At 42.9% G+C, this 72,089-nt stretch overlaps 1 long non-coding RNA gene across 2 annotated transcripts; it reads right to left on the minus strand.

Annotated features, from left to right (window-relative positions):
- Positions 1-6,996: 6,996 nt before the first annotated feature.
- Positions 6,997-60,468, minus strand: LOC137306870 (uncharacterized). Of its 2 annotated transcripts, none has more exons than XR_010958958.1 (3): positions 60,376-60,468; positions 16,457-16,528; positions 6,997-7,058 (listed from the first exon to the last, which is right to left on the minus strand). It is a non-coding gene; the product is annotated as an uncharacterized lncRNA (long non-coding RNA). The 2 variants fall into 2 exon arrangements; XR_010958957.1 differs by lacking the exon at positions 6,997-7,058 and adding an exon at positions 13,919-13,996.
- Between the last annotated feature and the right edge of the window lie 11,621 nt (positions 60,469-72,089).

A 72,089-nucleotide genomic window follows, 5' to 3' on the forward strand; every position in this document is an offset into this window, starting at 1 on the left:
AGCGCTGGGTGAAGTCAACTTCACAATGATCGGAACAGCCGACATCGAGGGATCAAAAAGCGACATCCCTTCGAGCGCTGGATCGCCACAGGCCGTCTGGAACCTGACGTTGTGTTTTCGGATGATCGCGGCGAGGGGCAGCATGTGGAGGAGAAACAGGCGGGAGCGGGAAGACTCACTGTGGAGCATCCGCGATGCAGAGAAACTCGTGGATAGTACGTTTAGCGAGTTGGTCACACCGCAGGTAAAGGGAGTACAGGCAGGAAGTGAATGGGTGACCACCAGGCAGAGTAAGAGGTGCATGCAGGTAGTGCAGGGGTCCCCTGTGGCCATCCCCCTCTCAAACAGGTATACCGTTTTGGATACTGTTGGGGGTGATGGCTCACCAGGGGAAGGTGGCAGCGGCCATGTTCATGGCACCGTGGCTGGCTCTGCTGCACAGGAGGGCAGGAAAAAGAGTGGCAGAGCTATAGTGATAGGGGACTCGATTGTAAGGGGAATAGACAGGCGTTTCTGCAGACGCAACCGAGACTCCAGGATGGTATGTTGCCTCCCTGGTGCAAGGGTCAGGGATGTCTCGGAGCGGCTGCAGAACATTCTGGATGGGGAAGGTGAACAGCCAGTTGTCGTGGTGCATATAGGTACCAACGATATAGGTAAAAAACAGGATGAGGTCCTACAAGCTGAATTTAGGGAGTTAGGAGTTAAACTAAAAAGTAGGACCTCAAAGGTAGTAATCTCAGGATTGCTACCAGTGCCACGGGCTCGTCAGAGTAGGAATGACAGGATAGCTAGGATGAATACGTGGCTTGAAAAATGGTGCAAGAGGGAGGGATTCAAATTCCTGGGACATTGGAACCGGTTCTGGGGGAGGTGGGACCAGTACAAATTGGACGGTCTGCATCTGGGCAGGACTGGAACCAATGTACTAGGGGGAGTGTTTGCTAGTGCTGTTGGGGAGGGTTTAAACTAAAGTGGCAGGGGGATGGGAACCAATGCAGGAAGTCAGTGGGAAGTAAAGTGGAGACAGAAACAAAAGGCAGTAAGAGAGAGTGTACAAAACATGACCGGACAGATGGTCTGAGAAAGCAGGGCAAAGACCAAGGGAAGTCTAGATTAAACTGCATTTATTTCAATGCAAGAAGTCTGATGGGCAAGGCAGATGAACTCAGGGCATGGATGGGCACATGGGACTGGGATGTTATAGCTATTACTTAAACATGGCTAAGGGAGGGGCAGGACTGGCAGCTCAATGTTCCAGGGTACAGATGCTACAGGAAAGATAGAGCAGGAGGTAAGAGAGGAGGAGGAGTTGCGTTCTTGATTAGGGAGAACATCACGGCAGTAGTGAGAGGGGATATATCAGAGGGTTCGCCCACGGAGTCCATATGGGTAGAACTAAAAAATAAGAAGGGAGAGATCACGTTGATAGGATTGTACTACAGACCCCCAAATAGTCAACGGGAAATTGAGGAGCAAATATGTAAGGAGATTACAGACAGCTGCAAGAAAAATAGGGTGGTAATAGTAGGGGACTTTAACTTTCCCAACATTGACTGTGACAGCCATAGCATTAGGGGCTTGGATGGAGAGAAATTTGTTGAGTGCATTCAGGAGGAATTTCTCATTCAGTATGTGGATGGCCCGACGAGAGAGGGGGCAAAACTTGACCTCCTCTTGGGAAATAAGGAAGGGCAGGTGACAGAAGTGTTAGTGAGGGATCACTTTGGGACCAGTGATCATAATTCCATTAGTTTTAAGATAGCTATGGAGAATGATAGGTCTGGCCCAAAAGTTAAAATTCTAAATTGGGGAAAGGCCAATTTTGATGGTATTGGACAGGAACTTTCATAAGTTGAATGGGAGAGTCTGTTGGCAGGCAAAGGGACGTCTGGTAAGTGGGAGGCTTTCAAAAGTGTGTTAACCTGGGTTCAGGGTAAGCACATTCCTTATAAAGTGAAGGGCAAGGCTGGTAGAAGTAGGGAACCTTGGATGACTCGGGAGATTGAGGCCCTAGTCAAAAAGAAGAAGGAGGCGTATGACATGCATAGGCAGCTGGGATCAAGTGGATCCCTTGAAGAGTATAGAGATTGCCGGAGTAGAGTTAAGAGAGAAATCAGGAGGGCAAAAAGGGGATATGAGATTGCTTTGGCAGATAAGGCAAAGGTGAATCCAAAGAGCTTCTACAAATACATAAAGGGCAAAAGAGTAACTAGGGAGAGAGTCGGGCCACTTAAGGATCAACAAGGTCATCTATGTGCGGAACCACTAGAGATGGGTGAGATCCTAAATGACTATTTCGCATCGGTATTTATGGTTGAGAAAGGCATGGATGTTAGGGAACTTGGGGAAATAAATAGTGATGTATTGAGGAGTGTACATATTACAGAGAAGGAGGTGCTGGAAGTCTGAACGCGCATCAAGGTAGATAAATCTCCGGGGCCTGATGAAATGTATCTCAGGACGTTATGGGAGGTTAGGGAGGAAATTGCGGGTCCCCCAGCAGAGATATTTGAATCATCGACAGCTACAGGTGAGGTGCCTGAAGATTGGAGGGTAGCAAATGTTGTGCCTTTGTTTAAGAAGTGCGGCAGGGAAAAGCCTGGGAACTACAGACCGGTGAGCCTGACATCTGTCGTGGGTAAGTTGTTGGAGGGTATTCTGAGAGACAGGATCAACGGGCATTTGGAGAGGCAGGGACTGATTAGGACCAGTCAGCATGGTTTTGTGAGAGGAAAATCATGTCTCACAAATTTGATTGAGTTTTTTGAAGGGGGAACCAAGAAGATAGATGAGGGCTGTGCAGTCGACGTGGTCTACATGGACTTTAGCAAAGCCTTTGACAAGGTACCGCATGGTAGGTTGTTACATAAGGTTAGATCTCATGGGATCCAAGGTGAGGTAGCCAATTGGATACAAAATTGGATTGACGGCAGAAGACAGAGGGTGGTTGCAGAGGGTTGTTTTTCAAACTGGAGGCCTGTGACCAGCGGTGTGCCTCAGGGATCGGTGCTGGGTCCGCTGTTATTTGTTATTTATATTAATGATTTGGATGAGAATTTAGGAGGCATGGTTAGTAAGTTTGCAGATGACACCAAGATTGGTGGCGTTGTGGACAGTGAAGAAGGTTATCTAGGATTGCAACGGGATCTTGATAAATTGGGCCAGTGGGCCGATGAATGGCAGATGGAGTTTAATTTAGATAAATGTGAGGTAATGCATTTTGGTAGATCGAATCGGGCCAGGACCTACTCCGTTAATGGTAGGGCGTTGGGGAGAGTTATAGAACAAAGAGATCTGGGAGTACAGGTTCATAGCTCCTTGAAAGTGGAGTCACAGGTGGATAGGGTAGTGAAGAAGGCATTCAGCATGCTTGGTTTCATTGGTCAGAACATTGAATACAGGAGTTGGGATGTCTTGTTGAAGTTGTACATGACATTAGTAAGGCCACACTTGGAATACTGTGTACAGTTCTGGTCACCCTATTATAGAAAGGATATTATTAAACTAGAAAGAGTGCAGAAAAGATTTACTAGGATGCTGCCGGGACTTGATGGTTTGACTTATAGGGAGAGGTTACATAGGCTGAGACTTTTTTCCCTGGAGAGTAGGAGGTTAAGGGGTGATCTTATAGAAGTCTATAAAATAATGAGGGGCACAGATAAGGTAGATCGTCAAAATCTTTTCCCAAAGGTAGGGGAGTCTATAACGAGGGGGCACAGATTTAAGGTGAGAGGGGAGAGATACAAATGGGTCCAGAGGGGCAATTTTTTCACTCAAAGGGTGGTGAGTGTCTGGAACGAGCTGCCAGAGGCAGTAGTCGAGGCGGGTACAATTTTGTATTTTAAGAAGCATTTGGACAGTAACATGGGTAAGATGGGTATAGAGGGATATGGGCCAAATGCAGGCAATTGGGACTAGCTTAGTGGTATAAACTGGGCGACATGGACATGTTGGGCCGACGGGCCTATTTCCATGTTGTAAACTTCTATGATTCTATGATTCTAAGCCATTGCAGTTGATTCTCTGACGATGACTGGATCTGTGGGAATGGACCAGGCGATGGCAGTCCCTCCTCGGCAAAGAGTGAGTGGAAAGACCGCACCAAAGTCAGAGGGAGAGAGAGACACACATTGAAAGAAGTGGTGAGAAATCGAGCGGGACAGATGAGAGAGGTCGGAGAGAGAGAGAGAGAGAGGGGGAGAGAATTAAACAGAAACAGAGAAAAGGTGTGACACAAACTCAGACAGAGCACGAGAGAAAATGAGCATCGCACACTGGTCCAGAATTAATATATAGAATCGCAAATAAGACCCGGTCCAATAGGTCCCCGTGAACCCTCTTTTTAAAACTCCTTTTAATACCTCCTTTTTATACCAATTTTATCCCCCCTTTTTAAATCCACTTTAAACTGTCATTTGAAACGTAATTAAACCCCTTTTAATCCCTTTTGAACCTCATTTTTAAACCCTACTATTGAAGCCATTTTGCCCCCTTTTTAAACCATTTTTTTGGAGAGACTGTCTTTCTCCAAACTCTCCCACTGTGGTTCCTTTTGAAACCCATCTCTTTCTCACCGAGCTGACAGTCTCTCTCCTAACCCCATTTTGAACCCCTTTAAAACCTCTTTAAACCACTTTTAACGATTGAACCTCCTGAAACCGCTTTTTACCATCCTTTTTTAAAACTATTAACTTCTTAAAACACTTTTTTTTATCTCCAACCCCCTTTTTAAACGTTAACCCCCTTTGAGCCATTTAACTTATTTACAACTCTTTTTAACCTCTTGAATACCATTTCAACCAGTAACTTATTTAACCCCTTTTAACCCTCTTTTTAACCCCTTTATAACATTCGTCTCCTTTTAAACCTTTTTTGAGCTCTTTAACATTACTCTTAATCCCCTCCTGTGAGAGAAGCAAAGCGACCCCCAAACATTGAGCACAATGGAGTTTTGCAGATAGTGGGAGGGACAAGGGCTCTGGCCTCGGTGCGTCTCACAGGAAGTGACCTCACCGCGTAAGACAATGACGACCCAACATGGCCTGGACGGACGCTGCTGTCCCGCCCACTCCGCATCCGACATGGTGTCCTCACCCAGAAGTAACCTCGCCACGTTGATGGCAGCTCACCGTATCCGCCTCTGGGCCCAGCTGGGCTCCGTCTGCTGCCCCGCACCCGAGTGCCTTTTTGAGGAGTCACATGGTCAGGTGACGCCATATCCCAGAGTGCAGCGCTTCCAGAGCTGTGGTTCGATGGGGGCTTTTCTCCGCCGCGCTGGACTGTGGGAAGGCGGGGTCGCCATCCCCGCATCCGTCCAAACAGCTCCTGAAATCGACGAAACCTCCGCTCTTCAACGGGGACCGGCAGCGAAAGGAGCTGCAGTTGGGATTCAAACCCCGGGAGGCAACCAGGATCGCCCGTCGGCTCCTTCCAACCACCTGAACACATTCCCCACCCCATAACCCCCTTCCCACTCCCTCAAGCCCTTCCCCAAACTCTGAACGACTTCCCTGAACAGCTTCCCATCCCCTGAAGCCCTTCCCACACTCTGAATTCCTTACACTCACAATGAATCGTTTCCCATCCCCTGAACCCCTTTTCAACCCCATGAACCCATTCTCGATACACTCAACCGTTTCTCCTCCCCTAAACCCCTTCCCATCCCCTGAACACCTTTCTACCCGCTGATATGATTCCAAGCCGTTGAGCATCTTCCCCAAATTCTTACCATCCCCTGAACCACTTCCCATCCCCTGAATCGCTTCCCACTCCCCGAACTCCTTCACTCCCTCTGAAACCCTGCCCCACCCTCTGAACTATATCCAATCCTCTCGACGCCTTCACCTCCCCTGAACACCTTCCCACCCAATAAACCCCTTCCCCAGCCCATGAATTCCTGATCCCTTCCCAAACCCTTGAACATCTTTCCCACCCTCTGAATCCCGACCATCACCTTCCCACCCTTGAATCAGTTCCCCACACCCTGATCCCCTTCCCCAACACCTAAACCCACAAGGATCTGCACTGGGGCAACAACTATTCAGTATATTCATTATTGACATGGATAACACAATAGAGAGCCATTTATCCAAGTTTGCAAATGACACAAGGATTGATGGCATAGCAAGTCGTGTACACTGGAGCAGAAAATTACAAAGACACATTTGTAGATTAAGTGAGTGGGTAAAACGGTGGCCAATGGACTTCAAAGCAGTTAAATGTGAGGTCATCCATTTTGGACCAAAAAAGGGTCGATCTTAGGATTTGTTTAAATGGCTGTCATTCCATTGAGAATTGAAGATTCTAATTCCAATAGAAGATCTAATTGAAGCGTTTAAGATGATAGAGAGGAATTGTTTCCTCTGGTGGGGGAGTGCAGAACACCGGGAATAAACTTAAAATTAGAGCCGGGCCGTTCAGGGGTGATGTCAGATAGAAGTTCTTCACACAAAGGGCAGTGTAAATGTGGAACTCTCGCCCAAAAAAAGCTGTTGAGGCTGGGGGTCCATTGAAAATTCCAAAACTGAGATTTATAGACTTTTGTTAGGCACGGGTATTATGAGTAACGGAACCGATGCGGGAAGATGGAGTTAAGATTCAGATCAGCCGTGATCTAATTGAACGAAACAGGCTCGAGGTGTTGAATGGTCTACTCTTGTTCCTATGTTCCTATGTCCCGATGTTCCTATGTTCCTATGTCCCGATGTTCCTATGTTCCTATGTCCCGATATTCCTATGTTCCTATGTCCCGATGTTCCTATGTTCCTATGTCCCGATGTTCCTTTGTTCCAATGTCCCGATGTTCCTATGTTCCCATGTCCCGATGTTCCTTTGTTCCAATGTTCCGATGTTCCTATGTTCCTATGTCCCGATGTTCCTATGTTCCTATGTCCCGATGTTCCTTTGTTCCAATGTCCCGATGTTCCTCAGTAACTATGTTCCAATGGAGTAGGGGTGGAAGTGATTATCCGACGGGTCAGTGCTGGGCCCACATCTCCGCTCCGAAAATATAGACTATTCGGATTTGGGAATCGGGAGCACAATCGGAACATTTGCTGATGACACAAAATTTGAAGTTTTGACAACCAGTAACGTAAATTTAAATGAGTCCAGGAAGTCATTGATGGTTTGGACTGGAATGGACTGACAGGTGGCAGATGCCGTTTAATGTGGAGAAGTATGAAGCACATTGAATAATGGTCCGGCAACGCCTCGAATTTAAATTTCCAATCCTCCTGTTAAAATCCTTCCAGGGCCTCACCACTCCCGATCTCTGTATCGTCCTCCAGCCCAACATCACCCCCCACACCCCGAGAACTCTGAACTCCTCCAATTCTTGCCTCTTGTGCATTCCCAATTTTCATCGCTCCAGTACTGGCGGCCGCGCCTTCAGCTGCCCAGTCCGCAAGCTCTGGAATTCCCTCCCGAAACCTCTCCGCCTCTCTACCTCTGTCTCCTCCTTTAAGACGTTCCTTAAAATCTACCTCTTTGATCAAGATTTTAGTTAACTGTTCCAATGCCTCCTTATGTGGCTCAGTGTGAAACTGTGTTTGATAATGTTCCTGTGATGCGACTTGGGACGTTTTACCGCGTTAAATGTGCTATATAAATGCAGGTTGTTGTCGATTATAGATAGAGAATCATAGAATCATAGAATTGTTACATTACAGAAGGAGGCCATTCAGTCCATCGTGCCCGTGCCTGCTCTTTGTAAGAGCAATCCATTTAGTCCCATTCTCCTGCTCTTTCCTCCTAACCCTGCTCATTTTTGTCCCTTCAAGTATTTCTCCAATTCATTTTTGAAAGCCACGATTGAATCTGCTTCCACCTCGCTTTCAGACAGGACATTCCAGATCATAACTACTCGCTGTGTAAAAAAAGTTTTTCCTCATGACACCTTTGGTTCTTTTGCCAATCACCTTAAATCTGTGTCCTTTGTTTCTCGACTCTTCGGCCAATCGGAACAGTTGCTCTTCATTTACTTTATGTAAACCCTTCAAGATTTTGAACACTGACAATCTCCTCTCACCCTTCTCTGCTCTGAGGAGAACAACCCCAGCTTCCCCAGTGTATCCAGTAACTGAAGTCCCTCATCCCTGGAATCATTCTAGTAAATGGTTTCTGCACCCTTTCGAAGGCCTTCACATTCTTCAAAAAGCGCGGTGTCCAGGATTGGATACAATACTCCAGCTTTGGCCGAACCAGTGTTTTATGAAGTTTGAAAATAACTTCCTTGCTATTGTACTCTATGCCTCTATTTATGAAGCCCAGGAGCCCGTATGCTTTTTTAACCGCGTTCTCAACCACCTTCAAAGATTTGTGCACATATACCCCCAGGTCTATCTGTACCTGCACCACCTTCAGTATTGTACCATTTATTTTATATTACCTCTCCTCGTCATCCAGGGAGCTCTGGCTTTGGTTGCCCTACCTTTCCCCCTCGTGGGAATGTACCTGTTCTGTCCCCGAACCATCTGCTCTTTAAAGGCTGCCCATTGTTCGATTACAGTTTTCCCTGCCAATCTTTGATTCCAATTTCCCAGGGCCAGATCCGTTCTCAACTCACCAAAATTGGCCCACTTCCAATTCAAGATTTTTACTCTCAATTGTGCCGTGTCCTTTTCCATCACTAACCTAAACCTTAGGATATTATGATCACTGTTCCCTAAATGTTCCCCCACTGACACTTCTTCCACTTGACCCACCTCATTCCCCAGAACCAGATTCAGCATTGGGCCGGAAACATACTTATCAGGGAAATTCTCCGAAACACACTTCAAAAATTCTTCCCGCTCTCTGCCCTTTATAATATTACTATCCCAGTCTCTATTAGGATAGTTGAAGTCCCCAGTTATCACTACTCTGTATTTCTTGTTCCTCTCTGTAATTTCCCTGCAAATTTGCCCCTCTATCTTCTTCCAAAAATATGGTGGCCTATAGAATAGACTGATTAGTGTATTGGCACCTCTATTGTTTCTTAACACTAACCAAATAGATTCTATCCGTGACCCCTCAAGGACATCCTTTCTCTACAGCACTGACATTTTCTCCTTAATCCATACTGCTGCTAGCCCAAATCTCCCCCGCCTCCTTTTTTTCGTTCCCTATCTTTAATGAACACGTTGAATCCAGGAATATTTAGTACCCAATCCTGCCCTTTTATGAGCTAGGTCTCTGTTATCGCCACAACACCATATTCCCATGTTGGGATTTGTGCCTGCAGCTCACCAACCTTATTTACCATGTTTGGTGCGTTTACACACATGCAGTTTAAACCTACCCAGACCTTCTCGTATTTTGTATTCGTCTGATCCTACCAAATAACATATTATTTCTTACTCTAGTCTCTCCCAATCCTTTGTGGACATTGTTTCTACTTTCTAATGCTCCATCCTGGTGCCCATCCCCGTGACCCGTATATCAATATTACAGAGTTTTCAATTCAGTATACACAGCAAACAATTTAATATTTTATTTCAAATCAGCATTTGTATAATTTAAAATATTAATTATGAATCAAATGGCGTCCCTATAAATCCAAACAACATGTATATAATCTAAGGCAGAATTTGTATAATTTGCATATTTAGCTCTCAAAACTGTATATATATATATATGTGTATGTGTGTGTGTGTGTTTGTGCATGTGTAATTTAATGCAAGATATCTCTCAATTAAAACCACATATCTAAAATTTCAGAGAACAAATATAACTTCAAGCAGTGGATGAATCATTTAAAACCACGTCTTTATTAAAGCAGTTTTTACTTATTTAAAGTGACATTCTTGTCATCGAAAGCAGCCATTTTAACACACGATAACACCATCATTTAAACCAGCTTGTGGCAATTGATCTCTATCATCTAATTTGAAAATACTCGCTCTGGTGTTTCGTATTCTTTATATGCCCATGTTCAAATTCACAGGACACTGACCAGTTCAATGGGAGTAAGGATAGAATGGATGACTTGTAAATGGAGATTGAATCTTCACTGCCTCCAATTATATCCTGCCCTTTCACCGAGCTCAGTTTGTAGCTCTGTGGCCTCTGAGTCAGTAGGTCGTGGGTTCATTTCTCACTCCAGAGACTTAAGCCCATGATCCAAGTTGGCACTCCCGGTGCCAGTACCGAGGGAGTGCCTCACTGTCGGAGGTACCATGTTTCAGATGAGACGTTAAACCGAGGCCCCATTTGTCCTCTCAAGTGGACACAAAAGATCCCACGGCCACGGTTGGAGGAAGAGCAGGGGGAGTTCTCCCTGGTGTGGTGGGACAATATGTATCGCTCAACCAACATCACGAAAAACGGATTATCTGATCACTCTCACATTGCTGTTTGTGGGACCTTGCGCTGTGCAAATTGGCTGCCGCGTTTCCTACAGTAACGAGGTTCATTGGCAAGAAAGGCGCTTTGGGACGTCCTGAGGACGTGAAAGTGGCTATAAAATGCAAATATTTCTTTCACCTGAAAACTGCATTTGATTTTTCCTCCGAATTTCTTCAACAGTTTCTCACCGAAATATCTCGGGATTTTCTCTCTGCTTCGTATCTTTGGGATAATGGGCAGGTACTCAATTTGGCAGGATGTGACTGGTGGTGTCTCTCAGTGATCTCTCTTGGGGCCTCAACTATTCACTGTATTTATGAGCGACTTAGATGACGGGATAGAGAGCAACATAACCAAATTTGTCGATGACACAAAGATAGACAACATTCCAGTGAAGATGGAAACATAAAACTACAGAGAGATATTCACAGACTAAGTGGATGGGCAAAACTGTGGCAAATGGATTTTAATGTAAGCAAGTGTGAGGTCATCAACTTTCGACCGAAATAGGATTGATCAGAGTACTTTCTAAATGGTGAAAAGGTCCAAACAGCGAAGGGCCAAAGATACTTTGTACATAGAAATGTCATGGACAGGTGCAGAAAATAATCAAAAGGGCGATTGGAAATGCTGGCCTTTATATCTAGAGGACTAGACTACAGGTGGTAGAAGTTATGCGACAACTGTACAAAGCCCCGGTTGGACCACTCCTGAATACAGTATTCACTTCTGTGCTCCGCACCAAGGAAAGACATATTGGCCTTGGAGGGAATGCAGCGTTGATTTACTAGAATTATACCTGGACTCCAATGGTTAAACTACGAGGAGACATTGCACAATCTCGGGTTGTATGCCTTGGAATTTGGAAAACTAAGAGGTGATTTGATCGAAACATTCAAGATATTAACGGGAACTGATAGGGTAGATAGAGGGAAACTATTTCCGCTGTTTGGCGAGTCTGGGACTAGGGGACATAGCCTAAAAATTAGAGCCATGATTTTCAGGAGTGAAGTTAGGAAATATTTCTACACGCAAAGGCTGGTAGAAGTTTGGAATCCTCTTCCACGGACAGCAGTTGATGCGAGCTCAATTGTTAATTTCAAACCTGAGATAGATAGATTTTTGTTAACCTGAGGTATGAAGGTATATCGGGCTGAGGAGGGCGTATGGAGTTAGGTCACAGATCAGCCATGATCTTATTGAATGGCGGAACAGATTCGAGGGATTAAATGGCCTCCTTCTGTCCCGATGCAACACCTTTATAAATCACTGTGTTAGACCGCGGCTGGAGTACTGTGTCCAATTCTTGGGCACCACACTTTAGGAAGGATGTCAAGGCCTTGCAGAGGGTTCAGATGAGATTGCCTGGTATAGTTCGAGGATGAGGCAGCTCAGCTACGTGGACAGACCAGAGAAATTGCAATTGTTCTCCTTAGAACAGGAAAGGTTAAGAGGAGAAATATTAGAGGTCTTCAGATTTACAAGGGGTTTTCATATAGTTCAGAAGGAGAAATTGTTTCGACTGGCAGGAAGGTCGCTAACCAGAGGTCACAGATTTAAGATAATTGGCCAAAGAACCAGAGAGGGGAGGTGATGAGGAATTTCGTTTATGCAGCGAGTTGTTATGATCTGGAATGCAGATTGAATGGTGACCATCAAAAGGGAATTGGATAAATACTTGAAGGGGAGAAAATTGCAGGGCTCTGGGGAATGAGCAGGGGAGTGGAACTAATTGGATAGCTCTTTTAAAGAGATGACACAGGCACGATGGGCTGAATGACCTCTTCCTGTGCTGCACGACTCATCAAACGCTGAGGTTTAATACTTCGTGCTTCCAGAAGATGGCACCTTTGCTAAAATATTCCCGCTGCCCCCACCAACACCCCCACCCCACCCCGCCCACCACCAAGTGGACTGTTGGTGAAATGCAGCGAAGTTGGACCCTTGACATTTCACAGTCACTCTGGTGATATTCGTGATTCACTTGACATTGATCTTTCCATTCTCCCTCCTCCCACCCGCTACACGTACCGACTGTTGCTGAGGGACGGGCTCCACAGACCCAGGCTGCCTCATTGACACTTCACACCAAGGGCCTTATCTCCTGTGTCACAAGGGGCTCTCGTTGTCAGCCGCTACCGCACTTTCCAGCAGGGGTCAATGCTGACCAGGAGTGATGGAAGAGAGAGCAAGACAGACAGACAGGAGAGGGATAGAGAGATAGAAGGTGAGAAAAAGAAAGAAAGAGAAAGACACACACACACACACACACATGGAGACTGAGACAGAGAGAGAGAAAGGGGGTGGACTGAGAGAGGTGGAGACAGAGAGAGAGGGAGAGAATATAAGATCATAAGAACATATGAAATAGGAGCAGGAGTCGGCCATTCGGTCTCTTGAGCTTGCTCCACCATTCAATAAGATCGTGGCCGATCTTCTACCATAACTCCACTTTCCCGTCCAATTCCCATATCCCTTCATTCCCCATGAGTCCAAAAACCTATCGATCTCAGCCTTGAATGTATTCAACGACTGAGCATCCACAGCCCTCTGGGGGGAGAGAATTCAAAGATTCGCAAACCTCTGAGTGACGAAATTCCTCCTCATCTCAGCCTTAAATGGCCGACCGCTTATCCTGCGACTATGCTCCCCAGTTCTCGACTCTCCAGCCAATGGATACTACATCTCAGCATCTATGCTGTCTCGTTTCTAGATTCTCTAGCCGGGGAAGGGGAAGCGAGAGGTAGAGGAAGAGGCAGGGAGAGGGAGAGAGACCGAGCGAGTGACGAACACACAAACTCAGATTGACAGAGAGAGAGAGACAGGGAGAGAGGAAGAAAGAGAAGGAGAGTGATAGAGAGGGGGAGAAGGAGAGAGAGAGCAGGAGAGGGAGGGACGGGAGAGAGATAGAGAGACGGAGAGACATAGAGATATAGAGAGACAGAGAGAGAAAAACGACAGAGAGAGACAGAGGGGCAGAGAGAGAGACAGAGAGGCAGAGAGAGAAAGAGAGGGAGAGAGACGGAGATAGAGTCACATAGAGAGATAGAGAGAGACAGACAGAGAGACATACAAAGAGACAGAAAGCGACACAGCGAGAGGCAGATTGAGAGAGACAGAGAGAGAGAGACACACACACACAAACACAGACAGGAAATGGGACAGAGAGAGAGACAGAGAGAGGCACAGAGAGAAAGAGACAGAGAGAGTCTGGAGAGGGAAGGGGAAAGAGACACAGCGGGACAGGCAGAGGAAAACTGTGCAGCTTGAGGAAACGAATCTGTAATGATTAACAGAAGAAGAAGATAGAGAGTGAGAGAAAGATAGAGAGAGACAGATAGCGAGAGACAGAGAGACAGAGAAAGCGAGACACAGAGTAGGGATGGTGCAAAGGGGAAAACAATGAGAGAGAAAAAGACAAAAAGGATGCAAAGAGTGACAGAGAGCGAGTAGAGAAGAGTGAGACAGAGAGAGAGAGCTAGGTGGAGAGGGAGGCAAAGAGAGAGATTGATGGAGAGAGCAATCCAGCTAGTCCCACTACCCCGCCCTTTCCCGGTAGCACTGCATTTTTTCCTTTCAAGTACTTATCCAGTTCCCTTTTGAAGGCCATGATTGAATTTTCCTCCACCACCCTCTCGGGCAGTGCATTCCAGATCCGAACCATTCACTGTGTAAAAAAAAATCCTCATGTCATTTTTGGTGCTTTTGCAAATTACCTTAAATCTCACTCCTCTGGTTCTTGACCCATCCGCCAGTTTCTCTCTAAATGCTCCCCCACTGACACTTGCTCCACTTGGCCCACCTCATTCACGAGATCCAAGTCCAGCAATGCCTCCTTCCTCGTTGGGCTGGAAACGGACTCGTTAAGAAAGTCATCCTGAATACGTTTCAAAAATTCCTCCCCCTCTGTGCCGCAAATATTATTACTACCCCAGTCTATATTAGGATGGTTGAAGTCCCCCGTTATCACTGCTCTGTGGCTTTTGCACCTCTCTGTAATTTCCCTGCAAATGTGCTCCTCGATATCCTTCCCACTGGTTGGTGGCCGACAGAATACACCCAGTAGTGTCATGGCACCTCTTTTATTTCTTAACTCCCTGACCCCTCCAAGACATCCTCTCCCTCCAGTACTGCATTATTCTCCTTGGGGGCCTGTGAGATTTCAGCTACGATGGCCGATAGGTTCAGGTCGTTGGATTCGAAATCCATTGGGCTTTCCTCGGGCAGATTCGAACCCGGCTCGCAGTGGAACTTTTCAGTTATTCGATACATGTTATTTTTCGTTCATCCTTTCAACCTGGAGATCACGGGCCCTGAAACTGCTCAGAATTTTCTCCAATACATTTTATTCTCGTGTCAGTGGCCGCGTGGTCGAATGGAAAAGGCGCTTGATTTCAGTCTGAATCGTGTTGCTGTTAGAAGATTACAGCTTCGAGTCCTGTCGCGTTGTTTTTAGACACAGGGCGTAACCTTTTCCTACATGTTCCGAATGTGTTTTACACCCGACCATTTCTAACTCAGAGTCTTCAGTCTGTCCGGCATTTTTTACATCCCGCGGCGAGAGAGGATCTCTCACTGAAGTTTACTTACAAAAGTTGACTCTCCATTTTCAATATTGTCGAATTCCCATTCCCTCGAAGAACGAAGCCAAGCAGAAGGAGGGAATAACATCGAATTACAGAGAATGTTCAGCACAGAAACAGGCCATTCCGGCCCAACTGATCCATGCCGGTGTTTATGCTCCACACGAGCCTCCTCCCGACTGATTTCATCTAATCCTATCAATATAACCTTATATTCCCTTCTGCCTCAGTGATTGAGGGAGAGGTTTTAAAGATGTTTTTGGGTGCTCTTGATCGGCACATAAAAGCCGGTCCGCCCATTTAAGGCTCGGTTTGGCACAAATCCAACCTCTCAGCAAGGACTGTGTTTGAAAACCCCACATTCATTTCAAGTAAGACCTTCAGATCCGTAGCGGCCGTAGTGTTGACTCTCTGTGACACCCAGCCGCTTGCTGAAGTTTGTTTTGAGTGCTGCACCTCGACTTTTCACAATTCACTATAAAATTACAGAGAATTTACAGCACACAAACAAAGCCATTCGGCCCAACAGGTCCATGCCATAGTTCATGCTTCACACGAGTCTCTTCCCATTCTGCTTCACCTCACTCTATCATGATATCCTCACATTCCTTTCTTCCTCATGTACTTATCTAGCTTCCCCTTAAATGCATTCATGCTATTCAGCTCAACTACTCCTTGTGCGAACAAGCTCTACATTCCAACGACTCTCTGGGTCAAGACGTTTCTGCTGAATTCCTATTGGTTTACTGCTGAATTTCTGATAATTTTGCATCCTAGTTTTGTTCTCCCCGACATGTGGAAACATTCTCCCTCCGTCCACCCAAGAAAATCCCTTCATCATTTTAAAGACCTCGATCAGGTCACCTCTCGGATTTCACTTTTCGAGAAAAATGCACCACAGCCTGTTCAGTCTTGCCTGATCGTTATAATGTCTCAGTTCTGGTATCACCATTGTAAATCATTTTGCACTTTTTCCAGTCCCTCCACGGGATTTTTCTACCATGGGGACCAGAAAAGTGCTCAGTACTCCAAGTGAGGTCTATTCAAAGTGCGATATCAGTTTAACATGACTTCTCTGCTTTTTAATTCTATTCTTCCAGAAATTAACCCCAGTGCTTTGTTTGCACTTTCAATGGCCTTGTTGACCTGCCTCGGCCCTGATCTCTGGAATTCCCTTCCTAAACCTCTCCGCCTCTCGACCTCTCTCTCTTCCTCATGGACACTCCTTTAAACCTATCTCCTTATGTGGGTCCTTTTCAAATTTTGTTTGGTAACACTCCCGTGAAGTGCCTTGGGACGTTAAGGGCATGATATGAATGTAAGTTCTTGTTGTTGTAGCATTGCCACATTTAATAATTTATGAATCTATATCTCTCGGACTCTTTGTGCTTCTACGCCACTTAGAAACTTATTTTTCAAGGAAATGTATTACAACGACCGGAGTTTAAACTGTCCACTATTTCCCAGGGGACTCCCGTTAACCTGCAAGTTCAAGCCCGAAGGGAAGTGGTGATTCTGTTCTGTCAAGGAATGGGAAAGCTTACCTGTGCTGTGTGCTCTTTGCTGCGGGCTTCAGTTGCAGTTCTACCGCTGTGGACACTTGAGGTCCGCAAGACCTGGTAGGACAGAAACACGTGTATTCATTGCAAAAATGTGAAACATCGGCTTGAAACATCTGTCATCGCTACAACATTATGTAACAAAGGCCTGGAACATCTGCAATCGCTACAACAATGTGCGACATAGGCCTGAGACATCTCTATTCATTGCAAAACTCTCAACAAAAAGGTGTAACATGGGCCAGAAACAACTCTAGTCTCTGCAGCAATATATGAAATAGGCCTGAAACATTTCTAATGACTGCAATATTCTGCAACAGGGCAGAAACATCTCTGATCTCTGCAACAAGTGTTACATAAGCCTGAAGTCCATCCATTAATTACAGAAATGTGCAACATAGCCTGAAACATCATCACTCTTCGCAGCAATGTATAACATGTGCCAGAACAATCTGTCATCGCTGCAACAATGTGTCGTATGGGCCCGAAAAGTCTCTAATCTCTATCACAATGAGGAACCACATCTCTAATCTCTACCACAATGGGACTGGAACATCTCTAATCTCTGCAACGATGTGTGCATAGGCCTGATACATTTCTAACCTCTACATCAATGTATATAATAGACCTGGAACAAGTCTAATTTCTAGAAAAATGCGTAACATGGACCTGAAACATCTGCAATCGCTACAACAATGTGTAACATAGGCATGAAGCATCTGTAATCGTTCTAACAATATACAGCATAAGCCTCAAATATATCTAATCTCCACAACAATGTATAAAATAGGCCTGAAACATGTCCAATCTCGACGTCAATGTATAAAATAGGGCTGAAACACCTCTAATCTCAACAACAGTTTGTATCGTCAACCTGAAACATCTCTAATCTCTGCAACAATCTGTAACATAGGCCTGAAATACCTCAGCTCATTGCAAAGATGAGCAACATAGATATGGAACATTGTAATCTTCACAACAATGTATAACATGAACCTGAAACATTTGTCGTTTAAAGAACAATGAGGAACACAAGACTGAAACATATCTCGTCTCTACCACAATGTATAACATAGACAGGAAACATTTCAAATCTCTGCAGCAATGTATAACATAGGCATGAAACGAATCTAATCTCTACAACAACCCGTAATATAGGTCAGAAATATCTGTAATTTTTGCAACAATGTATAACTTGGGACAGAAACATCACGAATTTCTACAACAATGTGTAACATAGGCCTGACGACCTCTATTCATTGCAAAAAGTCTGCAACATGGACTTGAAATATCTGTCATCTCTCCAACATTATGTCACAAAGGCCTGGGACATCTTCAAACGCTACAACAATGTGCAACATGGGCCTGAAACATCTCTTTTCATTCCAAAAATCTCAACAAAAATGTGTAACATGGGCCAGAAACACCTCTCGTCTCTGCAGCAATATTTGAAACAGGTCTGAAACATTTCTAATCTCTGCAATAATTTATAACATAGGGCAGAAATATCTCTAATCTCTGCAACAATGTGCAACACAGTCCTGAAACAAATCTATTAATTGCAGAAATGTGCAACATGGAAAAAGAACATCTGAAATCTTCGCAACAATGTATAACATGGGCCTAAAAATCTCTAACCTCGACAACAATGAGTAACTTGGTTCTGAAACATCTCTAATCTCTACAACGATGTGTAATATAGGCCCGAAACATCTCTAATCTCTGCAACAATGTACAAAATAGACCTGGAACATCTCTAATTTCTAGAAAAATGCGTAACATAGGCCTGAAACATCTGCAATCTCTCAACAATGTGTAGCATAGGCATGGAAAACCTGTAATCGCTAGAACAATGTGCAGCATAGGCTTGAAAAGGTATAATCTCTACAACAAACTGTAACACAGGCCTGAAACATCTGTAATCGGCACAAGAATGTACAGCATCGGCATGAAAATGTGTTATCTCTACAACGATGTGTAACATAGGCTTGAAACAATTGTAATCTCTCCAGCAATGTATATCGTGAGCCTGAAATATCTCTAATCTCTACATCAATGGATAATATTGGCTTGAAACATCATTAATCTCCACAACAATGTATAACACGGGAATGAAACATCATTAATCTCCACAACAATGTATAACAGGGGAATGCAACATCACTAATCTGTACAGCAATGTATAAGATAGGCCTAAAACATTTCCAATCTCTGCAACAATGTATAACACGGGAATGAAACATCACTAATCTCTACAACAACGTATAACAGGGGAATGAAACATCACTAATCTCTATATCAATATATGACACGGGAATGAAACATCACTAATCTCTACAACAAAGTATAAGTTAGGCCTGAAACATCTCCAATCTCTGCAACGATATAAAACATAAGCCTGAATCAAATCTAACCTCTACAACAACCTGTAACATCGACAATAAACTTCGGTTATTTTTGCTATAATGTATAACATGGGCCTGAAATATTTCTAATTTCTGCAACAGCATGTATCATAGGCCTAATTACCTCTATTCATTGCAAAAATGTGCAACATGGGCCTGAAACATCTGTCATCTCCACAACATGATGTAATATAGGCCTGGAATATCTGCAATGGCTACAACAATATGTAACATGGGTCTGTGACATCTCCACTCGCTGCAGCAATATATGAAATAGGCCTGAAACATCTCCAATGCTACAACAATGTTTAATATAGGCCTTAAGCAGCTCCAATATCTACAACAATATGCAACATAGGCCTGGAGCATCTCTAATCTCTGCAACATTGTATAACATGGGCCTGGAACATCTCCAATCTCGAGAACAATGTATAACAAAGGACTCATTCATTTGTACTCATTGCAAAATTGTGCAACAGACACCTGAAACGTCTGTAATCTTCGCAACAGTGTGTAAGAGAGGCCTGAAACATCTCTAATCTCTGAAACAATGAATCACATAGGCCAGAAACAGCTCTAATCTCTACAACAATTTGGAACACAGGCCTACATTACCACTTTTCATTGCAAAAATGTGCAACGCAGACCTGAAATAACTGTTATCTTCGCAACAATGTACAACATGCGACTGAAACATCGGTCTTCTGTACAACTATGGTAACACAGGCCTGAATCATCTGTAATCGATAAAGCAATGTGAAATATAGGCCGGAAGCATCTCTAATCTCTATAACAATGTAAAACATAGGACTAGAACATCTCTAATCTCTACAACAATCCGTAACATAGGCCTGAATCATCTGCAATCTCTGCAACAATGTATAACGTAGGCCTGAGACATTTTTAATCTCGACAACATTGAGTAAAACAGACCTGGAACCTCTCTAATCTCGACAACAATGCATAACAAAGACCTGAAAAAACTCTAATCTTTCCAACAATGTAAAAAAATAGACCTGGAACGTCTCTAATCTGTACAAAGATGCGTAACATCGGCTTGAAATATCTGCAATCCCAACAACAATGTATCACGTGAGCTAGAAACATTTCTAATCTCCATAACAATGTGTAATATAGGCCTGAAACATGTTATCTATACAACAACGTGTAACACAGGCTGGAACGTCTGTAATCGCTACTGCAACGTGCAGCATCGTCCTGATAGATGTCTGATCTCTACTACAATGTCTAAAGTAGGCTTCAAACATCTTCAATCTCAACAACAATGTGTCACATAGGCCTGAAACATCTGTAACCTCTTCAAAAATGTGGAACATGGCCCTCAAACATCTCGAAGCTCAAAAGCAATCTGTAACATAGGCTGGAAACATTTCTAATCTCGGAAAATGTCTAACATAGGCCTGAAACATCTCTAATCTCTTCAACAATGTGTAGCATTGGCCTGAAACATCTCTAATCTCTACAACAATGTGTTACATAGTATTACAACATATAAAAGTGACAGGGCCATGATATACATTGTTGCAACGATCACAGATGTTTCGGGCCTATTTTACCGATTGTTCTGGAGATTAGAGATGTTTCAGGCCTATGTTATACATTGTTGTCGAGTTTACAGACGTTTCAGACTCTATATTGTACATCGTTTCAGAGATTAGAGATGTTTCTGGTTTATGGTACATATTGCTGTTGAGATTAGAGATGTGTCAGCCCTATTTTATACATTGATGACGAGATTATAAACATTTCATACCTATGTTATACATTTTTGTAGGGATTACAGATGCGTCAAGACAACGTTACACATTGTTGGAGAGATCAGACATGTTACAGGCCTGTGCTATACATGGTTTTATGGATTAGAGATTTTTCAAGCATATGCTGCACATTGTTGCACATATTCGTGATGTTTCAGGCCCATGTTACACATTGTTGTTTATATTAGAGATGATTCAGGCCTATGTTACACATTGTTGTATATATCAAAGATGTTTCAGGCCTATGTTGCACATTGTTATGTATATTAGAGATGATCCAGGCCAATGTTGCACATTGTTGTGTATATTAGAGCTGGTTCAGGCCTATGTTGCACATTGTTGTGTATATTAGAGATGATTCAGGCCCATGTTACACATTATTGTATACATTAGAGATGATTCAGGCCTATGTTACACATTGTTGTATAAATTAGAGATGTGTCAGGCCTATGATACACATTGTTGGATTTTTTTTTATGATGATTCAGGCCTGTGTTACAATTTGTTGTAGACATTAGAGATGACTCAAGCCTATGTTACACATTGTTGTGTACATTACAGATATTTCAGGCCTATGATACACATTGCATGTATTAGAGATGATTCAGGACAATGTTATACATTGTTGTATATATTAGTGAAGTTTCAGGACGATGTTACACATTGTTATACATATTCGTGATTTTTCAGGACTGTGTTACACATTGTTGTGTACATTAGAGATGATTCAGGCCTATGTTACACATTGTTGTGTACATTAGAGTTGATTCAGGCCTATGTTACACATTGTTGTGTACATTAGCGAAGTTTCAGGCCGATGTTGCACATTCTTGTTTCTATGAGAGATGTTTCAGGCCGATGTTACACATTGTTGTATAAATTAGAGAAGATTCAGGCCTATGTTGCACATTGTTGTGTAGATTAGAGATGATTCAGGCCAATGTTGCACATTGTTGTGCATATCAGAGCTGATTCAGGCCTATGTTGCACATTGTTGTGTGTATTAGAGATGATTCAGGCCCATGTTACAATTTGTTGTATACATTAGAGATGATTCAGGCCTATGTTACACATTGTTGTGCATATTACAGATGATTCAGGCCCATGTTAAACATTGCTGTATGCATTAGAGATGATTCTGGCCTATGTTACACATTATTGTGCATATTAGAGATGATTCAGGCCCATGTTACACATTGCTGTATGCATTAGAGATGTTTCAGGCCTATGTTACACATTGTTGTATATATTAGAGATGTGTCATGCCTATGGTACACATTGTTGGATATATTCGTGATGATTCAGGCGTGTGTTACAATTTGTTGTATACATTAGAGATGACTCAAGCCTATGTTACACATTGTTGTGTACATTAGAGATATTTCAGTCCAATGATACACATTGTTGTATGTATTGGAGATGATTCAGGACTATGTTACACATTGTTGTACATATTCGTGATGTTTCAGGCCTGTGTTACACATTGTTGTGTGCATTAGAGATGATTAAGGCCTATGTTACACATTGTTGTGCCTTCTCAACTTGTCCTGCCACCTTCAAAGATTTGTGCACATATACCCACAGATCGCTCTGTTCCCACACATTGCCTGTCCTATTCTCCTCGCAAACGTATCACTTCACACTTCTCTTCGTTAATTTACATCTGCCATGGATGGACCCATTTCACCAGTCTGTCTGTGTCCTCCTGAAGACTGTTACTATCCTCTACATTCTTTACCCCGTTTCTGAGTTTCGTCTCTTCTGCGAACTTTCAAATTATATCCTGTATACCCAAGTCCAGGTGATTAATATATACCAGTCCCGGATCACTCTGCGCCTGTTTAAAAGGGAAGTGCTGTCAGTCACGGATCATTCTGGGCCTGTTTAAAAGGGGTGTGCTGTCAATCCCGAATCATTCTGTGGCTGTTTAGAATGGGTGTGCTGTCAGTCCCGGATCATTCTGGGCCTGTTTAGAATGGGTGTGCTTTCAGACCCGGATCATTCTGGGCCTGTTTAGAATGGGTGTGCTGTCAGACCCGGATCATTCTGGGCCTGTTTAGAATGGGTGTGCTGTCAGACCCGGATCATTCTGGGTCTGTTTAGAAGGGGTGTGCTGTTAGTACCGGATCATTCTGTGGCTGTTTAAAAGGCGTGCGCTCTCGGTCCCAGATCATTCCACGCCTGGAATCATAGAGTCATAGAAAAATTGCGGAACAGAATGAGGCCATTCTCCCCACCGTGTACGCGCCAGCTGAGAAACGAGCCACCCAGCCCAATCCCACGTTCCCGCATTTTGTCCATGGTCCTGTAGGTCAAGGCTCTTCAGGTGCACATCCAGGCATTTTTAAATGAGTTGAGGGTTTCTGCCTCTACCACCCTCTCAGGCAGTGTGTTCCAGACGCACACCACTCTCTGGGTGAAAAAAGAATCCTCATTTCCGCTCTAAACCTTCTACAAATCACTTTAAATTCATGCACCCTGATTATTGACCCCTCCACTAAGGGAAATAGGTCCTTCCTACCTGCTCTATCTAGGCCCCAAATAATTTAGGACACCTCAATCAAATCACCCCTCCGCCTCCTCTATTACAAAGAAAAGAACACCAGCCGAGGTAAAATTCTCCAGTCCTGGCAACATTCTCGTAAATCTCCTCTGCATCCTCTCTCGTGCAGTTACATCCTTCCTGTAATGTGGTGATCAGAACTGTGCGCAGTACTCAAATTGTGGCCTCAGTTGTGTTTTATACAGTTCCAGCATAACATCCCTGCTTTTATATTCTATGCCTAGGCTAACAAAGGAAAGCATTCCATATGCCTTCTTAACCACCTTATCAACCTTTCCTGCAACCTCCAGCGATCTGTCGACATGCACTCCAAGGTCCCTCACTTCATCTATACCTCACAGTATCCTCTCATTTATTGTGTGTTCCCTTGCCTTGTTTGCTCTCCCCAAATTCATTACCTCGCACTTCTCCGGATTGAATTCCATTCGCCACTTTTCTGCCCACCTCACCAGTACATTGATATCTTCCTGCAGTCGACAGCTTTCCTCATCACTGTCAACCACATGGCCTATCTTTGTATCATCCGCAAATTTCTTAATCATGCCCCCTACGTTTAAGTCGAAATCGTTAATGTATACCACAAAAAGAAAAGGACCTGGTACCGAGCAGTGCGGCACCCCACTGGAAACAGCCTTCCAGTGGCAAAAATATCCGTCAACCATTACACTTTGCTTCCTGCAAAAGAGCCAATTTTGGATCCAATTTGCCACTCTCCCTTGGATCCCATGGGCCTTTACTTTTTTGATCAATCTGCCATGTGGGACCTTGTCTGTGGAATTTGCTGCCCCAGGAAGCTGTGGAAGCTACATCATTAGATAAATTTAAAACAGAAATAGACAGTTTCCTAGAAGTAAAGGGAATTAGGGGTTATGGGGAGCGGGCAGGAAATTGGACATGAAGCTGAGTTCGGATCGGTCAATGCCCTGTGGGTGGCGGAGAGGGCCCAGGGGCTATGTGGCCGGGTCCTGCTCCGACTTCTTGTGTTCTTTAGATTTGTGGTTGGGATCAGATCAGCCATGATCTTATTGAATGGCGGAGCAGGCTCGAGGGGCCGATTGGCCTACTCCTGCTCCAATTTCTTATGTTCTTATGTTCTTATGTTCTTATGTTCTTGTCAAAAGCCTTGTTAAAATCCATGTGGACTACATCAATTGCGCTACTCTCATCGATCCTCCTTGTCACCTCATCGAAACATTCCATCAAGTTGGTCAGACACGATCTCCCCTTAACAAATCCGTGCTGACTGTCCTTGATCAGTTCATGCATTTCTAAGTGACAGTATATCCCGTTCCTCAGAATTGATACCAATAATTTGCCAACCACTGAGTTTAGGCTGACTGGCCTGTAATAATCGGCCTATCCCTCACTCCCTTTTTAAACAGCGGTACAATGTTCGCAATCCTCCATTACTCCTGCACTGCGCCTGGATCCAGTAAAGTTTGAACAATGATTGTTAAAGCCTCCGCTATTTCATCCCAGGCTTCTTTTAACGGCCTCTGATACATTTCATCCGGCCCGAGTGATTTATCCCGTTTCAAAGAAGCTAATCCTCTTAATAGTTCCTCTCTCACTATGTTTATCCCATTCAATATTTCACACTCCTCCTCAACTTCAATCCCCAATCATTTAGTTTTTATTTGAAAGGGATGCGCTGTCACTTCCGGATCATTCTGTGTCTGGTTAAAAAGGGTTTGCTGTTAGTCCCGGATCATTCTGTTCGTTTGAAAGGGATGCGCTGTCAGTCCCGGATCATTCTGTGTCTGGTTAAAAAGGGTTTGCTGTCAGTCCCGAATCATTCTGTCCGTTTAAAAGGGATGCGCTGTCAGTCCCGGATCATTCTGTGTCTGTTTCAAATGGGTTTGCTGTTGGATCTGGATCATTCTGTGTCTGTTTCAAATTGGTTTGCTGTTGGATCCGGATCATTCTGTCCCTGTTTAAAAGGGGTTTGCTGTCAGTACCGGATCATTCTGTTTCTGTTTAAAAGGGATGTGCTGTCAGTCCCTGATCATTCTGCGTCTGCTTAAAAGGGGTTTTCTGTCAGTCCCGGGTCATTCCTTGTCCTTTTAAAAGCGATGTGCAGTCAGTCCAGGAACATTCTGTGTCTGTTTCCCGGTGGAACAGAGATCAGACTGTGAAATATTAAAGAGCAAGGTGAGCGAGCAGGAGCGACGGGTTATATATTGACTTCACGTGGAGAGAATACTGTAGTTGGAGTTGATGCGTTAAATGTCCTGTTCGTGTACCTGTCACATTCTGTCACCTAAACTCACGTGTTAAGCCTTTTAGTTGGGCCACAGCTCACAACCTTATGATCTGAAAGATCGAGAACTGCCAACTTAGTCCAGCTGCCAACTGATCAACAGTCACACAGAAAGGAAACAACTTTTCCCACGATTTTTTCAGGGAGCGGTCAGTCCCCGTGTGTGTGATGAAAAAATGTAGCAAACTCTCTGTGCCAGAACTGATGGAAGCGCTTCTCTCGGTTCTTGGAGTCATCACACCAGAGACATCACACCAGATGGCATATTAAAGTGCACGGGGAGCGTGCAGGAGAGAGGGGTCTGATTTCGAGCTCATGTGGATGCAATACTTCGGGTGGAGTTAAGGGTGAAATGTCCTGCTTGTGTGCCTGGCAGATCCTGTCAGATCAGCTCGAGTTTTAAAACCAGAAGTGGGGTCAAAAACACAACCTTGTGATCTGAAAGATAGAGAACTGCCAACTGAGGCAAGCTGCCAACTGATTCACGGTTACACAGAAGGGAAATTCGTTTTCTCCGAATATTTTCAGAGAGTCCCTCCCCGTGTATGCGATTATAAATACAGCAAACTCTCTGAGTCTAGATACAGAACTTGTGTACTCCAGCCGTCTGATCCTGACTCTGAGGAACTCAGCGGAAGATGATGAAAGTCCTGCTCTTGGTATTTGGAGTCCTGGTGCTGACTCAGTCCATCACTGCTCGACGGTGGATCTTGGGAGGAGGCGGAGGTGGCGGAAGCAGCATACGTAAGTTTCTCTGATCTCTCAGCAGCAAGTTTTGTTTAAACTATTTTATGATCTGAATGAAGCTTACGGTTTGATTGGTTAAATGAATATTATTGTAAGAATGATTGAAGAATTTAACCTGAACCAACTAAATCCCCCGATTGTTTATTCGGTACCTGAGCGGGTAGTGGGAATGGCGGGTGTTGTTTGATGATCCAAACAGACCAGGAATTAAAGCACAAATTACTGGCCAGTGCCAAGTCAGTGGATCTCAGCCGGAGCATTGACCTGTTTGGGAGACTCAGTAATTGGCCTCAGTTCCCTGGTATTACGGAGGGCGAAACTCACAGTTCCTGCTCCCGATCAGTGCGACCTGCTACAAAGTGTGAGAGTGCGAACGGCATCAGGAACTCCTTCAGCCCCTTTCCCCCACACTCACTGCTCAGACCCAGATGAAGAATGGTGAATTGGGAGCGATACTGGAGGCATCTGTGGAACCGGACCCCAGACACGAGTCAGGTTTTCATAACATGAGGGGAGGGGATTGGATCAAAAGGGTTTCAAAACAGGTTTCTGAATCCTAATAATTCTGCAGTCTTCATAGAGATCAGAATATGAGGACATGAACTGAGTAGAGGAGTCAACGGTGAAACTATCAAGTTTCAGTAGCCGGGTGTCAGTTTGCCTCAGTTGGGAATTGAGTGAACATGTTGTGGGTTGATGTCCCACTCCAGTACAGACAGTCCAGCACTGGGCGAGTGCTGCACTGTTGGAGGTGTCATCTTTTGAATGAATCGTTAAACGGAGGCCTTGTCTACCCGTTCATGGGGCAGGAAACATTTGGTGGCATTATTTGAAGAGCTGGGAGTTCTCCTGGTGTCTTGGACCAACATTACTCTCTCAACTAACATGACCAGAAACTCCCCACACTGTCAAGTCTCATTTTCTGTTTGTGGGACTTTGCTGTGAGCAATTTGGTTACAAAATAGTGTCCGCACTTCAGAAATAATCCTTTGTCTTTGAAACACCTTGGACCCTTCTGTTGACGGGAAAGGCTCGATATAAATGTCAGATCTTTCTTTTCTTTGTCTCTGGTCTCAGAGAGCGGGAATGGTGGGCTCCATTCTGAGGAAAACCTATTGGGCTGCCCTTGAGAACAAAGAGTGAGTCTCTCCAGGTCGGGGAGGGGTCAGTGTGAGGTTTAATGAAGTACAAATGAGCTGAGGTTCATGTGTGGTCCAGAGTCAGTCCCGGTAACACGGACAGACTCAGCTTCATGTTTTCTCATTGATCTCCCACCCTCTGTGTTCAGAACGGTCAATTAATTAACTCTTCATTTTGGATTTTAGTGTACATGTCCAACTGCAGCTCGCATGGAGCAATGTGTCGTGAGGGATCTTGTAACACAAACGAGGCGACTCTGCCGCTGATCTGCCACGATGGGTTCCATTGTTGCAGACCGAACTAGTTAAAGATCCAGTGATGGATTCTCACCAGACCGAGCTCTCCAAGTTCTCACTGAATGAAACCTTCGTTCACGGGGAGCAGGCTCTGTTTGATTGTGTTCGTCCCATAACCCTCTGACCCTGTATTACTGCTGTCTGAATAATGGGCTGTACTCAGAAATAAATCTCACTGCATTGATTACAGCTTCATATCCGTGTTTTGTTTCTCTTTTGGATCATTGTGTCCCAGGTTTGGGTGGTCAGGGGTCTTATGAGGCTGCGGGAAGATGTGGGAATCGTAGGTAATGGGAAGAGGAGACCAGAGCAGGGAATCTCTGAAAGTGCCTAATAACACATTCAGAAAGTTACTGAAATACGACAGGCGTTCAAGGTTCAAGATATCTCACTTGACCGGGTTTCTTCAGCAAGATTGGAAGGCGACACACATTGCATCAGGCCCATCAGATTGCTTGATTGGTCATTGAAGCGGGAGCATCAACTCTGAATCTAACCCGTGCTCTTCCTGCCCTGGGAGTATTTGATGGAGACAGTGTAGAGGGGGCTTCACTCTCTATCTAACCCTTGCCGTACCTGCCCTGGGAGAGTTTGATGTTCCAGTGTTGAGGGCGATTGACAAGAGACCCATGTGAAGCTGGCAGCATAACTCGATGCTGTTGGATGAAGCTGCTCTGACATCAGTAACTATGTCAAAATCATAACTTACTGAACACAATGGTATGTGTTCAAAATCTGTGATTATAACCCAACAGCGCTCTTATAATAGAAGAATAATAAATATAAGAAATATTTAACTGTGTAGGGAAGCAAAGATAAAACATGTTCCACCTTCTGTCTCTCTCTCTGCCTCTACCTGATCCCTCGGACACGTTTTCACTCACTCTTTCTCTCTTTGACTTATTTTATCTCTCTCTATGCTTCATCTTTCTCTGCTTCTGATTTCTCTGCCTCTGTTTATTTAACTCTGGCCCTGTCACTCCCTGCCTCGTTCTCCCTCTTTCATTCACTTTGACGGGGTCTCTCTTTTCGATCTTTCAATCTCTCTCTCTCTCTCTCTCGCTACCTCTCGCTTATTTCACTCTGCCTCGTCTCTCTTACACTTCCTGCCTTACTCTCTTCTCTATCTCTCGTTCCCTCTTCTTGCCTCGCTCTCATTCCCCCTCACTCCATCTGTATCGTCTCTCTCTCTTCTCTCTGCTTCATTGTTTTTCGCCAACTCTGCCGCTTTCCTGCCTCTCGCTCGTCTTTCTCTCTCTGCCTCATTCGCTTCCTTTCCATCTCTGGTGCTATACCTTCCCTCCCCCCTTTCTATCTCTCTGCCTCATTCTATCTCGCCTACCCTCTCTTCTCTCTCTCTCTCTAAATCTCCCTCTCTCTCACTTATTTCCACCTGTCACTGTTTCCTATCTGTCTATCACTTACCCACTTTCTTTCTCTGTCCGTGTCTTCGTTCTAAGTTAAGATCCCTGATGCAACAGGACTATCCAAACACAAACACTTTCACACTGATCCCAGCCTGTACTCTGAACACATTGCATGAGCTGATCACAGCTTCTGCACCCCTAGTTCGCAAATGAGCTGCTCAGGATGTGCCAGGCCCACCAGTGGCATGGAATCCTGCAAGATTTTGACATTGCTCGAGAGCGAAGCCTGCTTTTGGTCCTAACTTCTGCTGCACCTCTGCCTCCACGTCTCATCCAGCCTCGATTCTTGAACTAATTTTATTATCTTCCATCCTCAAGTGACATGTACACACTCTTCATCATCCATGAATTATCCATGCCTCTGATTTGCTTCTCTCTGCGAATCTTTTGGACCTTGTTTTTCCTTATTTTTGACAGTCCGTCTCTGTTACTGAATCTGTTTGTTCATTTTCTAATTTGATGTGAATTTTTTGAATAGCTGGCAAGCAATACCTGATATTTTGCTCAGCGTATTTCCACAAACAGAGATGAAGCTCGGGAGCAGAAATTAACCTCATGAACCTTCTTTGCATCTTCTCTCAGGCAAGTATATCTTTCTTTAGGTAAGGAGACCAAAACTGTACACAGCACTCCAGGTGCGATCTCACCAGAGCCCTGTACAATTGCAGCAATTCCCCCTTACTATTTAACCCAACCCCCTTCCAATAAAGGCTAACATGCCATTTGCCATCCTAATTGATTGTCGTACCTGCATGCTAACTTTCTATGATTCCTCCACAAGGACACCCAAATCCCTTTTAAATCCCTATATAAGCACACGAGGGTTAAATGAACAGAAGGGTATGCTGATAGGGTTAGATGAAATCGGGTGGAGGAGAGATAGAACAGGAGTTAAAGTTCAAAATTGGGTGAAGGCCAATTTTACTAAGCTGAGAAGTGATTTAGCAAAAGTGAAATAGAAACAGCTACTTGAAGGTAAATCAGTGTCAGAGCAGTCGGAGCCATGAAAAGGGAAATTCAAGGGTTTCAGAGTAAACGTGTTGCCACAAAGATAAAGGGTGGGACTGCCAAATCTGGAGCCTCCTGGATGACAAGTAGCATACAGGGTAAGATAAATCAAAAAAAGGAATCTTATGTCAGACACCAAGTGCTCAATACTGCAGAAAGCCTAGAGGAGTATGGAAAATTAAATTAAATTAAATAGGTGAAATTAAAAAGGAAATTAGGAAAGCAAAGAAAAATACTGGTAATTAAAATTATGGAAAACCCAAAAAATGTTTTATAAATACATAAAGAGCAAGAGGATAACTGTGGAAAAAGTACAGACTGTTGGAGATCAAAAAGCTCACCCATGTGTGGAGGTGGAAAATGTGGGTCTGGTTCTAAATGAATACTTTAATTCTGTCTTCACAAAGGAGAGGGATAATGCAGGAATTGAAGTTAAGAAGGAGGAGTGTGAAATATTGGATGGCATAAACATAGCGAGAGAGGAAATATTAAGGAGATTGGAATTTTTGACAGTCGATGAATCACTCGGCCCGGATGAAATGTATTCCAGGCTGCTCGGAAAAAAACAAGTGAGGCATTAGCGGAGGTTCTGACCATCATTTCCCAATCCTCCCTGGCTACAGGTATGTGCCAGAGGATTGGAGGACTCTTCAATCTGTACCATTGTGTAAAAAGGGAGAAAGAGATAGATAGAGTAATATATCCAGTCAGTCTAACCTCGGTGGTGGGCAAATTATTGGAATCGATTCTGAGGGATAACATTAACCTTCATTTAGAAAGGCACGGGTTAATCAAGGACAGTCAGCATGGATTTGTTAAGGGAGGGTCGTGTCTGAATAACTTGATTGAATTTTTTGAGCAGTTAAGAAGGAGGGTAACGCGTTTGATCTCGTGCACATGGATTTTAGCAAGGCTTTTGACAAGCTCCCACATGGCAGACTGGTCAAAAAGTACAATCCCATGTGATCCAAGTGAGAGTGATTGATTGGCTCAGTAGCAGGAAGTAAAGGGTAATGGTCGAAGGGCATTTTTGCGACTGGAAGGCCGTTTTCAGTCGGGTTCCGCAAGGTTCAGTACTCGGTCCGTTGCTTTTTCTGGTACATATTAATGGTTTGGACTTGAATGTGGGGGGCTTGATCAAGAAGTTTGCAGGTGATACAAAAATTGGCTGTGTTGTTTTCAGTGAGGAGCAAAGCTGGAGACTGCAGGAAGATATTAATGGACTGGTCAGGTGGGCAGAAAAGTGGCAAATGGAATTCCATCCAGAGAAGTGTTAGATAATGCATTTGGGAAAGGCAAACAAGGCAAAGGAATAAACAATAAATGGGAGGATACTGAGAGTTGTAGAGGAACAAAGGGACCTTGGAGTGCATATCCACAGATCCCTGAAGGTAGCAGGACTTGTAGATAAGGTGCTTAAAAAGGCATATGGAATACATTCCTTTATTAGCCGAGGCATAGAATATAAGAGCAGGGAGGTTATACTAGAACTGTATAAAACATTGGTTAGGCCACAGCTTGAATACTGCGTGTTGTTCTGGTCACACATTAAAAGAAAGATGTGATTGCACTCGGTAGGGTACAGAGGAGATTTACAAGGACATTGCCAGGGCTGGAGAATTTTAGCTATGAGAAAAGATTGGATAGGCTGGGGTTTGTTTTCTTTGGAGCAAAGGAGGCTGAATGGAGATTTAATTGAGGTACATAATATAATGATGGGACCAGATAGAGTGGATAAAGATTACCTATTTCTCTTAGCAGAGATGTCAGTGCCAGGGGACACAGATTTAAAGGAATTGGTAGAAGGATTAGAGGGGAGTTGAGGACAAAGAAATTCATCAAGAGGGTGGTGGGGGTCTGGAACTCACTGCCTGAAAGGGTGGAAGTGGCAGAAACTCGCAACTCATTTAAAAAACACTTGGATGAGCACTTGAAGTGCCGTAACCTACACGGCTACAGACCAAGTGCTGGAAAGTGGGATTAAGCTGCATAGCTCTTTATCGGCCGGCACGGACACAGTGGGCCGAATTACCTCCTTCTGTGCTTTAACTTTACATGATGCTATTCCTTTATGTTTGTGTATGTGTATGTCTGTGCATGTGCCTTGATGTGTGTCAATGTGCCTTTATGTGTGTGTATTTGCCTGTATGAGTATGTATGAATATTTGTGCGTATCTACCTTTATGTGTGTGTGTGTGGCTTTATGTGTGTGTATGTGTATATATGTGTGTGTTCCCGTTTGTGTGTGTATGTGCCTTTATTTGTGTGTGTTTGTGCCTGTCTGAGTGTGTGTGTGTGTATATGTATGTATGTGCCTTTATATATATATATATATATATATATATATACATGTTTGTGTTTTTGCCCTATGTGGGTGTCTGTGACTTTATATGTATGTATATGCGTGTATATGTGTGTATGTGCCTGTATGTATGTGTATGTTCATGTTTGTGTGTATGTGTGTGTGCATCTGTGAATTTATGTGTGTGGATGTGCTTTTATGTGTATGTATGTGCCTATATGTGTTTGTATGTGTGTGCATGTGACTGTATATATTTGTATGTGATGAAAGTGCTGCTCTCGGTACTTAGAATCATGCTGCTGACTGCCCGAGAGGGGCGGGTGGAAGAGAGACCAGACTAGGTGAGATGTTAAAGAGTCGAGCAGCGAGCAGGAGAGAGGTCAGATTTAGTGCTGCATCAAGATTAGAGATGATTCAGGCCGATGTTATACAATGTTACAGAGTTTAGAGATGTTTCAGGCCTATGTTATACAATGTTACAGAGATTAGAGATGTTTCAGACCTGTTATACAATTTTACAGAGATTAGAGATGTTTCAGGCCTGTGCTACACGTTGTTTCAGAGATTACAAATGTTTCAACCCTCCGTATTCATTGTTGCAGAGATTACAGATGTTTCAGGCCGATGCTATACATTGTTGCAGAGATTACAGATATTTCAGGCCGATGTTGTACATTTTCATAAATTGCTACCATCCAGCAGTTCCTTTGATAGGCAGCTGCAGAGGATTTGTTTCCCGGGAATGCCAACTTGCAAAGCAAATTGAAAGTGCCAGAAGCTCTTCTTGGAAGTGGCCGGTTAACTCAGTTGCTTAGAGCATTGAAAAAGTATGTTCATGTTGTTGCTGTCAGTCCCGGATCATTCTGTGTCAGTTGAAAAGGGATGCGCTGTCAGTCCGGAAGCATTCTGTGTCTGTTTAAAAGGGGTGCGCTGTCAGTCCCGGATCATTCCGTGTCAGTTTAAAAGGGATGCGCTGTCAGTCCGGAAGCATTCTGTGTCTGTTTAAAAGGGGTGCGCTGTCAGTCCCGGATCATTCTGTGCCAGTTTAAAATGGGTGTGCTGTCAGTCCCGGATCACAGAATCAAGTTGCTGTTCATAATCTGAACCCGCAGACAGCTCTATCACACTGGAGATCACAACACACTGAGGTGAACTGGGGCATGAAAAACATTCATTTAATGAAACAAATACTTCAAACAGGAAGTATTGAGCCAACACAGAAATACGGAGATCAGAGGCGCCTGTAGCAAAGGCAAAGCAGTTAGGAAGGGAGATTTTAATTTTCACATAGACGGGGACATAAGGGCAATACATTTCTAGAGTGCATCTAGCTCAGTTTTCTCAAACAATATCATAGAACTGAGAGGTTACATATGTCAGGAAAGAGAGAACAAGCTGGGGCTCTTTTCTCTCGAAAAGAGAAGACTGAGGACTTACGTGATCGAGGTCTTTGAGATTAATGATCTGTTTGATAGGGTAGACGTAGAGAAGATGTTTCCGCTTGCAGGGGAGACCAGAACCAGGGGTCATTATTATAAGATAGTCACGAATAAATCGAATTGAATCGAAAAATGAATGCAGGAGAAACTTCTTTCCCCAGATGGTGCTGTGAATGTGAAACTTGCTACCACAAAGGATAGTTGAGACGAATAGCAAAGATGGATTTAAGGGGAGATACATACAGAGAGAGGGAGAGCCTGCTCCGCCATTCAATCAGATCATGGCTGAACTTCTACCTCAACTCCAATTTCCCGCCCGATCCCCATACCCCTTGATTCCCCTAAAGTCCAAAAATCTATCAATCCCAGCCTTGAACATACTCAACGACTGAGCATCCACAGCCCTCTGGGGTAGAGAATTCCAACGATTCGCAAACCTCTGAGTGAAGAAATTCCTCCTCATCTCAGTCGTAAATGGCCGACCCCTTGTCCGAAGACTGTTCGCCTTTGTTCGACACTCGCCAGCCAGGGGAAACAATCTCTCAGCATCGATCCTGTCAAGCCCCCTCCGAATCTTATATTCTATTTTATATGTTTCAATGAGATGCGAAATGAATAGAAGGATATGGTGATGGGGTTAGATGAAGAAATATGGGCGGGGCTCGTTTGGAGCATAAACAGTGGCATGGAACTGTTGGGCCGAATGGCCTGTTTCTGAGCTGTACAGTCTACGAAATCCTGGAATTTTACCACACATTCGGCCCGTCATACCTGTGCTGGCACTTTGAAAGAAGTGCCCAATTTAATCCCACATCCCAGCTTTTTCCCCACAACCCTGCAAATTAGTCCTCTTCAAGGGCATGTCCAATTGCCTTTTGAAAGTTCTTATGGAATGTGGTTTCACTGCTCTTTCATATGTTGCATTCCAAATCATAATAAACCTCAGTGAAAAGTGTGTCCTCATTTCCCCTCTAGATCTTTTGCCAATTAGTTTATTATCACAGAGAGGACGGGTACAGAGAGAGAGAGAGTAGAGGGCAAGAGAAAGGGAGAGTATAGAGGGAGAGAGAGAGAAAGAAAGAAAGAGAGTAGAGGTAGAGCGATTAAGAGAGAGAGAGAGAGAGACAGAGACAGAGACAGAGACAGAGGAGGGTGAGAAAGAGAGATTAAAAGGAGACAGAAGGTAGAGGGAGAGAGAGTGGGGCAGAGAGAGAGAGAGAGAAAGAGTAAGGTGAGAAAGAGAGAGTAGAGAGAGAGAGGTTCAGAGAGAGAAGAGGGGATGAGGCAGAGAGAGGAGGAAGAGAAGGAGAGCACAAAAAGTTAAAAAGAGACAGAGGGGAAGACTGAGAAAGACAAGGGGGAGAGTGAGAGTGACCGATCGAGGGACGCGAGAGAGAGAGAAACAGGCAGAGAGAGAGAAACAGGGGAGATACATACAGAGAGAGGGAGAGACGGGGACTGAGTGAGTGATAGAGACTGGTCAGAGTGAGAGTGGAATGACAGAGAGAGAGAGAGAGAATCAGGGTCACAGCATCACAGAGAGGTGGAATCACCGAGAATGGGGGGAGGCAGTGATCTCTGGGGAAGGCCCAGGCAACATCCCGGCCTCTGTTAGTAGATCTCATCCGGTGTAGGACTGACACCCACACACAGAGCATGGGAGAGTGTTGATGGAGCTTTACTCTGTATCTAACCTCTGTTGTACCTGCCCTGGGATTGTTGAAGGGACAGTGTTGGAGGAGCTTTACTCTGTATCTAACCCGAGTTGGTCCTGCCGTGGTTGACGGTTGTTTTTGCGACTGGAAGGCTGTTTCCATTCGGGTCCCGCAAGGCTCAGTGGAAGGTCTCTTCTGCTTTTTGTGGTATATATTATTGATTTGGCCTTGAATGTGAGGAGCTTGACCATGAAGATTGCAGATGATTCACAAATTGGCCGTGTGATTGATCATGAGGAGGAACGCTGTCGACTTCAGAACTATATCAATGGACTGGTCAGGTGGGCAGAAAAGTGACAAATGGAATTCAATGCAGAGAATTGTGAGGAAATGAATTTGGAAAAGGGAAACAAGGCAATGGAGTACACAATAAATGGGGGGATACTGAGAGGATTAGATGAACCAACGGACCTTGGAGTGCATGTCCACAGATCCCTGATGGTAGCAGGACAGGTAGATCAGATGGTTCAAAAGGCATACTGGATACTTTCCTTTTTTAGCGGAGTCATAGAATACAAGGGAGGTTATGCTAGAACAGCATAAAACATTGATCAGGCCACAGCTTGAATACTTGCTACAATTCTGGTCACCACATTACAGTAAAGATGTGATTGCACTCGAGAGGGGACAGAAGAGATTTGCCAGGATATTGCCAGCGCTGGAGAATTTTATCTATGAGTAAAGATTGAACATGCTCGGTTTGTTTTCTTTGGAACAGATGTTCAATAAAGCTCCGTCAACGCCAACACAGAAATCTCCAGAGCAGGTTCTTTGGTCAGAGTGTGGTCTGTCTTCAGAGTGGGGTCTGTGTTCAGAGTGTGGTCTGTGTTAAGCGTGGGGTCTGTGTTTAGAGCGTGATCTGTGTTCAGAGTGGGGTCTGTCTTCAGAGTGGGGTCTGTGTTCAGAGTGTGATCTGTGCTCAGAGTGTGATCTGTGTTCAGAGTGTGATCTGTGTTCAGAGTGGGGTCTGTCTTCAGAGTGGGGTCTGTGTTCAGAGTGTGATCTGTGCTCAGAGTGTGATCTGTGTTCAGAGTGGGGTCTGTCTTCAGAGTGGGGTCTGTGTTCAGAGTGTGGTCTGTGTTCAGAGTGTGGTCTGTGTTCAGAGCGTGATCTGTGTTCACAGTGAGATCTGTGTTCAGCGTGGGGTCTGTGTTCAGAGTGGGCTATTTGTTCAGAATCGGGTCTACTTGTTCAGAGTGGGGTCAATGTTCAGAGAAGGGTCCATGTTCAGAGTGAGATCTTTGTTCAGAATGGGGGTCTGTGTTCAGTGTTGGGTCAATGTTCAGAGTGGGGTTTGCTGAGAATGGTGTCTTTGTTCAGAGTGGGGTCCGTGTTCAGATTGGGGTCTTTGTTCAGAGTGGGTTCTGTGTTCAGAGTGCGGTCTGTGTTCAGAATTGGATTTGCGTTCAATGTGTGTCTGTGTTCAGAGTGGGGTCTGTGTTCATAGTGGGGACAGTGTTCAGAGTGGTGACAGTGTTCAGAGTGGTGACAGTGTTCAGAGTGGGGTCTGTGTTCATAGTGAGGACAGTGTTCAGAATGGGGTCTGTGTTCCGTGTGGGATCTGTGTTCAGTGTCAAGCTTTGTTTATAAATAGATTCCTCAGACGAATTTATAAAGGATTCAACTGCTTGCAGAATGTATAAGAGCGTGCGGCTTAAAGAGATAGAAAGAGGCAAAGCTCTCTGAAGAAATTGGTTTTATAGCAGCTGTTGAATGCACTTGCAGACACCTTACAGACTATTTACGAATTCTTGACTTATTAAGGATGTCTTTTCATTACTGGCTCTAAATATGTTACGGTCTGAACTCTGCACAGCAATATTATCTGAAATATTTAGTTCCCAGGGGTGAATATTCATAGTGTTCCCCTCATGTGACAGAGGTCCCTGTCTCACAGTTTGTTCTGGACACAATATTGTGAGAATTGCGCCTTCAACAAAACAGAATTCTTGCTTCCCCCTCACAAATCTCTGTTCAGTATGAAGATATATTCTGTCGATGAGGTGGCTTTGTTGCTAGGAATCCGAAGTAAGGAATTCAGTTGAAAACTGAGCAAAGTGTTACATTTACAGAGAAAAACAGCTAAAATGGGGAAAATAAAAAGCAGATTTAGAGCACACTTAGAGAAAGAAGTAAAGTGGAGGAGAGGAAGATTCGATGGCGAAGAGGAGGGGGAAATGTAAATGACATATGTAATGTAACAAAGGTAAGTGCAGCCATGGAGGGAGAAGGAGAAGTGAGGGGAGAGGAACAGCATCGTCCAGATGTATAATAAAGTTTCCTGTACACTGACAAAGACAAGTTCAGAATGGTGTCCGTGCTCAGAGAGGAGTCTGTATTCAGAATATGTTCCTTATGCAGTGGTGGTCGGTATTCAGTGTCAGGCTGTTTATAAATAGATACCTCAGATGACTTTACAAAGAATTCGACTGCACGCAGAATGTGGGAGAGAGTGCGGGTTAAAGAGAAAATGGAGGAAAAGCCTTTTGAAGAAATAGGTTTTCTTTTGGGTCCACATGATCTGTACCTCAGAGCAACGCTGCCAATTCAGTGACTTACGAAGAACACCGGCTCTCACAGCTACATTGATTGCAGCGCCGCCCACCCCACCTCCGTTGGGCTCTGTGTTCCCAGAGTGGGGACAGTGTTCAGAGTGGGAGCAATATTCAGTTTCGATCTGTATTCAGTATCAGGCATTGTTTGTAAATAAATATCGGAGATTGCTTTACAAAAATTCGACAGCGCGCAGAATGTGAGGGAGGGACAGTGCGTGGTAAGGAGATAGGTGGAGAAAATAACATTGAAGAAACAGGTTTAAAATAGGTTTTTGACGGCACTTGAATGGCACCTTAGAACAATTTTATCAGTTCAGGGACTATTGAGGATGACTTTCATTACTGCACGAAACATGTTCGGGTCTGAGCAAAACACAACAATTCGACCGGAGATCTGTCGGTCCCAGGGGTGAATGTTCGGAGTGTTTCACCACATGTGACACAAAGTCCTATCTCACAGTTTGTTTTGGACAGAATATTGTTTGAATTCGAACTTCAACAAAACAGATACCTCAGTTGCCCCTGAGCAATCTGTGTCCCTTACCAAAACGCAATCTGAAGCTTGCTATGCAAAGTAAGCAATTCACTTGGAAAATGACAAAATATATTTCAGTTACTGGGTCAGGCTGGTAAAATGGGGAAAATAAAAAATTGATTTAAAGAAGATTTACAGAAAGAACTTTAGTGGAGCAGCGGAGAATTCGGGGATGAAAAGGAAAGGGGAATGTAAAGGAAATATTTAATGTCCGTGCACAGAGTGGGGTTCGTGCTCATAGTGGGGCCCGTGTTCAGATTGGGGCCCGGGTTTAGAGTGGGGACAATGTTCGGAGTGGGGTCGATGTTCAGTGTCAGGCTTTGTTTGTAAATAGATATCTCAGATTGCTTTACAAAGAATTCAACTGCGTGTAGAAGGTGAGAGAGTGTGCGGGTTAAAGAGATAGATGGAGAAAATACCTTATAAGAAAAAGGTTTTAAACAGTCTTTTGAAGTCACTTGATTGGCACCTTCGAGCAACTTTACCATTTCCGGGACTATTAAGAACATCTTTCATCACTGGCACAAAATATGTTGGGCTCTGATCTCCAAATAGCAATTTTACCTGAGATCTTTAATCTCAGGGGTGAATGTTCAGAGTGTTTCTCCTCATGTGACACAAGGTCCTGCCTCACAGTTTGTTTCGGGCAGAATATTCGTTGTATTCAAAATTCAACCAAACAGATAGCTCCGTTCTCCCTGGGCAATTTATGTCCGGTATGAAAATATATTCTGTCGATGAGGTGGCTTTATTCCTTGTTATGAAAAATAAGGAATTCAGTTGGAGAATGACCAAAATGTTTCAGTTACTGAGTCAGGCAGGTGAAATGGGAAAAATAAAGAGCAGATTTAAAGAAGATTTGCAGAAAGAACTGAAGTGGAGGAGAGGAGAATTCGGGGATGAAGTGTAAGGGGGAATGTAAATGACATATGTAATGTTCCAAAGGTGGGTGGAGCCACGGCGGTGAAGGAGAAGTGAGTAGAGAGGAACAACATCTGCCAGATGTACAATAAAGCTCCATCAACGCTAACACAGAAATCTTCATTTTGGTGTCTTTGTTCAGAGTGGCGTCTGTGTTCACCGTGGTGCTCTTTGATCAGAGTGGAGTCCGTGCTCAGAGTGGGTTCTGTATTGAGAGGGGGGTCCGTGTTGAGAGAACAGGCCATGCTCAGAGTGGGGTCCGTGTTCAGAGTGGGGGCTGTGTTCACAGTGGGTTCTGTGTTCAGAGTGGGCTCCGTGCTCAGAGTTGGGTCCGTGTTGAGAGTGTGGTCCCTGTTCAGAGTGCGGTTCAAGTTCAGAGTGGGTTCCGTGTTGAGTGTGGTGTCCGTGTTGAGAGTCGGGCCCCTGTTGAGAGTGGGGTCCGTGTTGAAAGTGCGGCCCGTGTTCAGAATGCGGGTCCGTGTGTTGAGAGTGCGGCCCGTGTTCAGAATGCGGGTCCGTGTGTTGAGAGTGCGGCCTGTGTTCAGAGTGCGGCCCTGTTTATAAATGGAAAGCTTAGAGATGTATTCTCGAGAAAAATGCTCAATTGGTGGAGGGCGAATTTCAATGGGATGTGAACAGATCTGGCCCGGGTAAATTGGAATCAAAGATCGGCAGGCAAAATTGTAATTAAATAATGGGTAGCCTTTAAAGTGGAGATGAATCGGGTACAGTCTAGATATATTCCCACGAGGGGGAAAAGTAGGGCAACTAAGGCCAGAACTCCCTGGATGACGAAATAAATATTGAGTTTAATGAAGCAGGAAAAAAAGGGGGCGGATGACAGCTGTCAGGTTGATAATACAAGTGAGAATCAGGCTGAATATAAAAAGTTCAGATTGGAAGTGAAAAAGGACATGAGAGGGGCAAAGAGAGACGATGAGAATAGACTGGCAGCTAACAAAAAAGGGAATCCAAAAGTCTTCGATAGGCATATAAACAGTAAACGGGTAGTAAAGGGAGAGGTGGGACCGATTCGGGACCAAAAAGGCGATCATGCACATGGAGGTGGAGGGCATGGCTGAGGTACTAATTTGGTACTTTGCTCCAATCTTTACCAAGGAAGAAGACGCTGCCAAACTCACAGTAACAGAAGATGTAGTTGAGACATTGGATGGGCTAAACATTGATAAATATGAGGGACTAGATAGGCTAGCTGTGCTTAAAGTAGATAAATCACTCGGTCTGGATGGGATGCATCCTAGGTTGCTGAGGGAAGTAAGGAGGGAAAATTTGCAGATACTGGCCATAATCTTCGAATCATTCCTGGATACGGGGGTGGTGCCAGAAGACTGGATAATTGGAAATGTTACACCGTTGTTCAAAAAATGGAGTAAGGATAATCTCAGCAATTGCAGGCCAGTCAGTTTAACCTCGATGGTGGAGAAACTTTTAGAAACGTTCATCCGGGACAAAATTAACAGTCACTTGATCAAGTGGGGATTAATTAAGGAAAGCCAGTACGGAATTGTTAAAGGCCGATCGTGTTCAACGAACTTGATTGAGTTATTTGATGAGGTTACCGAGAGTTTCGATAAGGGCAATGCGGTTGATGTTGTGTATATGGACTTCCAAAAGGCGTTTGATAAAGTGCTGCATAATAGGCTTGTCATCAATGTTGAAGCCCCATGGGATTAAAGGGGCAGCAGGGATTCAGTAAGTGACAGAAGACAGAGAATAATGGTGAATGATTTTCTTTCGGACTGGAGTGGTGTACAGTGGTGTTCCCCAGTGGTCGGTACTGGGACCACTGCTTTTTTGATAAATATTAATGACTTGGACTTGGGTGTACATGGCACAATTTCAAAATTTGCAGATGAAACAAAACTTGTAGGTACAGTGAACTGTGAGGAGGATAGTAATAGACTTCAAGAGGAAATAGACAGCTTGGTGGAATGGGCGGACACGTTGCAGAAGAAATTTAACGTAGAAAAGTGAGAAGTGATATATTTTGGTAGAAAGAAGGAAGAGAGGCAGTATGAACTAAAGTGCACAATTCCAAAAAGGCGTTCAGGAACAGAGAGATATCGGGGTATATGCGCACAAATCTTTGAAGGTGGCAGGGAAGGTTGAGGATGCGGTTTAAAAAGCATAAGGGATCCTGGGCTTTATAAATAGAGATATAGAATACAAAGTATGTAAGTCATGATGTACCTTTATAAAACACTGGTTCGGCCACAACTGGAGTATTGTGCCCAGTTCTGGGCACGGCACTTTAGGAAGGATGCAAAGGCCTTAGAGAGGATGCAGAAGATATTTACGAGAATGGTTCCATACACCATGTTTCACTGTATTACTGTTCTTGTAATTTGCCATCCCCTCCTCGCTGCTGTTGGTGCATCTGGTCCGTCTCTGTACCCAGCTATTAATTGTATAACGCGTGTTTCACAAATTACTGTTCTTGTCATTTACCATTCCCTCCCCCCTTCTATTGGTGTCCCTGGTAATTCTCTATATCTAGCCATTAGTTCTATAAACCATGAATCACTGTATTACTGTTCTAGTCATTTACTGTGTCCCCCATCAGTACAGCTGTTCGCTCTGGGATCGAGCATTTCCCGACTGTTACGATCAATTCTCCACATCGGGTGCGGCACAGACAGCTGCCCAGTGAAACCCAATGAGTCCCGCTGATCTCCACAACCCAGTTCCAGACGGCCGAGATTCTGCACTGGGATCACCAATTGGTAAGATTTCCTCACCGTGCAGGCCAGCACCAGACTTATTCCTGAGGGAGTGAATATTCTGGAGGGCAATATAAAGCGAGGTGATGAATTAAGTAATCCTTCACTCGGTTTTACCCAGTCTGGCGCTATTGTATTATTTTATTCACAGATTTGTTTTAATATTTTTGATTTGTTGAGTTTTGATATTAAATTCTGGTATTTTATGAACCTGATATCTATCTACATACACAATATGGAGCTGGGTGTGATTTCTCTGCTCTCTATGTGTAGTGACATTGTCCGTGTGTTCATGGAGATGTGTTTTGTTTGATGCTTCTATTTGAATATATTTCCCATATCTCTCATGGCATCAGCACCTGACTAATGAGCACTTTAGGAGGTAAGGCATTTTACCAATGTTCAATAATATTAACACTAATACATAATGTAATGAATCGTGTAACTTTAAACAGGTGCTACACGTTTATTTTTGGATTATCTTTCGGGGTCTTACAATCTCAGAAAACACCATAAATATATAAGTTGTAGATTTGACGGTTGTTTTACAATCATAATTCCCAATTGTGTGTGTGCCTCGCTTTGTGTGTGAGCACAGGCAAGAGCAACTAATCAAACTATTAGTCACCGTAATTTCCTTTCCTCACTGAGGAAATGTAAAAGAGATTAATCTCGGTCAGTAATTTCTTCAAACTATAGTTGAAGTCATTCTCTAGCATAAATGTACAACCAGGTTTGAGACCTGGTATGACGCAGTTATCTGTTGTTTCATCACGCTGACACGAGTGTAATAAACGGACAGAAGCAAAAAAACTGACATTCACTCCGACATTAGTGTAATCAAACACAAGATTAACTTGTGCAGTTACTTTTTATATAAAGATTAGTGATGGACCTTCCTCCCTGTTGGTAATGCCAGTGGTTTATTTTTTTAATAAAGATTAATGATGGACACTCCGACCTTTTGGTAATTTCAGTGTTTACCAATTATGTAAAGATTAATGATGGACCCTCCTCCCTGTTGGTAATTTGTGCAGTTAATTTTCATGCAAAGATTAATGATGGGACCTCCTCCCGATTTGTAATTTCAGTAGTTACTTTTAATATAAAGATTAGTGATGGACACTGCTACCTGGTGGAAATGTCAGTCACTATAGTTTTAGTTAATGATTAATGATGGGACCTCCTGCCTGTTGGTAACTTCAGTTGTTACTTATTTATGAAAAGATTAGTGATGGACCTTCCTACCTGTTGGTAATTTCAGTCGTTACTTTTTATATAAAGATTAGTGATGGATGCTCCTGCCTGGTGATAATTTCAGTCGTTACTTTTTACGTATAGATTACAGATGGACCCTCCTCCCTGTTGGTAATTTGTGTAGTTACTTTTCATGTAAAGACTAGTGATGGGACCTCCTGTCTATTGGTAATTTCAGCAGTTACTTTTTATATAAAGATTCGCGATGGACACTACTACCTGCTGATAATTTCAGTGGTTAATTTTATATAACGATAAGTGATGGACCCTCATCACCAGTGAAGATTTCAGTAGTTTTTTCTTTTCCAAATATTAGTGATGGACCCGCCTAGCTGTTGGTAATTCCAGTAGTTACTTTATTTAAAAAGATTAGTGATGGACCTTCCTGCCTGTTATAAATTCAGTAGTTGCTCTTCATATAAAGATTAGTGATGGACCCTCCTGCCCGTTGGTAATTTCAGTTGTTACTTTCGCTTTAAAGATTAATGATTGGCCCTCCTGCCTTTTGGTAATTTCGGTTGTTATTACTGGTATAAAGATTTGTGATTGGTCCTCCAACCTGGAGGTAATTTCAATAGTAATTTTTTTAGGTGAAGATTGGTAATGGAAACTCCTGCCTGTTGGTAATTTCAGTAGTTACCTCTTTATGGAAAGGTTAGTGATGGGACCTCCTGCCTATTGGTAATTTCAGTTGTTTCTATTTGTATAAAGTTTAGTGATGGGACCTCCTCCCTATTGGTAATTTCAATAGTTACTTTTCATATAAAGATTAGTGATGGACCCTCCTCTCTGTTGGTAATTTCAGTAGTTTTTTTCTTTTACAAAGATTAGTGATGGACCCGCCTAGCTGTTGGTAATTCCAGTAATTACTTTATTTAAAAGTTTAGTGATGGACCTTCCTACCTGTTGTAAATTTAGTGGTTGCTTTTTATATAAAGGCTGGTGATGGACACTCCTGCCCGGTGGTAATTTCAGTAGTTACTTTATATATAAAGATTAGTGATGGACATTCCAGCCTGGTGGTAATTTCAGTGGTTACATTTTTTATAAAAATAAGTGATGGACCCGGCTACCTGTTGGTCATTCCAGTAATTATTTTATTTAATGCGATTAGTGATGGACCTGCCGACTTGTTGCAAATTCAGTCGTCACTATTTATATAAAGATTAGCGATGAACCCTCCTACCTGTTGGTAATTTCAGTGATTTCTTATTTTCATAAAAAATAGTGATGGACCCGACTCCCTGATGTTAATTTCAGTCATTACTTTTGATATAAAGATTAGTGATGGACACTCCTAACTAATGGTAATTTCAGTCGTTACCTTTTATGTAAAGATTTGTGATGGACACTGTCACCTATTGGTAGTTTCAGTAGTTATTTTTTTTAGGTGAGCAGAAGGGATAGGACATCCGGCTTGTTGGTAATTTCAGTAGTTACATTTTTAATTTTTTTAAATTATTGTTCATGGGATGTGGGCGTCGCTGGCGAGGCCGGCATTTATTGCCCATCCCTAATTGCCCTTGAGAAGGTGGTGGTGAGCCGCCATCTTGAACCGCTGCAGTCTGTGTGGTGAAGGTTCTCCCACAGTGCTGTTAGGAAGGGAGTTCCAGGATTTTGACCCAGCGACGACGAAGGAACGGCGATCTATTTCCAAGTCGGGATGGTGTGTGACTTGGAGGCGAACGTGCAGGTGGTGTTGTTTCCATGTGCCTGCCGCTCTTGTCCTTCCAGGTGGTGGAGGTCGCGGGATTGGGACGTGCTGTCGAAGAAGCCTTGGTGAGTTGCTGCATTGCATCCTGTGGATGGTACACACTGCAGCCACAGTGCGCCGGTGGTGAAGGGAGTGAATGTTTCGGGTGGTGGAAGAGCTGAGAATCAAGCGGGCTGCTTTGTCCTCGATGGTGTCAAGCTTCTTGAGTGTTGTTGGAACTGCACTCATCCAGGCAATTGGAGAGTATTCCATCACACTGCTGACTTGTGCCTTATAGATGGTGGAAAGGCTTTGGGGAGTCAGGAGGTGAGTCACTTGCCGCAGAAGACGCAGCCTCTGACCTGCTGTTGTAGCCACAGTAATTATATGGCTGGTCCAGTTAATTTTCTGGTCAATGGTGACCCCAAGGATGTTGATGGTGGGGGATTCGGCGATGGTAATGCCGTTGAATGTCAAGGGGAGGTGGTTAGACCCTCTCTTGTTCGAGATGGTCATTGCCTGGCACTTGTCTGGCGCGAATGTTGCTTGCCACTTATGAGCCCAAGCCTGGATGTTGTCCAGGTCTTGCTGCATGCGGGCTCAGACTGCTTCATTATCTGAGGGGTTGCGAATGGAACTGAACACTGTGCAGTGATCAGCGAACATCCCCATTTCTGACCTTATGATGGAGGGAAGGTCATTGATGAAGCAGCTGAAGATGGTTGGGACGAGGACACTGCCCTGAGGAACTCCTGCAGCAGTGACCTGGGGCTGAGAAGATTGGCATCTAACAACAACTACCATCTTCCTTTGTGCTAGCTATGACTCCAGCCACTGGAGAGTTTTTCCCCTGATTCCCATTGACTTCAATTTTACTCGGGCTCCTTGGTGCCACACTCGATCGAATGCTGCCTTGATGTCAAGGGCAGTCACTCTCAACTCACCTCTGGAATTCAGCTCTTCTGTCCATGTTTGGACCAAGGCTGTAATGAGGTCTGGCGCCGATTGGTCCTGGCGGAACCCAAACTGAGCATCGGTGAACAGGTTATTGGTGAGTAAGTGCCGCTTGATAGCACTGTCGACGACACCTTCCCTCACTTTGCTGATCATTGAGAGTAAACTGATGGGGCGTAATTGGCCGGATTGGATTTGTCCTGCTTTTTGTGGACAGGACATACCTGGGCAATTTTCCACATTGTCGGGTAGATGCCAGTGTTGCAGCTGTACTGGAACAGCTTGGCTAGAGGCGCAGCTCGTTCTGGAGCACAAGTCTTCAGCCGGGAGGTTGTCGGGACCCATAGCCTTTGCTGTATCCAGTGCACTCAGCCGTTTCTTGATGTCACGTGGAGTGAATCGGATTGGCTTCTGTGATGGTGGGGATATCGGGAGGAGGCCGAGATGGATCATCCACTCGGCACTTCTGGCTGAAGGTGGTTTTAAATGCTTCAACCTTGTCTTTTGCACTCACGTGCTGGACTCCGCCATCATTGAGGATGGGGATGTTTGCAGAGCCTCCTCCTCCCGTTAGTTGTTTAATTGTCCACCACCTTTCATGACTGGATGCGGCAGGACTGCAGAGCTTTGATCTGATCCGTTGGTTGTGGAATCGCTTAGCTCTGTCTGTAGGATGTTGCTTCCGCTGTTTAGCATGCATCTGGTCGTGAGTTGTCGCTTCACCAGGTTGGCACCTCATTTTTAGGTACGCCTGGTGCTGCTCGTGGCTTGCTCTTCTGCACTCTGCATTGAACCAGTGTTGATCAGCCTGGCTTGTAAAGGTTAGTGATGGACCCTCCTACCTGTTGGTAATCTCAGTAATTTCTTTTTTTTAAAGATTAGTGATGGACCCTCTTCCCTGTTGGAAATTTGAGTTGTAACTTTTTATATAAAGAGTAATGATGATCCCTCCTACCTGTAGGTAATTTCAGTAGTTACTTTTTTATATACAATTAGTAATGAGGCCTCCTGCCTGTTGGTAATTTCAGTGGTTTATTTTTATATAAAGATTAATGATGGACCCTCCTACCTGTTGGTAATTTCAGAAGTTACTTTTTTAATGTAAGGATTAGTGATGGACACGACTGCCTGTTCGTAATTTCAGTTGTTAAGTTTATCTAAAGATTAGTGGACACTCTTAACTCGTGGTAATTTCAGTAGTTATTTTTTTAGGTAAATATTGGTGATGTGTCCTACTGCCTGTTGGTAATTTCAGTGGTTACTTTTTTATGTATAGATTAGTGATGGGACCCTCACACCTACTGTTAATTTGACTTGTTACTTTTTATGTGAAATTTGCGATGGGGCCTCCTGCCTGTTGGTAATTTCAGTGTTTTTTTTATATAGGGATTAATGATGGACCCTCCTACCTGTAGGTAATTTCAGTTGTTACTTTTAACATAAAGATTAGTGATGGACGCTTCTCCCTGTAGCTAATTTATGTAGTTAATTTTCATGTAAAGATTCGTGATGGTCCCTCCTACCTGTTGATTATTTCAGTAGTTACTTTTGATATCAAGATTAGTCACCGACAATCCTACCTGGTGGTGATTTCAGTAGTGATTTTTTAGGTAAAGATTAATGATGCGACCCTCATAATTACTGGTAATTTCAGTAGTTACTTTTTGTTTTATCAAAAGTGATAGCCCTCCTACCTGGTAGTAATTTCAGTATTTACTTTTTATATAAAGATTACTGACGGACCTTCATCCCTGTTGATAATTTCAATATTAATTTTGTATATGAAATTAGTGATGGGGCCCCCTGCCTGTTGGTAATTTCAGTGGTTACCTTTTATATAAAGATAAGTGATGTGCTCGCCTACCTGTTAGTAATTTCAGTAGTTTCTTTTTTTTATAAAGGTTAGTGATGGACCTTCCTACCTGTTGCAATTTTAGTAGTTTATTTTCATATAAATATTAGTGATGGACCCTCCTACCTGTTGGTAACTTCAGTAGTTACTTTTTATATGAAGATTAGTGATGGACCCTCCTCCCATTTGGTAATTTCATGTGTTATTTTTATATAAAGATTAGTAATGGACTCCCCTACCTGTTGGTAATTTCAGTAGTTTCTATTTTTATAAAGATTAGTGATGGACCCTCTTCCCTGTTGGTAATTTGAGTTGTAACTATTGATATAAAGAGTAGTGATGACCCCTCCTACCTGTTGGTAATTTCAGTAGTTACTTTTTTATATAAAGATTAGTGGACACTCTTAACTGATGGTAATTTCAGTGGTTACTTTTTATATGAAATTAGTGATAGGGCCTCCTGCCTGTTGGTAAATTCAGTGGTTTCTTTTTATATGAAGATTAGTGATGGATCCTCCTGCCTGTTGGTGATTTCACTCGTTACTTTTTTATGTAAAATTAGTGATGGGGCCTCCTGCCTGTTGGTAATTTCAGTCGTTACTTTTTTTTGTAAACATTTATGATGGGGCCTCCCGCCTGTCTATTGCTCTACCCTCCCACCTGTTGGTAATTTGACTTGTTACATTTATATAAAGATTAATGATGGACCCTCCTACCTGGTGGTAATTTCAGGAGTTACTTTTTTATGTAAAGATTAGTGATGGACCCTCCTACCTGTTGGTAATTTCAGGATTTACTTTTTTATAAAGATTATTGATGGGGCCTCCTGCCTGTTGATAATTTCAGTAGTTTATTTTTCTTTTATAAAGAATAGTGATGGACACTACTGCCTGGTGGTAATTTCAGTCGTTACTTTTTATGGAAAGTTTAATGATGGACGCTGCTACCTGGTGGTAATTTAAGTGGTTTTTTAAAATAAAGATTTGTGATGGACCCTCCTATCTGTTAGTAATTCCAGCATTTACTTTTTATAGAAAGATTACTGCTGGGTCCTTCATACCTGCTGGTAATTTGACTTGTTACTTTTAATACAAAGAGTGGTGATGGACGCTATTCCGTTTTGGTCATTCCAGTATTTACTTTTTATATTAAGATAAGTGATGGCCTCTCCTACCTGGTGGTAATTTGACTTGTTACTTTTCATTTAAAATTACTGATGCACTATATTACCTGTTTGTAATTTCAGTTGTTACTTTTTATGAAAAGATTAGTCATGGCCCCTCCTTCCTGGTGGTAATTTGAGTTGTTACTTTTTTTCTGTAAAGATCAGTGATGGGGCCTGCTGCCTGGTGGTAATTTGAGTAGTTACTTTTTATATAAAGATTAGTGGTGGACCGTCCAACCTGTTGGTAATTTCAGTGGTTAAATTTTATCTAATGATTAGTGATGGGCCCTCCTTCCTGTATTTACTTTTTATATAAAGATTAGTGATGGATCCTCCTACCTGTTGGTAATTTCAGTATTTCCTTTTTATACAAAGATTAGTGCTAGGGCCCTGCTAGTTTGTTAATGTTTCTCCACCTCTGTCATGGAACCATTTATTCATAATAACGTCCTCTCGCCACAAAATGTTATAACCAGGAACATTTCATTGTGTTCTGTGAAAACCCAAGCCCTATTTTATAAATAGTTGATCACATCTCTCATGATTCTGACTTTCCAAACCTGTTTGGAATGATTTGTAGATTCACAGACATAACACACAATCTGAACTCAAATTCATTGGAATGTTGACCGTTCTCGTTTTTCATTTTTAATATCAAGTTACTTCTTCAAAACTTCCTTCCGTTTTCCTGCTAATAAATTTAGACTATTTCATAAATCTTCTGTTCCTGCTGCAACAGTTTTATTAATTCCAATCAGTACTGGGGCCCTCCTACCTATTGATATTAAAAGTAACTACTCAAATTACCATGATTAACGGTCAGGAACCACGTATCTGTGTGAAAGATGGTTTCCGCCCTGAACCGGTTTCTCTTTAAAACATTCCTGAAGTTTTGTTTCTCTCGAAAGGTCGCGGCCTTTCTTTAGCTGAGAGAGTTTAACAAATAACACCCTCGCGAACATATTTCAGCAAAAACAGAAGTCCCTGCTCCATTCTCCCACTTAATTCGCATTAAACTAATTAATTATAATTAATCAGGAACAAGTTTTGACTCCGATTTTGCTCCTATCCTTTGATTGGACCGCTTTCAGTCCGGCCTCAGGTTTCCAGAGGCTGATTTCTCAGGTGCCCGGCAGATAGCGATAATCGGCCATTGCGAATTTGTTAACCCTTCACTGAGCTGAACTGTGTGTTCGATCAGTCTTTGATCAGTTAAATACAAGTGTAGCAGGCGCCATACGTTTCAGTGAGTAAAAAGAGCCAGTTTCACAGTTAAAAATAAATGCATATCGAGTGAGAAAGGATAGTTTCCCACCCTTGTTTACTGAATATCAAATTCTAACATGGGGACGAGGCACCACTGGACTAAGATGGTGCAAATCTCGAGAGTTCGTGTTCCTGCTTTCTGTCCTGTAACCGCTTTAAAATGTGTCTATGGGTAGATTGGTGGGGTCCATGAAGGGATCAGCCCTGAAATTCCCGGTGTAACAGAGCCGGCCTTCAGTCAATGTCTGAGTGAACAATTAGTAAATTGTTCCATCAGCGAGGAATAGAGAGCACCCGACGCTGGGAAACGGATCTGACCGCCGGAAATCGGCTTTAGAAAAGAGGAAGAGGCTGAAAAAGTTAAATAAAAAATTGACACGACATTAACCTTACCTTGATCCCGCAAAAATTTTCCATCTCTCAATGTCCGTGTAGATTTTACAAATTATATCCTTGTTATTTCATTGCAACCAATCAAGAAAAAGTTCCTCGCTTTATTTTAGCAGTTCACAACTTGGGAATTTGATCTGATCCTTGTTGTGAGATTCAGAGCTCCGCTCCCTGTGAAAGCTGCTGCCAGACATCAGGATGGATTTCAACACAAACATTCCTCATTTGTTTCAGAACAGGGAGCGGCCTTTCTGGTGGAATCTAATCGAACCGGGTTGACAATTCGCTGCCACGTCAATTGTGAACAAAGTCAGTTATATATTTTACTTTTTCTCTTCTTGTTCCAGGGAAGTTCAGTAAAACAGATACTTGGTTCGAAATAAATTGTTACATTTGTATCAGGGACATTGTTTGCTGAAAGTCCCATCGATTTCCTGATGTTTGCGTTTTCAACCCGGTGACCAAGAGCCACTGTTTCGTCAGTGAGCTGAGGAGGGGCTGTTTCTGTCAGTGAGGACATTAACTATTTAACCACCGAATTAAACTATCGCTGAGCATCAATCACCTCAATCACTGGGGGAAAGAGGACTGACTTTCCACAGTTACATTTGTCATAGTAAATATTCAGCAGATACACCAGTTACATCGTTAAATCCGAAAAGGACCATTCCTGGGCTGTGATTGGTATAAAGATTGGATTGCCCTCATTTTGAGGGGGTTCACACAAAGTAATAAATAGCCCCTCCCCGGGTTGGAAGTGCCCGAAGAGAGAAAGTGTTTGAGGACAGATTGTGGTGATTATTCCGAGGGACGGATTGTTGTGATCAATCCCAGGGACAGATTGTGGTGATAATTCCGAGGGACGGATTGTTGTGATCAATCCCAGGGACAGATTGTGGTGATAATTCCGAGGGACAGGTTGTTGTGATCAATCCAAGTGACAGATTGCGATATTTCCCCTTTTCTCTTCAAATTCCCCCTTGTTTTTTGACCAGGATTGTGGATTCATTTGGGCCGGAGACACAGCCTCAAGCGGCAGAACCAAACATTCCCCAATATTGGTCTTCTTGTGTACTCTCCACAGACCTTCTCTTTCTTACTTGTTTCAATCTATCGCTGAGTGAAACGGAGTGTTATTCATTCCAACAAAAATATTCAAACGAACGTTTCATATGATTAAATACACTTTTAAATGGAGAGTGTGGGTAATGGTGGGTTTATATATCATTAAATACACTGTTAAATGGACAGTGTGAGTAAATTATTGGTTTATATATCATTAAATACAATGTTAAATGGACTGTGTGTAAATGGTGGGTTTGCATGTCGTCAAGGTGCATTAAATAAAATTTCTAAAATGATATTAGGATTCGATATAGAATTACATAGAATTACATAGAACGTACAGCACAGAAACAGACTATTCGGCCCATATGGTCCATGCTCCACACGAACCTCCTCCCTTCTTCTACCCCTATCGGCATATCCCTCAATTCCTTTCTCCTTCATGTGTTTAATTTGCTTCCATTAAATGCTGCTCGCCTCAACTACTCCTTGTGGTAGTGAGTTCGACTTACCAACCACTCTCTGGGTAAAGAAGTTCCTGCTGAATTCCCTATTGGATTTATTGGTGACTATCTGATATTTATGGTCCCTAATTCTGGTTTCTCCCGCAAGTGGAAACATCTTCTCTACGTCCACCCTATCAAACCTTTACATAATCAGGTCACCCCTCAATCTTCCGTTCGCCAGGGAAAAGAGCCCCATGTTGCTCAATCTTTCCTGATGGATATAACTTCTCTATTCTGGTATCATCCTCGTAAATCTTATTTTTACCATCTCCAGTGCCTCTATATCCTTTTTATAATGTGGAGACCAGAATTGTTCAAAGTAATCCAAGTGCGGCCGAACCAAGGTTCGATACAAATTTAACTTAACTTCTCTGCTTTACAGTTCTATCCTTCTAGAAAGAACCTCAGTGCTTGATTTGCCTTTTTATGGCCTTATTAACCTGCGTCGCTACATTTAGTGATTTCCATATCTGTACCCCAGAACTCTCCGCTCCTCTACCCTATTTAGACAATTATTATCCAAGCAGTTTGTGGCCCCCTTATTTTTCCAACCAAAATGTAGCACCTCACACTCATTAGATACAGAGAAGACATTTCCTCTGATGGAGGAGTCCAGAACAAGGGGGAACAATATTAAAATTAGAGCTAGGCCGTTCAGGAGTAAAATCTGGACGCACATTTTCGCACAAAGTTTACTGGAAATGTGGAATTCGCTCCTCCAACAGGTTGTGGATTCTGGGCCAACTGAAATTTTGAAGACTGATAACGGCAGCATTTTATTTAGGTAAAGGTGTCAAGCGAAATGGATCAAGGACAGGAAAATAGAATTCAGGTACAGAGCAGATATGATCGAATTAAATGGGAGAACAGATTCGAGGGGATGAATGGCCTACTCCTCTTCCTATGTTCCTATCTTTAAACATGTGCTGGATTATGAATTCCGGCATTTGGTGAATGTGAAGGTTAACCACAGTTTCTGTACAATGACTTCAACAATGGATGGTTTGTACGTTCCCTTTAAATGGATGTACCGTAGCACAGGAGGAGGCCATTCGCCCCTGATGCCTATGCTGGCTCTTTGAAAGAGCTGTCCAATTAGTCCCTTTCCCCTGCTCTTTCCCCAAATCCCTGCAAATATTTCCCGACAAGATTTATCCAATTCCCCTTTGAAAGTTACTATTGACTCTCTCCTTTGCCCCGCTTATTCTCCTTTTTTTCGATCTCCTCTGTTCTTTCTGTATTCAGCCTGGTTCACTACTGTATTATGAACCACACATTCGTCATAAGCCTCCGTTTTCTATTTCATTTTAATCTCTATTTCTTTAGTCATCCAGGGAGCTCTAGCTTTGGGTGCCCTTCCTTTCCCCCTCGTCGGGATGTGTCTACACTGAACCCGAACCAAGTGGGCTCTGACTGGTTGTTTTTTTTCAGGCTCAGCTCCATCGGTTCCGCACTTCGCAGAATTCCAGGGAAGTAAAGATCAGATAATCGGTGCAAGAGAATCGAAGGTAAACCTTGTTAAATATAGTTTAGTAAACACACCCATTGTTCCACCCTGTGTCCAGTCAGAATTAAACAGTGAAACCCTGAAACCAACCTGCGATTTTATTTCGGGGACGGTTAAAAGTTCAGTACAAGAGATTCTGTATCTGTAGATTTTAAATACTAAGGTCCTGAAATTGATGCTTTTTGTTTCTGCCGAGATGTTACTCTGATGTATCCAGGATTCTGGTTTTAAGTACCTCTTCGACCGTGCTCTGGATTGTGTCGAGTTACCTGCATTAATCCGGTCCTAGGGGAAAAGTTTATGGCCTGGGTGTTCCTTCCTGGCATTACTTTCTTTTAATTCCGGGCTTCACTTTTTCAATGCATTATTTACAACAATATCAGGAAAGGCTGTGGCTCTTTTCTCTATTAAGGAGAAGACTGATAGATGACCTGATAGACGTGGATCGCGAAAGGATGTTTCCCCTTGAGGGCGGTCCAAAACTAGAGGCCATGAATATAAGATAGTTACTGATGAAACCAAGGCGGAATTCAGGAGAGACATCTTACTCAGAGAGTGGTGCGAATGTGCAACTCGCTAGCACATGGAATGGTTGAGGCGAAAAGTGCAGATGCATTCAAGGGGAAGGCAGATAAGGACATGAGGGGACGAGCAATAGAAAGATAAGTTGATATGATGCGAAGAATTAATGTGGGGAACGATCGTGTGGAGCATAAATCCAGGCAAAGACCTTTTCGGCCAAGTGGGCTGTTCCTGTGCTGTAAAACTCTGTATCATTCAATGAATATTTTGATTACACCAGCTCTTTCATCAACACACAGAGTGTCAGAATTATCAGCCCGAAATTGAGCAGGGACACTGTCAGTAATAACAGCGCTATATTGAGCACAGATACTGTCAGAAATAACAGCGCTATATTGAGCAGGGATATTGTCAGTAATATCACCCCCATATTGAGCAAGGATAAGTCAGTAATAACGGCTATATTGAGTACAGATATGACCAGTAATAAAAGCCCTATATTGAGCAGAGATACAGTCAGTAATAACAGCGTCAGATTAGCACAGATACTGTCAGTAATATCAGCGCTGTTATCAAAACAGACACCGTCAGTATAAGCGTCACAAATACTCTCACTGTTAAGCTCTGTAAAATCAGCACATATAAGGTCGGTAATATCAGCTCGACAATCAATACAAGCACTGTCAGTGATATCAGTTCGAAAATCAATACAGATAATGTCAGTCATATCAGCAATATTAATAAATACATGTACTGTCAGTAATACCAGCTCTATAATCAATACAGATACGGTCAGTGACATCAGTTCCAAAATCAGCACAGATAATGTCATAATAACAGCTCCATAATCAGTACAGATACTGCCATCAATAGCAGCTCCATAGTCAGTACAGATAATGTCAGTAACATCAGCTCTAAACTCATTACAGACACTGTCAGTTGCATCAGTCTATAATCAATACATGTATTGTCAGCAATATCAGCTCTATAATCAATGCGGATACTGTCAGTAATATCTGCTCTATAATCAGTACGGATACTGTCAGCAATGTCAGCCATTATCAGCACAGGTACTGTCACTAATATCAGCTCCATTATCAATAAAGGGACTGTCAGAAATAAAAGCTCTAAAATCAGCCCAGATAATGTCAGTAATCAGCTCTATAATTAGTACAGATGCTGTCATTAATATCAGCTCTAAAATGAGTATAGACCCTGTCTGTAATATCATCTTTATAATCAGTACAGATACTTTAATTATCTGCTCTATAATCAGAAAAGGTACTGTCATTAATATCTGTTCTGTCATCAACACATGTCTGTAATATCGGCTCTATAATTAATACCGATACTGTCAGTAATATCTGCACTTTTTAGGTTCACAGACGCCAGGCTGAGATTTGAACTCACGATCCGAGCGCTCTTTTACAACCACTCGGCTTGCACTTTGATCCAGTCTCGAATCGCCAATACCATGCCACATTCACTCGCCACATTATATCAGTGACTCTGTGGTCGCTCTGATGCTCTGATAACAACGCCTCCCCCCGCACCCCGGTTTTCGTGCCATTCGGGTGATTTATTTCCCGCATAAACCGGGTATGAAGAATCCAATCCCCTTTGAACCCCAGATCCCCACTCCTCACAAAGAGCACAGCGGGTTGAACCTCCTCCCTCACTAAGGGGCCAATCAGAGATTTATGAATACATTCTCATCCCAAACTGAGAGGCCAATCCGAGACCAACACAGGTGCACTTTCCAGCAGTCACCAGGAACCCCGGGTGTTGTCACTCCCCAAACCCAGGAATACTGAGTCCGATTGTCAGCGTCTCACCGCAGCACCACCCTGAGCCCTTCCTGTCTATACATTTACCCAGTGTCCCACTGCTGCCCAGACTGACACCCATCCTGGGCCCTCCTGTCTGTACATTTACCCAGTGTCTCACTGCAGCCCAGACTGAGCACGGCCCTGTGCCCTTCCTGTCTGTACATTTACCCAGTGTCTCACTGCAGCCCAGACTGAGCACGGCCCTGTGCCCTTCCTGTCTGTACATTTACCCAGTGTCTCACTGCAACCCAGACTGCGCCCCACACTGAGCCCTTCCTGCCTGTACATTGACCCAATGCCCCATTGGGGAACATTCAGCCCCGGATATCCTGCAGAATCAGCGCTGTGGGACCGGGTGACTGAGTCTCGTGACCTTGTCGCTGCATATTGACGTCACTATGGGAGAGAACGTTCGCTCAGCTCGAGCTTTGAACCTGGAGCGCGGCCCGTGAATGGGGACAGAGAATCGGGCAAAATGATCCAGGAGTGAGAGCACATCCCATTTAAACAGACACAGAATGATCCGGGACTGACAGCACATCCCTTTTAAACAGAGACAGAATGATCCGGGACTGACAGCAAAACCCTTTTAAACAGACAGAGAATGATCCGGGACTGACAGCAAAACCATTTAAACAGACAGAGAATGATCCGGGACTGACAGCAAAACCATTTAAACAGACACAGAATGATCCGGGACTGACAGTACACCCCTTTTAAACAGAGACAGAATGATCCGGGACTGACAGCACATCCCTTTTAAACAGACACAGAATGATCCGGGACTGACAGCACATCCCTTTTAAACAGAGACAGAATGATCCGGGACTGACAGCAAAACCCTTTTAAACAGACAGAGAATGATCCGGGACTGACAGCAAAACCCTTTTAAACAGACAGAGAATGATCCGGGACTGACAGCAAAACCATTTAAACAGACACAGAATGATCCGGGACTGACAGCACACCCCTTTTGAACAGACACAGAATGATCCGGGATTGGTTAAAGGAAAGAAACAGAAAGAATGAATAAACGGGTCATTGTCGGGTGGGCAGGGTGCAACTGGTGGGGTGCCGCAGGGATCAGTCCTTGGGCCTCAGCGATTTACAATCTACATTGATGAATTAGATGAAGGGACAGTGTAATGTGTCCAAGTTCGCTGACGATACAAAGCTGGGTTGGAAAGTGAATTGTGAGGAGGACACAAAGAGTCTGCGAAAGGATAGAGACAGATTAAGTGAGTGGACAAGACGGTGACAGTTGGGGCATAATGTGTGGAAATGTGAGGTTATTCACTTTGGTCGGAAGAATGGAAAAACAGAATATTTTAAAATGGTGGGGGACTATTAAATATTGGTGTTCACAGAGACTTATCCTTGTGCAAGAAACACAAAAATGTAGTATGCAGCTATAGCAGGTAATTCGGAAAGCAAATGGCATGTTGGCCTTTATTGTAAGGGGGTTGGAGTACAAGAGAGAGGAAGAATTATTCCAGCTGTACAGGGGTTTAGTGAGACCTCACCTGGAGTATTGCGTCCAGTTTTGGCCTCCTTATTTAAGGAAGGGTTTCCTTGCCTTGGAGGCGTTGCAACGAAGTTTCAATAGATTGATTCGTGGGATGAGAGGGTTGTCCCATGAGGAGAGATTGAGTAGTTTGGGCCGAGACTCTCTGGAGTTTAGAGGAACGAGAGCTGATCTGATTGAAACATATAAGATTATGTGGGGGGTTGACAGGGTAAATGCAGAGAGATTGTTTCTAGAACTAGGGGGCATAGTCTCAGGTTAAAGGGTCGGCCATTCAAGACTGAGATGAGGAGGAATTTCTTCACTCAGTGTTTTGAATCTTTGGACCTCTCCACACCGGAGGGCTGTGGATGATGAGTCATTGAATATATACAAGGCTGAGATGGATAGATGTTTGAATTGTGATCAAATTCCATCCTATCTACTCTCTAACTTCCTTTAACAGCCTCGGGTGCCTTATCTCTGAGTTCAGTGACTTATCTCCCTCGGTTATTAAATTCAGATACAGATCCGTCTCCACAGTTGACTCGAAATATGGTCCCACATCCTCCTCTGGTACAACAACATTTTCACACCTGCCATCACTTTTAGAAACAAAATAAAATATTTTGTTTCTCCCCAAAACCTCATCCACCACAGCCCAGTCTTATAGATACTGGATCATATCTCCCAAGATTCTGACTTTCCAAACGTATTTGGAATGATTTGTAGATTCACAGACATAACACACAACCTGAACTCCAATTCAGTGGAATGTTGACCCGTTCTCGTTTTTCTTCGCTTTTCATATCAAGTTACTTCTCCTGTCACTACTTCAAAACCTCCTTCCGTTTTCCTGCTCATAACTTTTCACCATTTCATAAATCTTCTGTTCCTGCTCCAACAGTTTTATTATTTCCACTCTCTGGTCTCAGATCCGGATATTTCACACGCTCCAGTCCTATCAGGTGAAACCCTCCCACTGCTCCATGTGCTCAGTCTGTCAAACCGTTGTTGTTTGTCGGTTCAGATCGTAACCATCCCTTCCCTTCTTCCTGAACTCACCCTGGTGTCCCAAAAACATGAACTCTTCCCTCCATCTCCAGCCCTGCAGCCGCACATTGACCTGCCTCATATTGTCCTCCTTAAGCAGCCCAGCGCAAAACAATCCAGAGATCACCACCTTGAGGCCTTGTTTTTCAGTCTAGAGCTCAAATGTTAATATTCCCTCTGTAAACCTAGCTCTTCCCTTGTTATTGGTTGCGGCCATGACTATTTACTGCTCTCCTTTCCTTCCCAGAGAGGGTCCCACCTGTTCCAGGAAGTTAGTCCCTCTGACATCAGGAAATCAACTTACAAATTGGGACCTGTTCATGGCTGCAGAAGAGTATGTTTATTCGCCTGACTATAGAATATCGCACCACTATCGCTCCCCTATTCCTGTGCCCAACCTGCCTCTCATACCTGCCCCACTCGGGGTGTCCCCTTACTCCCTGGTGTCAAACTATTACTCAGGAAGACCATCCTGAGTCACTGTCTCTATCCACCTTACAGTCCCCAACACCAGTTATCAAGCGAAAAGTTCCAGTACTGATGTCATCGAGTCAGAGTCAGAGTCATACAGCACGGATAGAGGCCCTTCGGCCCATCGTGTCCGCGCCGGCCATCAGCCCTGTCTACTCTAATCCCATATTCCAGCATTTGGTCCGTAGCCTTGTATGCTATGGCATTTCAAGTGCTCATCCAAATGCTTCTTGAATGTTCTGAGGGTTCCTGCCTCCACAACCCTTTCAGGCAGTGAGTTCCAGACTCCAACCACCCTCTGGGTGAAAAAGTTCTTTCTCAAATCCCCTCTAAACCTCCCGCCTTTTACCTTGAATCTATGTCCCCTTGTTATAGAACCCTCAACGAAGGGAAAAAGCTCCTTAGTATCCATCCTATCTGTGCCCCTCATAATTTTGTACACCTCAATCATGTCCCCCCTCAGCCTCCTCTGCTCCAAGGAAAACAAACCCAATCTTCCCAGTCTCTCTTCATAGCTGAAGCGCTCCAGCCCTGGTAACATCCTGGTGAATCTCCTCTGCACCCTCTCCAAAGCGATCACATCCTTCCTGTAGTGTGGCGACCAGAACTGCACACAGTACTCCAGCTGTGGCCTAACCAGTGTTTTATACAGCTCCATCATAACCTCCTTGCTCTTCTATTCTCTGCCTCGGCTAATAAAGGCAAGTATCCCATATGCCTTCTTTACCACCTTATCTACCTTTTCCGCCGCCTTCAGGGATCTGTGAACTTGCACACCAAGATCCCTCTGACCCTCTGTCTTGCCTAGGGTCCTCCCATTCATTGTGTATTCCCTTGCCTTGTTAGTCCCTCCAAAGTGCATCACCTCGCACTTTTCCGGGTTAAATTCCATTTGCCACTGTTCCGCCCATCTGACCAACCCATCCATATCGTCCTGCAGACTGAGGCTATCCTCCTCACTATTTACCACCCTACCATTCTTTGTATCATCCCTCCACCTGTGACTGCACACTGCCCCATGAGATGTTCTGAACCAACCGGTGTCTATTCTCATTCTTGTTGATGATGTTGGATCTTCTCCCCTGTTTGGACCTTCAGCCATGGTGGTGACAGGCGTTCCAAGATCCTGATGCTCTGTAATGAATATATTAATAGGAGGGTTAGACTGAAATGTTAAAATAAGAAGGATAATACGTCGCCTTGTCGCGATATCAAGTCCATCCTCCCCCATCAGTACAACAGCTGTTTGCACTGGAATCGAGCATTTCCCGACTCTTTACCAACAACTCTCCACATCAAGTACGGCACAGACAGCTGCCCAGTGAAACCCAATGAGTCCCGCTGATCTCCACAACCCAGTTCCAGACGGCCGAGATTCTGCACTGGGAGCATCAACTGGTAAGATTTGCTCACAGTGCAGGCCAACACGAGACTTATTCTGAGGGAGTGAATATTCTGGAGGGCAATATGGACCGAGGTGATGAATTAAATAATCCTTCACTCGGTTTCACCCAGTCTGGCGCTATTGTATATTTTATTCACAGATTTGTTTTAATATTTTTGATTTGTTGAATTTTGATATTAAATTCTGGCATTTTATGAACCTGATATCTATCTACATACTCAATATGAAGCTGGGTGTGATTTCTCTGCTCTCTATGGGTAGTGACATTGTCCGTGTGTTCATGGAGATGTGTTTTGGTTGATGCTTCTATTTGAATTTTTTTACCATATCTCTCATGGTATCACCACCTGACTAATGAGCACTGTCGGAGGTAAGGAATTTTACACCGTTCAATAATATTAGCACTAATGTATAATGTTATGAATCGTGTAACTTTAAACAGGTGCTGCACATTTATTTTTGGATTATCTTTAGGGGTCTTACAATCTCGGAAAACACCACAAATATATAATTTGTAGATTTGACGGCTGTTTTACAATCATAATTCCCAATTGTGTGTGTGCCTCGCTGTGTGTGCGCACAAAGGCAAGAGCAACCAATCAAACTATTAGTCACCGTAATTTCCTGTCCACACCGTGGAAATGTAAAAGAGATTAATCTCGGACAGTAATTTCATCAAACTATAGTTGAAGTTAATTTCTGGCATTAATGTACAACCAAGTTTGAGACCTTGTAAGATGCAGTTATCTATTGTTTCATTCACTCCAACACGAGTGTAATAAAAGGACAAGAGCAACAAAAACTTACATTTACATATACACTAATTACATTAGAGTTATCAAACACATGATTAATTTGAGTACTTAGTTATTTTTTATATATAGCCTCGGGAACGGGTCCTCCTACCTGTTGGTAATTTCAGTAGTTACTTTCTATATAAAGATTAGTGCTGGACCCTCCGACCTGTTGGTAATTTCTGCAGTTACTTTCCATATAAAGATTAGTGATGGACCCTCCTACCTGTTGGCAATTGTAGCAGTTACTTTTTGTATAAAGATTAGTGATGGACCCTCCTACCTGTTGGCAATTTTAGCAGTTACTTTTTGTATAAAGATTAGTGATGGATCCTCCTACCTGTTGGTAATTTGAGTGGATATGTTTTGTATAAAGATTAGTGATGGACCGTCCTACTTATTGGCAATTTCAGTGGTTACTTTTTATGTAAAGATTAGTTCTGGATCCTCCTACCTGTTGGTAATTTGAGTGAATATTTTTTCCATAAAGATTAGTGATGGATCCTCCAACCTGTTGATATTAAAAGTAATTACTCAAATTACCAAGATGAGCGATCAGGAACCACCTGTCTGTATGAAAGATGGTTTCAGCCCTGAACCGGTTTCCCTTTAAAACATTCCTGAAGTTTGTTTCTGTTTGCACGGAGCGGCCTTTCTTTCTTCAGTTGAACCAATTTAACAAAGAACATCCTCAATAACACATTTTAGAAAAAAACTGAAATACCTGCTCCATTCCCCCACCTAATTCCGATTAAACCAATTAATTATAATTAATCAGGAACAAGTTTTGTCTCCGATTTTGCTCCTATCCTGTGATTGGATGGCGTTCAGTCCTCCCTCGGGTTACCAACGGATGATTTTCCAGGTCCCCGGCAGAGAGCGATTCTTGGCCATTGCGAATGTGTTAACCCTTTACTGAGCTGAACTGTGTGATCGATCTGTCTTTGATCAGTTCAATAAAAGTGCACCGGGAACGAAACATTTCAGTGAGTAAAACGAGCGAGTGTCAAAGTTAAAAATAAATGCTTTTAGAGTGAGAAAGGCCAGTTTCCCACCCGTGTTCACTGAATATCAAATTGTAACATGGGGAGGAGGCACATCTGGACGAGGATGGTGTAAATCTCCAGAGTTCATGTTCCCGCTTTCTGTCCTTGAACCGCTTTAAAATGTGTCTCTGGGGAGATTGATGGGATCCATGTTGGGATAAGCCCTGAAATTTCCGGTGTAAAGTCGCCGGCCTTCAGTCAGTGTCTGAGCGAACAATTCGTGAATTGTTCCATCCGCGAGGAATGGAGAGCTTGCTACGCCGGGGAACATATCTGACCGCGGGAAGTCGGCTTCAGAGAAGAGTAAGGGGCAGAAAAAGTTGATTAAAAAACAAATTGAAACATGAACCTTACCTTGATCCCGCAAGGATTTTTCGCCTCTCAATGTCCGTGTAGATTTTGCAAATTATATCCTTGTTATTTCATTACAACCAATCGAGTAAAAGCTCCTTGATTTATTTTAGCAAGTGACAAATTGTGAATTTGATCTGATCCTTGTTGTGAGATTCAGAGCTCCGCCTCCTGTGAAAGCTGCTGCCAGACATCAGGATGGATTTCAACACAAACATTCCTCATTTGTTTCAGAACAGGGAAGGCCTTTCTGATGGAATCTAATCGAACCGGGTTGACAATTCGCTGCCACGTCAGTTGTGAACAAAGTTGGTTGTAAATTTTACTTTTTCTCTTCTTGTTCCAGGGAAGTTCAGTAAAACAGATACTTGGTTCGAAATAAATTGTTACATTTGCATCAGCGTCGTTGTTTGCTGAAAGTCCCATCGATTTTCTGATGTTTGCGCTTTCAACGCTGGGGCCAAAATCCAGTATTTCGTCATTGAACTGAGGAGAGGCTGTTTCTCCAAGTGAGGACATTAACCATTTAACCGCCGAATTAAACTATCGCTGAGCATCAATCACCTCAATCACTGGGGGAATGAGTACTGACTTTCCACAGTTACATTTGTCATCGTAAATATTCAGCAGATACACCAGTTACATCGTTAAATCCGGAAAGGGCCTTTTCTGTGCTGTGATTGGTATAAGGATTGGATTTCCCTTATTTTCAGGGGGTTCACAGACAGAAATAAATAGCCCCTCCCTGGGATGGAAGTGTCTGAAGAGAGAAAGTTTTTGACGACAGATTCCGAGGGACGGATTGTTGTGATCAATCCCAGGGATAGATTGTGATGATAATTCCGAGTGACGGATTGTTGTGATCAATCCCAGGGGCAGATTGTGGTGATAATCCCGAGGGACGGATTGTTGTGAACAATCCCAGGGATAGATTGTGATGATAATCCTGTGGGACGGATTGTGATGATAATTTCGAGGGACGGATTGTTGTGATCAATCCCAGGAACAGATTGTAATGATAATTCCGAGGGGCGGATTGTTGTGATCAATCCCAGGGACGGATTGTGGTGATAATTAAAAACACTGTTAAATGGACAGATTGGGTAAATAGTCAATTGATATATCATTAAATACACTTTTCAATCGACAGTACTGGTAAGTGGTGGATTACATGTCATTAAATACACTGTTCAATGGACAGTGTATGTAAACAGTGGGTTTATATATCATTAAATAAACTGTTAAATGGACAGTGTGGATAAATGTTGGGTTTATATGTCATTAAATACAATGTTACATTGACAGTGTGGTAAATGGTGGGTTTACATATCATTAAATACACTGTTAAATGGACAGTGTGAGTAAATGTTCATTTTATATATCATTAAATACACTATTAAATGTACAGTGTAGGTAAATAGTGGGTTTATATATCATTAAATACACTGTTACGTTGACAGTGTGGGTAAATGGTGGGTTTATATATCATTAAATACACTGTTACATTGACAGTGTGGGTAAATGGTGGGTTTATATATCATTAAATACACGGTTAAATGGACAGTGTGGGTAAATGGTGGGTTTATATATCATTAAATACACTGTTAAATGGACGGTGTGGTAAATGGTGAGTTTGTATATCATTAAATACACTGTTAAATGGACTGACAGTACCTTTACTGAATATCGAGCTGATACCACTGACAGTATAAGTTTTGATTATAGAGCTTATGCTTCTGAGAGTACCTGTATTGATCATAGAGCTGATATTACTGAGAGTATCTGCATTAATTGAAGAGCTGATATTATGAACTGTATCTGCACTGATTATCGAGCTGATATTACTGACAGTACTTGTATTTATTATCGAGCTGATATTACTGAACGTAACTGCACTGATTATTGAACTGATATTACTGACAGTACTTCTGTTGATTGTCCAGCTGATATTACTGAAAGTATCTGCTGATTTTATAAAGCTTAATAGAGACAGTATTTGTCATGCTTATAGGGTTGTTAAATGACAATGTCTGTGTTGATTATCGAGCTGATATTACTGACAGTATCTGTGCTAATATGGCGCTGTTACTGACTTTATCTTGGTTCAATATAGCGCTGATATTACTGACAGTACCTGTGCTCAATATTGGCCTGCTTTACTGACTGTATCCCTGTTCAATATAGGGCTGAAATTACTGACAGCATCCTGCTCAATATAGGGCTGATATTAGTGACAGTATCCCTGCTAAATATAGGGCTGATAATTCTGACACTGTGTGATGATGAAAGAGCTCGTGTAATCAAAATATTCATTGAATGACATGGAATTTTACAGCTCAGGAACAGCCCATTTGGTTCATCAGGTCTTTGCCTGGATTTGTGCTCCACACGAGCGTTCTCCCACACCATTTCATCGCACCCTATTAACTTATCTTTCTATTTCTAGCACCCTCATGTAATTATTTGCCTTCCCCTTAAATGCATCTGCACTTTTGGCCTCAACCATTCCACGTGGTAGCGAATTGCACTTTCTCGTCACTCTCTGAGCAACAAGTCTCTCCTGAAATCCATCTTGGTTTCATTCGTAACTTTCTTATCTTCATGGCCTCTATTTCTGGACTGCCCTCAAGGGGAAACATCCTCTCCAGTTCTTGCCGATGGAACCCCTTCCGAATATAAAAGACCTCTATCAGTTCACCTCTCCGTCTTCAACTAAATAGAGAAAAGAGACACAGCCTGTTAAATCTTTCCTGATATTGTTGGGAAATAATGCATTGAACAAGTGACGCCAGGAATGAAAGGAAAGTAATGCCAGGAAGGAACACCCAGGCCATAATATTCCCCCCTAGGACCAGATTAATGCAGGCAATCTCGGCACAATCCAGAGCAGGGAAGAAGGGGTATTTAAAACAGCACCAATGAAATGCCCGGAGCCGGCAGGCTGTGTTTGTGCATTGCTGCGGTTAAAGCAGATCAGTTAGAAGGCCTGCACTGTCAAACTCACATATTAAAAAAAAACCTTCTGTGCAAGTGTTGCCTAGTCCTGCCAGGTCGGTGCGGTCGAACTGCTGGGACTCGCCCGGCAGAGGCGGAGACTCCGAAACGGCGCCAGAGATTGCGATGTTCTGACCTGTGTCACTGGTTATCGACTGAACAACAAGATTCTTATGATAGCGTGGGTTTGTTTGGGGGGTGAATTGCGATCCAGAATCCTGGACACATCAGGTTAGCATCTCGGCAGATGCAAAAAGCATTAATTTCAGCACCTTAGTATTTAAAATCTACAGATACAGAATCTCTTGTACTGAACTTTTAACCGTCCCCGAAATAAAATCGCAGGTTGGTTTCAGGGTTTCACTGTTTAATTCTGACTGGACACAGGGTGGAAGAGTGGGTGTGTTTACTAAACTATATTTAACAAAGTTTACCTTCGATTCTCTCGCACCGATTATATGATCTTTACTCCCCTGGAATTCTGCGAAGTATAGAACCGATGGAGCTCAGCCTTAAATAAAAACAACCAGTCAGAGCCAATTGGTTCGGGTACAGTGTGGACACATCCCTACGACGGGGAAAGGAAGGGCACCCAAAGCTGGAGCTCCCTGGATGAGTAAAGAGATAGAGATTAAAATGAAACAGAAAATGGAGGCTTTTGACGAATGTAAGGTTCATAATACAGTTAAGAATCAGGCTGAATACAGAAAGAACAGAGGAGATCTTTGAAAAAGGGGGGAATTTGACGGGCAAAAAGAGAGATTCAAGAGTAACTTTCAAAGGGGAATTGGATTAAAATTTTGAAGGAAAGAGTTACAGGGATATGGGGAAAGAACAGGGGAAAGGGACTAATTTGATAGCTCTTTCAAAGAGCCAGCACAGGTATCATGGGCCGAATGGACTCCTGTGCTGTACCTAATATGATACTACGATGCATCCATTTAAGGGGAACGTACAAACCCTCCAGTGCTGAAGTCATTGTACAGAGACTCTGGTTAACCTTCACATTCACCAAATTCCGGAATTCATAATCCAGCACATGTTTAAATATAGGAACATCGGAACAGGAGTAGGCCATTAAGCCCCTCGAATCTGTCCTCCCATTTAATTAGATCATGGCTGCTCTGTACCTGAATTCTATTTACCTGCCCTTGATCCATTTCGCGTGATACGCTCACCTAAAAAAAGCTGCAGCTATCAGTCTTCAAAATTTCAGTTGACCCAGAACTCACAACCTATTGGAGGAGGGAATTCCACATTTACAGTAAACTTTGTGCAAAAAAGTCCGTCCACATTTCACTCCTGAACGGCCTAGGGCCAATCTTAATATTTTGCCCCTTGTGCTGGCCTCGTCCATGACAGCAAATTCCTTCTCTGTATCCAATGAGTGTGAGGTATTATAGTTAAGTTGGGATTGATCACAACAATCCGTCCCTTGCAATTATCACAGCAATCTGTCCCTGGGATTGATCACAACAATCCGTCCCTCGGAATTATCACCACAATCTGTCCCTGGGATTGATCCCAACAATCCGTCACTTGCAATTATCACCGCAATCTGTCCCTGGGATTGATTATAACAATCCGTCACTTGCAATTATCATAGCAATCTGTCCCTGGGATTGATTATAACAATCCATCCCTCGGAATTATCACCACAATCTGTCCTCAAACACTTCCTCTCTTCAGGCACTTCCATCCCGGGGAGGGGCTATTTATTACAGTCTGTGAACCCGTTCAAAATGAGGGAAATCCAATCCTTATACCAATCACAGCACAGAAATGGTCCTTTCCGGATTTAACAATGTAACTGGTGTATCTGCTGAATACTTACTATGATAAATGTAACTGTGGAAAGTCAGTATTCATTCCCCCAGTGACTGAGGTGATTGATCCTCAGCGATTGTTTAATTCGGCGGTTAAATGGTTAATGTCCTCACTTACAGAAACAGCCTCTCTGCAGCTCACTGACGAAACACTGGCTCTTGGCCCCAGGGTTGAAAACGCAAACATCAGGAAATCGATGGGACTTTTAGCAAACAATGTTCCTGATGCAATTGTAACAATTTATTTCGAACCAAGTAACTGTTTTACTTCCCTGGAACAAGACGAGAAAACGTAAAATTTATAACCGACTTTGTTCACAGTTGTCGTGGCAGCGAATTGTCAACCCGGTTCGATTAGATTCCACCAGAAAGGCCGCTCCCTGTTCTGAAACAAATGAGGAATGTTTGCGTTGAAATCCATCCTGATGTCTGGCAGCAGCTTTCACAAGGAGCGGAGCTCTGAATCTCACAACAAGGATCAGATCAAATTCCCAAATTGTGAACTGCTGGAATAAAGCAAGGAACTTTTACTCGATTGGCTGTAATGAAATAACAAGGATATAATTTGTAAAATCTACACGGACATTGAGAGACGGACAATCCTTGCGGGATCAAGGTAAGATTAATGTACTGTCAATTTGTTTTAAATTAACCTTTTCAGCCTCTTCCTCTTTTCTAAAGCCGATTTCCCGTGGTCAGATATGTTCCCCGGCGTAGGGAGCTCTCCATTCCTCGCGGATGGAACAATTCACTCATTGTTCGCTCAGACACTGCCTGAAGGCCGGCTCTGTTACACCGGGAATTTCAGGGCTTATCCCTTCATAGACCCCACCAATCTACCCACAGACACATTTTAAAACGGTTACGGGACAGAAAGCAGGAACACAAAATCTGTAGATTAACACCATCTTAGTCCAGCGGTGCCTCCTCCCCATGTTAGAATTTGATATTCAGTAAACAGGGGTGGGAAACTGGCCTTCCCCACTGTATATGCATTGATTTATAACGTTGACACTGGCTCTTTTTACTCTCTGAACCGTTTTGTGCCCGGTACACTTTTATTTAACTGATCAAAGACTGATCGAACACACAGTTCAGCTCAGTGAAGGGTTAACACATTCGCAATGGCCGATTATTGCTCTCCGCCGGGCACCTGGAAAATCGGCCCATTATAATTACCAACAGGGAGGAGGGTCCATCAATAATCTTTATATTAAAAGTAACGACTGAAACTACCAACAGTGAGGAGTGTCCATCACTAATCTTGATATAAAAAGTAAATACTGAATTACGAACAGGTAGGATGGTACCATCAATAAACTATGAATAAAAAAAATAATTACTGAATTACAAACAGCAAGGAGGGTCTATCACTAATTTTTATATAAAAAGTTAATCCTGAAATTACCAACGTGCAGGAGGGTCCATCACTATTTTTAATAAAAACGTAAAGACTGAAATTACCAACAAGTAGGACGGCCCATCACTAATATTTATTTAAAAAGTAATCACTGAAATTACCAACAGGTGGGTGGGTCCAGCACTAATCTTCACATAAAAAGTAACGACTGAAATTACCAACAGGTAGGACGGTCCATCACTAATCTTTATATAAAATGTAACTACTGAAATTACCAACAGGCAGGAGTGTCCATCACTAATCTTTTCTAAAAATTAACTGCTGAATCACAAACAGCTAGGACGGTCCATCACCAATCTTTACACAAAAACAAAATACTGAAATTACCAACAGTCGGAGGGTCCATCACTAATCTTTATCTAAAAAGTAAATACTGAAATTAACAACAGGGAGGAAGGTCCATCACTAATCTTTATACAAAAAGTGAATACTGAAATTACCAACAGGGAGGCTTGTCCATCACTCATCTTTATAACGAAAGTAACTACTGAATTACCAACAGGTAGGAGGGTCCATCACTCATCTTTACATATAAAGTAACTACTGAAATTACTAAGTGGGAGGAGCGTCCATCACTAATATTAACATAAAATGTAACTATTGAATTACCAACAGGTAGGAAGGTCCAACAATATTTTTTTCACAAAAAGTAACTACAGAAAGTACAAACAGATAGGAGGGCCCATCACTAAACTTTATATGAAAAGTAATTACTGAAATTACCAACAGGTCGGAGGGTCCATCACTAATCTTTATATAAAAAATAACTACTGAAATTACCAAGAGGTAGGAGGGTCTATGACTATTTTTTTATCGAAAAAGTTAATACTGAAATTACCAACAGGTAAAAGGGCAAATCACTAATCTTTATGTAAAACGTAACTACTGACTTCAAAAAGGTAGGAGGGTCCATCACTAATCTTTATAAAAATGTAACAACTCAAATTACCGAAAAGGTAGATGGGTCCATCATTAAACTTTGTATAAAAAGTAACCATTCATATTCCCAACAGATTGGTGGGTCCAGCACTAAAATTTATATAAAAAGGAACTACTGAAATTACCAACAGGTAGATGGGTCCAACATTAAACTTTACATAAAAAGTAACAACTGAATTACAAACAGGTTGGAGCGTCTAGCACTAATCATTATATAAAAAGTAACTACTGAAAATACCAACAGGGAGGATTGTCCATCACTAATCTTTATATGAAATGTAACCACTGAATTCGAAACAGGTAGGAGGGTCCATCACTAATCTTAATATAAAAAGTAATTACTGAAATTACCAACAGGTAGGAGGATCCATTACTAATCTTTATATAAAAAGTAACTACTGAAATTACCAACAGGGAGGCTTGTCCATCACTCATCTTTATAAAGGAAGCAACTACTGAATTACCAACAGGTAGGAGGGTCAATCACTCATCTTTATATATAAAGTAACTACTGAAATTACCAACAGGTAGGAGGGTCAATCACTCATCTTTATATGTAAAGTAACTACTGAAATTACCAAGAGGGAGAAGTGTCCATCACTAATATTAACATAAAGTGTAACTATTGAATTACCAACAGGTAGGCAGGTCCAACAATTTTTTTTTACAAAAAGTAACTGCAGAAAGTAAAAACAGATAGGAGGGCCCATCACTAAACTTTATATGAAAAGTAATTACTGAAATTACCAACAGGTAGGAGGGTCCATCAGTAATCTTTATGTAAAAAGTAACTGCTGAAATTGCCAACAGGTAGGAGGGTCCATCACTAATCTTTATATAAAAAGCAACCACTGAAATTACCAAGAGGGAGGAGTGTCCATCACTAATATTAATACAAAATGTAACTATTGAATTACCAACAGGTAGGAAGGTCCAACAATATTTTTTTTGCAAAAAGTAACTACAGAAAGTACAAACAGATAGGAGGGCCCATCACTAAACTTTATATGAAAAGTAATTACTGAAATCACCAACAGGTAGGAGGGCCCATCACTAATCTTTCTGTTAAAAGTAACTCCTGAAATTACCAACAGGTAGGAGGGTCCATCAGTAATCTTTATGTAAAAAGTAACTCTTGAATTTTTAAAAAAGTAACTACTGAATTGCAAACAGCTAGGAGGGGTCATCATTAATCTTTAGATAAAAAGTAACTACTGAAATTACCAAGAGGTAGAAGAGTCCATACAAATATTTAAACAAAAAGTAATTACTGAAATTTCCAACAGGTTGGAGGGTCCATCACTAATCTTTTTAAAAAAGTAACTGCTGAAATTACCAACAAGTTGGACTGTACATCACTAATCTTTATATGAAAGGTAACTACCGAATTACAAACAGGTAGGAGAGACAATCACTTTTTTTACGAAAAGTAACGACAGAAATTACCAACAGGTTGGAGTGTCCATCACTAATCGTTATTTTAAAGTAAACGACTGAAATTACCAACAGATAGGAGGGTCGAAAACTATTCTTTGTCTCAAAAGTAACTGCCCAAATTACCACCAGGTAGGTTGGGACCATCACTAATCTTTATATAAAAAAGTAACTACTGAAATTACCAATGGGGAGGAGTGTCCATCACTAATCTTTATATAAAAAGTAACCACACAAATTTCGAACCGGTAGGAGAGTCCACACTCATCTTTGTATAAAAAGTAACTACAGAAATTACCAACAGGCAAATGGGTCCATCACTAATCTTTATATAAAAAGTAACCATTCAAATTACCAACAGATTGGAGGGCCGATCAATATTTTTTTTAAAGTAACTACTGAATTGCAAACAGCGAGGAGGGTTAATCATTAATCTTTAAATAAAAAGTAACTACTGAAATTACCAAGAGGTAGGAGGGTCCATCACTAATCATTATATGAAAAGTAATTACAGAAATTACCAACAGGTAGGAGCATCCTTTC

The sequence above is a fragment of the Heptranchias perlo genome, chromosome X (assembly GCF_035084215.1).
Source record: "Heptranchias perlo isolate sHepPer1 chromosome X, sHepPer1.hap1, whole genome shotgun sequence".
Lineage (NCBI taxonomy): Eukaryota > Metazoa > Chordata > Chondrichthyes > Hexanchiformes > Hexanchidae > Heptranchias > Heptranchias perlo.